Source organism: Pongo abelii, chromosome 3 (genome assembly GCF_028885655.2).
Source record: "Pongo abelii isolate AG06213 chromosome 3, NHGRI_mPonAbe1-v2.0_pri, whole genome shotgun sequence".
NCBI classification, from domain to species: domain Eukaryota; kingdom Metazoa; phylum Chordata; class Mammalia; order Primates; family Hominidae; genus Pongo; species Pongo abelii.
Window position 1 is genome coordinate 11,191,401 of NC_071988.2, and position 72,089 is coordinate 11,263,489.

Here is a 72,089-nt window from a genome sequence, read left to right on the forward strand (position 1 = left end):
TGTCCTTTACATGGACATGGATGAAGCTGGAAACCATCATTCTCAGCAAACTAACACAGGAACAGAAAACCAAACACCACATGTTCTCACTCATAGGTGGGAGTTGAACAATGAGAACACATGGACACAGGAAGGGGAACATCACACACCGGGACCTGCCAGGGGGAGGGAGAGCATTAGGACAAATACCTAATGCATGCAAGACTTAAAACCTAGATGACGGGTTGATAGGTGCAGCAAACCACCGTGGCACATGCATACCTATGTAATAAACTTGCATGATCTGTACATGTATCCCAGAACTTAAAGTATAATAATAATTAAAAAAAAAAAAACTCTTACCAAAGCCATGGAATGCAGAAGAGAAGGGCATGATGGTTGGTTTGTATTAGGGACAGAACACTCATAAGAATCTGTGAACCACTCTGTGAATTTGCCGTAAAGTAGATGAGGATGTTGCTGGGGCTGGAGATAATGCAGGCAGGTGGACCTGAGGGCTCAATAAAATCTATTAGTGGTAGTATGACCTCATCTTTAGCCTTATCCTAGAGCAATGTGGTAATACATCACATATATTGTGTGCAAATATACACACATGCACACACATCACATATGTACACACACGCACGTGCGTGCACACACACACACTACAGTTTTCTGGCATCCTGTTCCCTGTAGGATAAACTAAGAAGCAAAAACTCTCCTAGAATTAAGAGTAGAGTCTATTTCTTGGGTGTGGGAGGCACTGCTAGAGCCCTGCTTGTTTCCACAGCCCCTTTCACTATCCTCATACTTGCTTCCAACTGCAAATATCTGCATGCATTCTTAAGGTCTCCCTTTCTTTCCAAAATTGCAGAGAGTCACTGTGCCTCTGAATGAAATTTTGGGGAAATTAATGACCCATGGGAGTAGTCATTAGCCCGCACCTATTAGGAGTTGGTGTAGAGATATTCCAGTTGATGTAGAAACATTCCTCATCCCTTGGGAAGAAGTAAATCTTGGTTGCAGCAATTCTTGAAGTTCCCCAGGGAAATTGCACTTCAGTTGCCCACTGTGATAGCTGGATTAATGATGTACCCTGAATTAGCTCCGGTTGCCATAAGAAAATACCACAGACTGGGTGGCTTAAACAACAGACATTTATTTTATTCACAGTTCTGGAGCCAAGAAATCTGAAATCAAAGCGCCAGCAGGGTTGGTTTCTGATGAAGCCACTCTTCCTGGCATGCAGACAGCCAGCTTCTTGCTGTGTCCTCACATGGCCTTTCCTTTGTGGACATGTACACACACACACACACACACACACAGAATGAGAGAGAGAGAGAGAGGTCTCTTTTTGGTGTCTCTTACTCTTTTTATAAAGACTAGTCCTATAGGATAGAGTCCCACCCTTACGACCTCATTTAACTTTAATTTTCTTCTTAAAGGCCATGTCTCCAAGCACAGTCACATAGGGAATCTGATTTTAACATATGAATTTTGGGGAACACAATTCCATCTGTAACGTACCCTTTATTAGCCGTATTTCCTTCTCTGGATCATACTCTGAACATCAAAACCCTCTCCCCCAGAACAAAATCTACTTTCTCAATAATCCTTTTCTAAAAGTGTCTATGGAAGAACTTATGCTAAAACATTGGCCACAGATGATTAAACGGTGACTAGGATCAAGGTAGGGGTTTGGTCATGGGAAAAATGTAAGAACCAAAAGCTCATATATGAGTTACTGGACAGATTTCTTATTTTAATCTGTTTTATTTTCTACCCGTAGGTGTATCTATCTGTGTTTCTATGCATCTTCTTCCCATCTGTCTTTACAGGGTTACTTTTGCAAACATCAAAGCCACATAGAATTCTCCAAGATAGTTCCCTTCAAAAAGATTCGTTGTAAATAAATTATAGGCAGGAGGCTGAAGTTTCCAAGTGTTATTAAGACTCCATTCAGAGTAACATTTGATTTTTTTTTTCTGTTTTGATGGCAGCACCTCAGCAGGGTTCCAAGGCACCAATTTTTGCAGAGCCAAATCATTATTCAGGAGTCAGGTTTATAGAGAAGGCACACCAAGAATGCTCAACTCTGAGCAGTGGCGTACCTTATTCCAATTAGGGTAAGAAGCACTCATTTCCCTCATGGCCATGTGGAGACCAAATTTCCCTAGGAGTAGAGGAATAAAGAAGATGGAAGCCCAATGCACTGATGGTGAATTTCTGAGGAAACATTCTTCATGAATCTTACATGTGAAGCTGTAAAGTGACATGTCTAATTAGGGCCCTGTGGCTGGAAATGAAAGAAAATGTTGAGTTCACATGAATCTTATTAGGACACCCTGAGGTCATGAGGCTCTGAAGTTTTCACAGTGAACTTTGCTGGGGAGTCAGTGAGCTAAAGCTCTGAAGAAAGAAATTTAAGGCATAAATCTGTTCATGAGTTATGTGATGCTCAGTCCTGCCATCTTCTTGGGCCTCAGTTTCCTTATATGTAATTGAGATTAATCTCTCCCAAAACTAGAAGATAAAACGTCAGATGGCACTCAGAGAAAATAAAAGAGAAAAATAAAGAATGATCCATCTGAAATCTTTAGATGAAGCTTCAGAAACTGGTTTGGTTACTGTTTGAAAATTAGTCTTTATGAGAAGGACTCATCACCTCTCTGGTATCATTCCCAATAATGTACAACCTCTATATAATTATGAGAAAACTTTGAGCAAATCCAAATTGAGGGACATTTGACAAAATAACTGATAAATACTTTTCACATATCTCAAAGTCATGAAAAGCAAGGAGAAACTGAAGAAATTGTCTCAGACAAAAAAAAGCTGGGAAATATGATATCTAAATTCAATGTAGGATTCTGGATTAAATCCTAGAATGATAAGGGACATTAATGGAAAAATTGTTCAAATTCAAATAAAGTCTATATTTTAGTTTTATTTTTAAAGCAGCAATATAGGAACAACCCCCACATTCTGTCCCAATATAAGGACAAAACAGTTAGTTTTGACCCCTAAATAGGAGTAAGTCATCAAGTGCTGTTCCTACAGTGTCAGAAGCTGTTGGACATTCATATTTTGCTACTGTCAAGCAAAAATAATTACTGTGAAGCTCTGGGCAGTTTATCCTCATTATTTGAACTCTTATGAGTTGAATATATATATTCATATTATATATATGTTAATATATAGGTATAATTATATATATTCATGTTAATATATACAAATATTCATATCATATATGGATATAATTATATATATGCATACTAATGCATATGAATATCGTTATATATTAATACATACAATATAGTTATATATTCATATTAATACATATGTATATATAATATGATATTTAAGACTGAGCATCAAATAACTCATATATATATATATTCAAGAATTTAATTCTGTGAAACTACTTAGCAATAACTTGGCTTCTAATAATAATACTTAAATAACTCCCAACAAAGAAAAGAAAATAATTTATTCCCTGCATTCTTTTATTGATATGCATTTCCTATGAAGTCAATTTCAGGTGGATGAGTGTGCTAGTCAATAGAATTCACTTGGATGTTTTTCTTGATTGCTTTATCCTGAATTGCAGTCAAACAGCCATAACATTATTATGGTCATCCTCCTTAATATTATCAGAACTACAAAATTTCAAATATAGATATTCTCAAATGAAAATTCATGTTTCCCTCTATAGGCCTCAGTTTCCTCTTTTGTAAAATGAATGAGTTTTATTCAGAGTTGCCTGTGTCATTTCTAATACTCCAAAATTATTTATGGTTAAGAATGAATAGCTCCACCAAGTATTGGTGCACAGATGTATTAATTTGAGCTACAGCTTTAAAGCATCTATAAAATATGTACTATGGAAGAGAAATAAGGGCAGCAAGAAAGGATCACCTGGGAAATATTGATGATTCCTTTGAAAAGTATTCATTTTAGTTAGAATGTCCTATTTCAATTTATAATGAATTTAACCTCTGAAATTCAATTTTCGAAGTGAGCTTGGTCAAGCTGGTCCCATTAGAGACTGTGAAACATGATGAAAATCTCAACTGGAGTGAAGATTCAGTTATAGAAAAATAAATGAAAAAAAAGATAGGGAAAAAATAGTACTGAGTAAAGACAACTGTTTCACTATTTTGCTTTTTTTTATTTTTAAGAAAACAGTGTGCTTAGGTGAAAAATATATTTTTAGTACTTCTTACATTTTCCATAATCCATCACTGCCTTTTCACTGAATGGCTAACAAGCGAAGATGGGAAAAGTTTGAATCAATGTGTCAGGGCCCACTTTTAAAGCAGTCATGTTTCAGTTCTATATTAGGAACACAGCTGCCTTTTTCTCATGGAAATGAGATTTTCATGTTGAAAAAAAAAAAAAACCTCTGCAACTTTAGAGGAGAAAATGTAAAAATGTAGAATATTTGTAAGTGAATGCTGCGTTAAGAATGGATAAACTTTATTAGAAGGGGAACACACTTTTTAGATATGCTCTAAAAATATACATTGTGATTTTCAAAACACAAAGCTGTGTCTCAACATATTGGCCACAGGCATAGTGACAAATTAGTTTCTTTTTGTTGTTCCCTGCTTAAGTTACTTGTGTTTGCACATGAGATATGTATAATTCTGAATTGTCATTGCAGAAGTGCTATAATAAATTATTAGTGTTGTTGAGTGAGTATTTATCAAGATTATTCTATTCAATTGAAGAAAATATTTTTTCATAAAAATGAAAACTTGTCATTTAAGGTACCATTCAAAAAGCAAGAGATATGAAGAGATAAAAATAAACAAAATACATAAACAAAAGAGAAAAAACTGGGGAAGGGGGAAAAAGGAAGTTACCCTAAGAATTAATATTTAAGCAGATTCCCAGAGTACTTGAAATACTAGTGACTGACACACATACTATTTTTTTTTTGGATTTTTTTTTATTATACACATACTATTTTTTAAAAATACTCTGTTACTAATTCAAACCTGGTTGGCAGAATAGGAGGAGCACAAATCTTAATCAAGAGACCAGGTTTTGAATCAAGCTTTGTTGTTAATTTGCTGGGTACCTTTGGGGAAATTACACAATCACTCCCAGCCCCAGCTTCTTCATTTTAAAGTGCGTCTTGTAGAATGAGTAGCTGTGCCCTAAAAAGAAAATGGGCAATGCAGAAATGTCCAAAGTAGAAAGTTCCCTGGGTAACGACTATCCTGTGCACTTTGAGATTCATCAAAAGACAAGTCATTGTGATCTTAATTCAACTCCAGGAGACCTGAAATCCTGTGAATTTTCACAGTATAAAGTCCAACCCTGGCTGGATAAAGCATAATGATATTTTCAAATTTATCCATGTCTTTTGGCGTAGAGTGAGCATGCCTAATGAGTCACCAACTTATAAAATCGTGACATCCTTCCATTCAATATATAGTAATTAACCACCTACTCTGTCTCAGGCACTGTTCTAACTAGGAAATTAGCAGTGTATACAACAGTCTCTATTGCCATAGAGCTTCCATTCTGGCTGGGGATGAGACAGACAATAGTCATATAAACCAACAGACTTGCTAGTTTATAAATACTATGAAGAAAGATCAAACATGAAGATGAATGAATAATTGCCCCATTTACTGAATGCTTTTAATGCGAAGTCATTTAATATACATTTTATTCCAATCCCAACAAAAATTAACATCACTTTTTATTTTACAGAAAATGAACCTGAAACTCCTAAATTTTGTTACATCATCAACATTTTACAGTATAAAAGTAGAAACGCAGACTGGGAATTCAAATTAGTATTTTGACCACAGAGTCACTTTCTACAACAATACACAGTCCCATGGACCTCATAAGCACTGGGCATACTTTTTTCCTTAACAGAAAACATTTTCTCAACCTTATTTGAGTTATAATGGAAGTAGGCATAACAGTAGATACTTGTCGGGAAACTATAATTGCTTTTGAAAACATATTCATAAATCAGCACTTCCATACAAGAAAAGTGGCACATGTGCAGAGTGATTAATCTGTAATACATTTTACAAATATTTAGGAACCCTCTACTGCAGTACCAGGCACTGACCCCAGACAACTGGTATACCACCATGTGCAAACAAACTACGGTCTCTGTCTTACTCCACCTGGAATGTACAAGTGGACACACTGCAAGGTACAGGCGAGAAAAAGATGGTGTGACAGGAGTGTTAAGAATATCGGCATTGAACTCAGTCTGGATCTGGAGGTCAGAGTCAGAAAGGTTAAAGTTTGTTGAATCTACGTGTGTTTAAAACTTTTAGACAACTTTGTACTCATTGTTTAACCAGTATTAGATAGATTCTTAGACAATTTAAGTCAGTTTTCTAGAAGGAGTAATACAATTTAAAAAATGTTACATCCAGTTCAATGACTCAACATTCTGACCATGCATTTGAATAAATAATTTATTTTCTCTAAATCATGGGTTCTTCATCTGTTTTATGAGTCTACTAATACACACTTATACTGCTTCATAGCACTGTTGAAAGGCTGTAATGGGAGAATGGATGTAAAAGAAGTTAGTAAATCATAATATTTACATATCATTGTAATTCACTATAACAATTATGATTACCTTTTGCTCAATTGAATATAGTTATGAATGAAGACCAGTCTAGTCATGCTAGTCATTACATGATGTCTAACAAATACATGGTGTTGTAGGAGAAACCAGTATGAGAGATGACATTCCAGAGCAGATATTCAACGGATGAATTAGTTTTTTTGGCTTCAAATGTAGAATACACAAATGGCAAGAAGCTGGGAACTACTGGAAATATTTATGAGAACTAACTTGTTTGATATGTGCTATGTACCCTAGGCCTTTCTTTTCTTCATGTAACAAAAGGGACATTCCACTTTCCCTGACAGTAGTTTTGGCAGCTTCATTGACAGCAGTGTCATCGTTAGATAATTAGAATTGTAAGCCTTTACTTTTCTCCATTTTCTATATAGGACTTACTATACTTCCAGGCTTGCCTTCTTTCGATGTATGGAAGGTGAATCAAGTGAAAAACATGTTATGAATTATTAATGTAAATAGTATAGAAGTAGTAATCATAGAATAGAACTTAACATTTGCCAAATGCGTATTCTATGCCATACCCTTGATTGTCTTGTTTGGGTTCCCCTAGAAGCAGGCCCTCAAACAAGGATTTGAGTACAAGTGGTTTAATAAAGAGATGATTCTAAGAAATGTAAGTATTGGAATAGGAAAATAAGACAATAGGTAAAAAGGCTACGGAAGGTAGGTTGTCAGACAATTACTACAGTGGGCCTACTTTCCCTGTGGGAACCTGAAACAAAGTATAAGATATGACCCTTACAGGTATCCCGCCTAAGGAAGAGGACATTGGGGCATTTAACTGCCAGTGCCCAGCAGTCATAGTTGAGTCCTGCTGATGAGATAGAAAACCTGCAACCTGCCCTGTTTGCAGGCAGAACAGACAGTTAAATATATCAGCCAAGGAACAGCAGGGGCTGGTAGCTGGAGTTTGGACAGTCGAACCCGTAAATGGTAGGGAATGGATTTGTCACCAACATCAACTTTGCATGTATTATATGATAATTTTTTTGATTATACTTTAAGGTTTAGGGTACATGTGCACAACATGCAGGTTTGTTACATATGTATACATGTGCCATGTTGGTGTGCTGCACCCATTAACTCGTCATTTACATTAGGTATATCTGCTAATGCTATCCCTCCCCCCTCCCCCCACCCCACAACAGGCCCCGGTGTGTGATGTTCCCCACCCTGTGTCCACGTGTTCTCGTTGTTCAATTCCCACCTATGAGTGAGAACATGCGGTGTTTGGTTTTTTGTCCTTGCGAGAATTTGCTGAGAATGATGGTTTCCAGCTTCATCCACGTCCCTACAAAGGACATGAACTCATCAATTTTTATGGCTGCATAGTATTCCATGGCGTATATGTGCCACATTTTCTTAATCCAGTCTATCGTTGTTGGACATTGGGGTTGTTTCCAAGTCTTTGCTATTGTGAATAGTGCCACAATAAACATACACGTGCATGTGTCTTTATAGCAGCATGATTTATAATCCTTTGGGTATATACCCAGTAATGGGATGGCTGGGTCAAATGGTATTTCTAGTTCTAGATCCCTGAGGAATCACCACGCTGACTTCCACAATGGTTGAACTAGTTTACAATCCCACCAATGTGTAAAAGTGTTCCTATTTCTCCACATCCTCTCCAGCACCTGTTGTTCCCTGACTTTTTAACGGTCACCATTCTAACTGGTGTGAGATGGTATCTCATTGTGGTTTTGATTTGCATTTCTCTGATGGCCAGTGATGATGAGCATTTTTTCATGTGTCTTTTGGCTGCATAAATGTCTTCTTTTGAGAAGTGTCCGTTCATATCCTTCGCCCACTTGTTGATGGGGTTGTTTGTTTTTTTCTTGTACATTTGTTGGAGTTCTTTGTAGATTCTGGATATTAGCCCTTTGTCAGATGAGTAGATTGCAAAAATTTTCTCCCATTCTATAGGTTGCCTGTTCACTCTGATGGTAGTTTCTTTTGCTGTGCAGAAGCTCTTTAGTTTAATTATATCCCATTTGTCAATTTTGGCTTTTGTTGCCATTGCTTTTGGTGCTTTAGATATGAAGTCCTTGCCCATGCCTATGTCCTGAATGGTATTGCCTAGGTTTTCTTCTAGGGTTTTATGGTTCTGTGCAGTCTGTGTTATTACCAATGCTAATTATAAATGAAGAAACTGAGGTTCAGAGAAGTTACTTAATTCACTTAAGGCCACACAGCTAGTAAGCAGAGGAGGTGAATTCCAAACCCAGGATTTCATCTGACTGCCATGCTTCAGCTCTTGACCTCTCATTAACACGTTGTTTACTTGGCAACTAGTCAGTTTGGAAAGTTGGCTTTCTCTGGGGAATATCATGGGGCTAATTGAGAGATGCTTTCAATCACAATATGTCAATAATCTACAATAATTCAAAAAAGTGTAATAGAACAGTGGAATCCCTGAAGTAAAACATGATAAACCTCCACTTCTTTCTCTCACTTTGCAGTGTTCTTAAGTATTTGTTCCAGTGTGTAGATGTTCCCGTTATGTTTTTCTGTATGCATATGTATATGGAAAATATTGAAGTGGGACATAACAAATATACATTAACTTTGGGACATTTTTATTATTAGGGGCTAGGCTTAAGGCATCTCATCACCTGTTTCTAGGATGTTAATGAATGCTGTGGGTGGAATAAATTCTCTTTAGGTTGCACAAGCTGGATTCGAACTCCACACTGGATTTCAGGGAAAACATGGCTTTTAAGGAAAAGAAAGAATTCAAATAAGGATAGAATATAGGACTACGAAAGGTATAGAGGAGAAGGACTGTCATTCCAGGTAATAAAATTTGGTATGAGGATATTTGTGAGAGTAGAACTCTGCAAAGTGCATTCTGAGGATGTGAACAAAACAATTTTATAGAATGGAATTTATGAGAGATATGGGACTCAAGGTCATAACGCTATATTGAGGCCAGATTGCAGGGGCTCTTGAATGCCAGGCTTAGAAGTTTGAATTTTACCTCATCCTTTTAGACCTAGAGAAGACCTTTGCTTCCATAAATGAAAGGACAGTGTTTACTTCCTAGCCATCATTACAGCAGAATTATTGCTTCTGCTATGCCAACCCTAATATTGCCTTTTTGGTTTGTTTTTCTTTATTTCATGATAAAATAAACTAGTTCACTGCAAGGAATTTTCTACAACAGCCAAACTGTAAAATAAAAGTCCTACATAAATTCACCCCGAAAATGTCAGTTTAGTGTACCTTCCAGATATATATACACATGTGTATCTCTCATACACACAGACAGTCTCAATAAACAAGCTGCTCCTTTGTAATTCCAAATTTATTCACTTGATATAACATTAATATATTTATGTACCAAGATGTTTCAATCTAACTCAACATGTTTATGTGTATGTATATTCGTAAAAATAGTTATAAACTACAAAAATCATCCCTAATCTTACCATGGCTAGAAATAAATATTTATATTTATTAAAGTAGCTAAAGATTCCCCTGAACCCATTCCATTCCATTTGTATAAGGTAAATCTCTGTACCTTTCTTGACACATTAATAAGTATCTTTCCTTTTCTTAAATAAGTATATATATACACACACACACGTATATTTGTGTATTTTAATAAAAATGTAATCATTTCATACTTTTAAAACTGCCTCTTGCTTTTTCTTATTGAATACATCATGGAAGAGATGTATTTTATTCCTCCTAATAGATCAATAATGTGAATTCACTCAGCCACTTTTCCTATTGTTGCAAATAAGTTTTTTCCTTAGTGTGGTTTCCAGCCATGTTTATTTTTATGAATTTGTAACATATGTTTCAGCTGTGAATATTATGTGGAAACACTTCTACTTGCTGTCCAAACCTCTAGTCCAAATTGTGACTCCAAACAGAACTCTCTGGACCATGTTCCATCTGACCAAATCCTCAAGCAAGTTCTGCAGCCCGACACTCATTTGTTTAGTCGCCAATCACATTATTTTTAAATTAAGTTCCTAGTATGTGCCAGAAACTGTGCATGCTGTTAAAGAGTTAAGTATATCTAAGATCTAATCCCTGCTCTCAAAGATTTTGGCAACAGCAAGTTGAGAACATAATGAACTTTACGGCAAAGTTTCAAACGCTTTCATAAAAAATTTAGTTCTGTCCCTAACACAAGCTTGACTCATTTTTGTTCCTGTGATTCAGACGTATTTCTGGTGTCTGGAGGACTGCGGGTGGGTGTGCGCATCATATATGTTCGTATGGTTAACAAACTCAGGAGTTTTTTTGTGAAAAAAAAATGAATTACCCTAAAAGAGACCTACAAGAAGTATCGTGACTGGTTTAAGGCAAATAAGTAATGATCTGATTGGAGGATAAATCTAAAGACTGGAAAATTTGAGCCTATGCAGTGTTGTGCACCAAGATTCTGAGGTCACAAAGCTATTGCTTCCACTACTCCACTACTTTTCTCCACTCCACTAATTTTCAGCTATGGGATTTTTGACATGGTGTTTATCTTCTCAGTGCCTTAGTTTCTTCATTTCTGAACTTATGATTTTAAAGATGGAACTTTTGTAAAGCTTAAATGAGATAATGCATGCCAAGGACTAATCATAGTGTCCAAGGAATTATGAAGAATAATGATGTAGCTGTATCAGCTCAATTAATTAAATAGACAAGTTCAATACTTTTTTTTAAATTCTTCACAATCTTGCATTTATTTACCATCATTATTTTTTTTTAGTTTTTTTTATTTTATTATTATTATACTTTAAGTTTTAGGGTACATGTGCACAATGTGCAGGTTAGTTACATATGTATACATGTGCCATGCTGGTGTGCTGCACCCATTAACTCGTCATTTAGCATTACGTATATCTCCTAAAACAATCCCTCCCCCCTCCCCCCACCCCACAACAGTCCCCAGAGTGTGATGTTCCCCTTCCTGTGTCCATGTGTTCTCATTGTTCAATTCCCACCTATGAGTGAGAATACGCAGTGTTTGGTTTTTTGTTCTTGCGGTAGTATACTGAGAATAATGATTTCCAGTTTCATCCATGTCCCTACAAAGGACATGAACTCATCATTTTTATGGCTGCATAGTAGTCCATGGTGTATATGTGCCACATTTTCTTAATCCAGTCTATCACTGTTGGACATTTGGGTTGGTTCCAAGTCTTTGCTATTGTGAATAGTGCCGAAATAAACATACGTGTGCATGTGTCTTTATAGCAGCATGATTCATAGTCCTTTGGGTATATACCCAGTAATGGGATGGCTGGGTCAAATGGAATTTCTAGTTCTAGATCCCTAAGGAATCGCCACACTGACTTCCACAATGGTTGAACTAGTTTACAGTCCCATCAACAGTGTAAAAGTGTTCCTATTTCTCCACATCCTCTCCAGCACCTATTGTTTCCTGACTTTTTAATGATTGCCATTCTAACTGGTGTGAGATGGTATCTCACTGTGGTTTTGATTTGCATTTCTCTGATGGCCGGTGATGGTGAGCATTTTTTCATGTGTTTTTTGGCTCCAATAATGTCTTCTTTTGAGAAGTGTCTGTTCATGTCCTTCGCCCACTTTTTAATGGGATTGTTTGTCCCTGTTTGCAGATGACATGATTTTATATCTAGAAAACCCCATTGTCTCAGCCCAAAATCTCCTTAAGCTGATAAGCAACTTCAGCAAAGTCTCAGGATACAAAGTCAATGTACGAAAATCACACGCATTCTTATACACCAACAAGAGACAAACAGGGAGCCAAATCATGAGTGAACTCCCATTCACAATTGCTTCAAAGAGAATAAAATACTTAGGAATCCAACTTACAAGGGACATGAAGGACCTCTTCAAGGAGAACTACAAACCACTGCTCAATGAAATAAAAGAGGATGCAAACAAATGGAAGAACATTCCATGCTCATGGGTAGGAAGAATCAATATCGTGAAAATGGCCATACTGCCCAAGGTAATTTATAGATTCAATGCCATCCCCATCAAACTACCAATGACTTTCTTCACAGAATTGGAAAAAACTACTTTAAAGCTCATATGGAACCAAAAAAGAGGCCCCATCGCCAAGTCAATCCTAAGCCAAAAGAACAAAGCTGGAGGCATCACGCTACCTGACTTCAAACTATACTACAAGGCTACAGTAACCAAAACAGCATGGTACTTGTACCAAAACAGAGATATAGATCAATGGAACAGAACAGAGCCCTCAGAAATAACGCCGCATATCTACATCTATCTGATCTTTGACAAACCTGAGAAAAACAAGAAATGGGGAAAGGATTCCCTATTTAATAAATGGTGCTGGGAAAACTGGCTAGCCATATGGAGAAAGCTGAAACTGGATCCCTTCCTTACGCCTTATACAAAAATTAATTCAAGATGGATTAAAGACTTAAACGTTAGACCTAATACCATAAAAACCCTAGAAGAAAACCTAGGCATTACCATTCAGGACATAGGCATGGGCAAGGACTTCATGTCTAAAACACCAAAAGCAATGGCAACAAAAGCCAAAATTGACAAATGGGATCTAATTAAACTAAAGAGATTCTGCACAGCAAAAGAAACTACCATCAGAGTGAACAGGCAACCTACTCATCTGACAAAGGGCTAATATCCAGAATCTACAATACTTTTAGCTATTATTTTATTAGTATTTATTTCTCTCCCATTATCTTGTGGGATCATATTTGATTTTTTACCACAAATGCCTTTGTTAGCTTGTTTTGCTAAATTTTTTTACTTTTAATTTTATGCATGTATTAGTCCATTCTCATGCTGCTAATAAGGTGACACTCGAGACTGGGTAATTTATAAAGGAAAGAGGTTTAATTGACTCACAGGTCAGCATGGCCGGGGAGGCCTCAGGAAGTTACAATCATGGTGGAAGGGAAGCTAACATGTTCCTCTTCACATGGCAGCATGAAGGAGAAGAATGTGTGTCCAACAAAGGGGGAGGCCCCTTATAAAACCATCACTTCTCATGACAACTAACTCACTATCACAAGAACAGGATGGCGAAACCTCCCTCATGATTCAATTATCTGCTCCTGTTTCCTCCCACGAGAGTTTGGGATTATGGGAACTACAATTCAAGATGAGATTTGGGTGGAGACACAGCCAAACCATATCAATGGGTATATGGTAGGTGTATATATAAATATATAATATATAAAAATATACACACCTACTATATCTATTATCTCGGTATAATCTATATTAATATATAATATATATAATTATATATACCTACTGTATACCCATAAAATTAAAAGTAAAAAAAAAATTAACAAGCAAACGAACAAATTTGAGGCAAAAATCAAGTATGGTCCAATAAGATAATGGTAGAAAAATAAACACTAGTACTAACAAAATAATAATAGTAAAAGTAAAAAAGAAAAATTTAATTAAATATAAAAGTAAAAAATAATATCTTGTGATGGAGTACCCAAGATATTGTCATACAGGCACACAATGTGTCACATCAGAATAAATGAACTGTCCATTATGTCAACCATTTATCCTTTCTTTGTGTTACAAACATTCCAATTATACTCTTTTAGTTATTTTGAAATGTCAAATGGGTATTTTTAAATAAGCAAGTAGACATTAAAAGAGTTGGATTATGATAATTTCCAGGAACTCTCAGAATGTAGTCTCAGATAAAATCTGTAGTGGTTAATGTGCTTCATTTCTTGGCAATTGTGTCAGGGTTCCCCATAAATATTGCTGGGTTTAATGATGCACGCACTAGGAACACTCACAGAAATCAGTATATAATTATGTTCATGGCTATGACTTATTCTAGCAGAAGAATACAAAGCAAAATCAGCAAAGAGAAAAGTCACCTTTTCTTGCACCTGGGGTGAAATTCAGAGAAAACTAGACTCAAGCTTCCAACAGACTTCTCATGGTGTATTCACACAAGACACACTTAATACCTCAAGCAACAAGTTGTAACAATGCATGTAAAACATCATCTACCAGAGGAATTCATTACAGCCTCAGTGCCTGAAGTGTCTATTGGTAGCTGGTCATGTATAAACCCTCAGCCTCAGATATATCAGTATTGCAGACTCTCAGAAAGAAAGCAAGTATTCAGCATAAACCATAATGTTTGCACGGTTTAGGCACAGGGAGCTACATTTATCAATTCCTAGAATGGTGGGAAATTGAAGTTACCACATGCCACCCGAGGGCCAACCTTGCAAGGAGGTCTTTCTAAGAATAGTAGTATCACTTAGGCTATGTTAATGATTTTCTACATAGCAATGAAGCAGGAAATATTTACAGAGAAGGTGCAATTGCATTTAACAGGAAGTCACGGTGGAGGTAGCAATGCCTGCAACAGCAGTGGTGCTATATGATACGTAATATTTGCATTTACAATAAAGTTATGCCAAAAACATATTCTGTTTCACTGCCATGAGGTTGCTTCCACACTGAGGAGTTAGCACTCTGTCCAAACACTGGTGTTTCCAACCTTGAGCATTTTAAATCCCCATTGCAAAAGTTTTTTCATGCGTGTTGGAAGTTGTGCAGGCATTTTTCCTACTCTTCTCTTTCCCTTTTTGGCTTTTGAGGCTGACAGCTTCAACCCAGGAATCATTAGTAGAGATTGCATTTAGGCACCAAAGCAGTGGCAATAATGTCTTTTATAGACATTTACTCTCTTCAGAGACTAAGTCACATTTAGACGTGATCTAGACTAAATGTTTGTGTCACACTCAATATTTCTATGTTGAAATATTTACTCCCAGTGTGACGGTATTTGGAGATACTTTGGGTTAGGCTAAGTTGTGAGAGTGGAGCCCTAATGAATGGGATCAGTGCCTTTATAAAAGAGATCCCTGAGTGCCACATTGCCCCTCTGACCATATGAAGACACAGCCAGAAGATGGCTGTCTATGAACAAGAAAGCAGACCCTCATCAGACACCAGATCTGCCAGCATCTTGATCTTGGACTTCCCAGCTTCCAGATATGTAACAGATAAATGTTTGTTGCTTAAGCCACCCAGTCTATGGTGATTTGTTATAGTAGGCTGAACTACTAAGACATATAGAGTAGAAACACAAGAAAATATGGCAGCCAAGAATAAATTCGAGATCAACATGAACCAAATCATTGTAAACTCTGTGATTAGGTAAATGACACCTGAGAAGGACTGGAGTTCCTGTTTACCTCGTGACACCCATTTTTACATAGTATTCCCTTTCTCCAGGCTTTCTGCATTTATTCAACAAAATTATATTTAGTACCTGTATCAGGCAAACACTTTTCTAAGAACTGGGAATCAAACAGTGAATCAGACAGCAAAACGCCCTGCCTTCATGGAGTGTAATTCTGGTAAATACAGATCTTAAACTTGTTCCAAGTTTGCTAAATAGATCTCATATGGCTTCATTTAAATCACATAAAATTCTCAGCAGAACATAGCTAAAGTTAACACTGAATTTTTTTTCTCCATTTATGATGCAAGTGCTATGACACCACCTTCAAATCAAATAAATATAATACTATCCAGCTCTCATTTCACCATGTTTGTTCCATTATGAAATATTTATTTACTCTCTATAAAAAAGACACCTAAGAAATTTGGCAAGACTTGGCTCTTAACTCATTTTAGTTCTCACTGATCATTAATTTCATGCCTTTTGAGTCAACCCACATAATAGATATCTTTCACATACCTGTATGAGAGATCTTATGTATCCTGTGTTCAAATACAACATTAATTTAATTGCCTCTGTTAGATAGTGACAAAAATCTGTACTTTCTGTTCAGAATTGTGTTCCTCTCTAAAAAATCAGGACACATTCTCACCTTTATAGTTCCTGGCACTTTTTCCTTCCTCCAGGATTTCTCAGTGTACAATGATGGCTGCTCAGTTATCAAATCGGCAGATTCCTTCAGCACTCTGAGATGTAACCCCTGACTATGCTGAATACATTAATGTATGAGTGCAGGCTTCTTCAGAGTATTCAGAGCTATCAACCTCAATGGCACTCCCTATCATTGGCTTCCAGTGAATTTAATCAGCAATGTCTCCTTAAAAACTCTGTTTCATCCTAAAGTGATTTTTTTTTTTTAGATGGAGTCTGGCTCTGTCATCCAGGCTGGAGTGCACTGGTGCGATCTGGGTCACTGCAACCTGCATCCTCCTACTGGATTCAAGAGATTCTCCTGCCTCAGCCTCCAGAGTAGCTGGGACTACAGGCACGTGCCACTATGCCCGGCTAATTTTTTGTATGTTTAGTAGAGACAGAGTTTCACTGTGTTAGCCAGGTTGGTCTCCATCTCCTGACCTCGTGATCCATCTGCCTCGGCTCCCAAAGTGCTGGGATTACAGGCGTGAGCCACCGCGTCTGGCCCAAAAGTGATTTTTTAAAATCACTCTAGGGTGGTCCTTGTAAGGCTCTAATTCTCCATGATGACTGTGTAGTTTGGTTTGATGTAATATCTATTGCTGGGGAGAGAGGACCAGACTAGGAAAGTGTACTTCGTATATGACAAGCTGAATAGATTGTTGACAGATTTTTACAAGGACGCTGTCAAACATAATTGGAAACATTGTGGCAGAGCTGTTGATTCTTGGGAAATGACAGCTGCAAAGAGGTTACTTGTCAATCTCAAGCCACGTGGTTCTGCTATAGTAAGATAAAACAAAACTTCTTATGGGGAAAAAATGGCAGAGCTTTTAAAGGGAGAAGGATGTGGGAAGCCATGGTCATTTTGAGGACAATTGCTGCAGGCACACGGAACAAGAAGAACACAAGGTTATGTATCCATCATATTTATAGACACATAGACATTACCATAGCTGCCATTTTTTGATTGGTAGGATGAGTATTTAGCAACTGACTTTCAAATGACATACAACACACACACATAGAGACACAAGTCTTTGGTGTATGATTTTGGATTGCAATTAAAACAATTTCACAGTATACTGAAAGATTCTAGACAGCAGAGAAGACCTGAGCTATTTTCCTGGCTTGTCTACTTACAGGCAGAGGAATTTTGGACAAGTCATTTCACCTCTTTGCATGTCAGTTTCCTCAGCTATAAATGAGGGAATTGGATGCAGTATTTAAAACTCTCCTTTTTTCCCAGTCCTCATATTTATTAAGTAAATATTTCTAGGTATAATGTAAAAATATATAAATCTAAATTATGAGATATCACATACATCTTTTCCATGCTCACAATCCCTTTTCAAGTAAGTAATGGTCATGAAAGTTTCTGTGGTTCAGAAAAAAAAGGAAGAGAGAGAAACTCAAAATTTGAAAATTATTGTTACTGTGAAATTACCTGGTTCTGAATAAGAACGTCATCAATATTTAATACCTATTTGTTTATGTTAGATGATCTTGAGGCCAGTAGGAGATGTTAAATGGCAGAACAAAACAACATGTTTAAAAGTTTATAAATGTGGGTTGTGTTAAATACAGACTGGAATCTGCTTTAATTGTGGATTCACTAACAATGTTTAAAGAATTCTGAGGCTCCTCATAGTAAAATTAGCAAATAATGTGATCAAAACATGGAACTCTCAGTGGATAAATTATCATTAATGGGTTGATACACATAAGATGGCAAATTGAGCCTGCTTTCTTATCTCACTACTCAATAAATAGCAGTCAAAATATGTTTGCTATATCATTTAATTTTAATAATATTACTAGAAACCACCCCCAAGCCTGTGCATCTCTTATTCTTAGAAAATCTTGGGATATTGGGTTCATGGACACTTTTTCATGCTAGCAGGCCCATCACTCCGTTTCATATTTTCCAATTATGGTCATTGATTTCCAGCCATAGATGTTTACATAACCGTACTTAGTAATATGTTGAAGATCCTTTTAAAGGGGCATATTTTTGAATCCCTAATTTGTTAATTGTGTCTAATTTGTTAATATGAGCATTTAAGACGACAAAGTTCACCATTTGCTTAGAAATAGCTGCACTCAAGGCTACAATCCTAGTTCTATACCAACCACGTCTGCAATATAGAAGACTGCTTAAGCAAGCTCACAAATCACATGACATTCTGTTCTCTCATCCCTGGAGATGGGGATTGAAAGTAAAAAATGGAGATCGGAAAGACAAGGGAAGGAGATGAAAAAGGTAGGCTTAAAAGTGTACTTCGGGCCTATCTCCATGAAAGAGTTTATGACCAAATCTATGATCAGATTAGGGGTCATTGAAGTTTCACACAAAGGAATTTTCAACACAAATCTCCATCGCATAGTACTTAATGTAAGCTGATTTTATTCTTTTTACATAATGAAAACAAAAACAAAAATACCTACTCTTTTTATTTCCCTTTTGTGAACATCTATACGTTTACCCAACGACCATTAAAAACATGATTATTAGTTATACCAATTGCCCAGTATATGAAAAGGCACTTGAAAACATTTATTCTGATATGAGAATTAGTAGAAAGTCCAGGCTTAGGTAGGCTGTGCAGCTTCTTAATCACTTTTCAGAAGGGCAACTTGCCCTCAATGCCATCTTCTAAAACAAATGGAAACAGATAATTCAAGGACCAAAACAAAACTGAGACACATGCAGATTATATTTAATGGAAATGAAATAATGTTGTACACGGTTTGTAAATTGTTGTTTGCTTTTTTATTGATACATAATAATTGTGCATATTTATGGAATCTATGTGATATTTTGAGATGCATATAATGGGTAATGATCAAATCCAGACAATTAGGATACCCATCACTCCAAACAGTTACAATTTATTTGTGTTGGGAACGTTTCAAACTTCTCTTCTAGCTTTGATGAAATGTACAATAAATTATTGTTAACTATGGTCACCCTACCATGCTAGCTAACACTTGAACTTTTTGCCTTCTATCTAACTGTGTTTTTGTACCCATTACCCAACCTCTCTTCACCACCTCTCACACTTTCTACTCTCTGATACCCATAATTCCACTCTCTACCTTCACTACATCAACTTTTTTAGCTCTCATATATAAGTGAGAACATGTGATATTTGTCTTTCTATACCTGGCTTATTTCACTTAACATAATGGCGTCCTGCTCCACACATGTTGCTGCAAATAACAGGTACTTATTCTTTATATTCTGATATCATTTGGCTGTGTCCCCACCCAAATCTCATCTTGAATTGTAGCTGTCATAATCCCCACATGTCATGGGAAGGATCAGGTAGGAGGTAATTGAATCATTGGGGAACATTTTCCCAGGCTATTCTCATGATATTGAACACGTTTCATTAAATCTGATGATTTTATAAAGGGAAGTTCTGCACACACTTTCTTGCCTGCTGCCATGTAAGATGTGCCTTTGCTTCTCCTTCACCTCCCGCCATGATTGTGAGGCCTCCCTAGCCATGTAGAACTATGAGTCCATTAAATCTCTTTTTCTTTACAAATTACCCAGTCTTGGGTATTTATTCATGGCAGTATGAAAATGGACAAATACATATTCCATTATATAGATACACACCCCATTTTCTTTATCCACTCATCTGTCGATGGACACTTAGGTTGATTACATATTTTGCCTACTATTAATAAAGCACTACCATTAATAGTGCTTTAATGAATATGGTAATGCAGATATCTATTCTATATACTGATTTCATTTCTTTTGTCTATATATCCACCAGAAGAGTTACTGGATTACATGGTAAATTTACTTTTAGTTTTTTTTTGAGAAAGTTTCATACTGTTTTCTATAGTGGCTGTACCAATTCACATTCCCACTAGCAGTGTACTTGCATTCCCCTTTCTCCAAAGGCTCACCAGCATCCTTTTAAAAATCTTCACAATCGCTTCAAAGAGAATAAAATACTTAGGAATCCAACTTACAAGGGACATGAAGGACCTCTTCAAGGAGAACTACAAACCACTGCTCAATGAAATAAAAGAGGATACAAACAAATGGAAGAACATTCCATGCTCATGGGTAGGAAGAATCAATATCGTGAAAATGGCCACACTACCCAAGGTAATTGATAGATTCAGTGCCATCCCCATCAAGCTACCAATGACTTTCTTCACAGAATTGGAAAAAACTACTTTAAAGTTCATATGGAACCAAAAAAGAGCCCACATCGCAAAGTCAATCCTAAGCCAAAAGAACAAAGCTGGAGGCATCATGCTACCTGACTTCAAACTATACTACAAGGCTACAGTAACCAAAACAGCATGGTACTGGTACCAAAACACAGACATAGATCAATGGAACAGAACAGAGCCCTCGGAAATAACGCCACATATCTACAACTATCTCATCTTTGACAAACCTGAGAAGAACAAACAATGGGGAAAGAATTCCCTATTTAATAAATGGTGCTGGGAAAACTGGCTAGCCATATGGAGAAAGCTGAAACTGGATCCCTTCCTTACACCTTATACAAAAATTAATTCAAGATGGATTAAAGACTTAAACATTAGACCTAAAATCATAAAAACCCTAGAAGAAAACCTAGGCATTACCATTCAGGACATAGGCATGGGCAAGGACTTCATGTCTAAAACACCAAAAGCAATGGCAACAAAAGCCAAAATTGACAAATGGGATCTAATTAAACCAAAGAGTTTCTGCACAGCAAAAGAAACTACCATCAGAGTGAAAAGGCAACCTACAAAATGGGAGAAAATTTTCACAACCTACTCATCTGACAAAGGGCTAATATCCAGAATCTACAATGAACTCCAACAAATTTACAAGAAAAAAACAAACAACCCCATCAAAAAGTGGGCAAAGGATATGAACAGACACTTCTGAAAAGAAGACATATATGCTGCCAAAAGACACATGAAAAAATGCTCATCATCACTGGCCATCAGAGAAATGCAAATCAAAACCACATTGAGATACCATCTCACACCAGTTGGAATGGCAATCATTAAAAAGTCAGGAAACAACAGGTGCTGGAGAGGATGTGGAGAAATAGGAACAATTTTACACTGTTGGTGGGACTGTAAACTAGTTCAACCACTGTGGAAGTCAGTGTGGTGATTCCTCAGGGATCTAGAACTAGAAATACCATTTGACCCAGCCATCCCATTACTGGGTATATACCCAAAGGACTATAAATCATGCTATTATAAAGACACATGCACACATATGTTTATTGCGGCATTATTCACAATAGCAAAGACTTGGAACCAACCCAAATGTCTAACAATGATAGACTGGATTAAGAAAATGTGGCACATATACACCATGGAATACTACGCAGCCATAAAAAATGATGAGTTCATGTCCTTTGTAGGGACATGGATGAAATTGGAAATCATCATTCTCAGTAAACTGTCGCAAGGACAAAAAACCAAACACTGCATGTTCTCACTCATAGATGGGAATTAAACAATGAGAACACATGGACACAGGAAGGGGAACATCACACTCTGGAGACTGTTGTAGGGTGGGGGGAGGGGGGAGGGATAGCATTAGGAGAGACACCTAATGCTAAATGACAAGTTAATGGGTGCAGCACACCAGCATGGCACATGTGTACATATGTAACTAACCTGCACATTGTGCACATGTACCGTAAAACTTAAAGTATAATAAAAAAAAATCTTTTTGATAATAGCCATTTTAAGTGGGGTGAGATAATATCTCATTGTGGTTTTCATTTGCATTCCTCTGATGATCAGTGATATTGAATATTTTTAATATGCCCATTGTCCATTTGTACGTCTTTTCAGATCATTTGCCCATTTTTAATTGGATTCTTTGTTTTCATGCTACTGAGTTGAGTTCCTTAAATATTTTTGTTATTAATCTTTCAGCAGATGGATAAATCTGCAAAGATTAAAACTTCCATTATATAGATTGATTGTTTTGTCATTCTATTGACTGTTTCCATTCTGTGAAGAAACATTTTGGCTTAATGTAATCCCATTGGTCTATTTTACTTTTGTTATCTGTGCTTTTGGGGTCTTACCCAAAAATTTTTTGCCAAGACCAATGTCCTAAAGCATTTTTCCAATGTTTTCTTCTGGTAGTTTTATACTTTCAGGTATTACATTTAAGTTTTTAATCCATTTTGATTTTATTTTTATATATGGTGAGATATAAGGGTCTAGTTTTCTTTTTTTGCATATGGATATCAAGTTTCTGCAGTATCATTTATTGAAGAGACTGTCCTTCCTCCCACTGAATGTTCTTGATGCCTTTGCAAAAATCAGTTAGCTGTAAGCACATGGATTTATTTCTAAGTTCTCTATTTTGTTCCATCGGCCTATGTGTCTGTTTTTATGCCAGTAACATGTTGTTTTATTACTATAGCTTTGTAGTATATTTTGAAGTCAGGTACTGTTATGCCTCCAAATTTGTTCCTTCTTGCTCAAGATTGCTTTGGCTATTCTAGACTTCCTGTTACCATATTAATTTTAGACTTTTTTGTAAAGAATGACATTGGTATATGACACTGCAAGATTGCATTGAATCTGTAGATTAGTTTTGGTAGTACAGCAATTTTCACAAAATTAATTCTTCCAGTCCATGGACATAGGATATCTTTCATTTTTTGTAATCTCTTTATTTCTTCAGTGTTTTATAGTTCTACTTGTAGAGGTCTTTCTCCTCCTTGTTTAAATTTATTCTTAGGTATTTTCTTTGTAGATCCTGCAAATGGCATTGCTTTTTGGATTTCCTTCAATGAATTTGCTGTTGGCATACTAAAATGCTGTTGATTTTTGTGTGTCAATTGAACAAACACACTTTGTGTGTCAATGAATAAACACTGTTATAAAGACTATAAATTGCTTGTTTTCTGAGAAGGCAATTTGAGAGTATTTATTAAAATTTTAAAAATGCACATACTCATTAAGGTAAAAAATGTAACTGCAGATGTGTGTTCTAGAGAAATATTTATGCATGCACTTAAAGGGGAAAAGGTACAAGCATGTAAACTGCAGCATTTTTAACAAAAAAAAATTATTTTCACAGTAGAAACTTTAAAAGAACTATTCAATTCAAAAATGATTAAACAAATTATAAACATCCACAATAAAGACTCTATTAGGTCAGAACCAACTTCTAAGCTTAGTAGACACAGTGCCTAAAGCTGACACAAATGTTCTAAATTTAATCTTTCAAAATCAACTAAAACAGTGAATATAATAATTATTATAGCAATTATTATACAATTAGTTCATCCTTAATTATATTCATTTATACCAAAAAGTAATAAAGAATATTATTAGTATCTTAATATAAGAGGCTTATGAAGAAAAAAATTGCTAATGTCCATGAAAGTCGTATCTCATTTTTGTATTTGGATGTTAAAAGGATTATATATATTTATACATAAGCTGCAATGTTATGATTTCCAACATAACCAGTTACACTCAAATGGCAAAAATTTTGAACCATATGAATAGTATTCCACAAATTATTATTATTATCTCCCAAAAGAGACTATCTATAAAGTATGTAAGTGCACAAAGTATCTGGAAAAATGCACATCTAGCTTCAAACGGGGACTACTTTTACCAACAGTACTAACTCCTTTTGTTCTGAGGGTATGTGTGAAGAGATCTTTTACTTTTGACTTCATATTCTTAGATATGTGTGGATTTATTTTACAATATGGGTATAGGTTTGAAATATAATACATTTTTATTTAAAATGTATCATTTTGGTTACTAGTGTGCATAACAAATCGAGTCAGACTTAGTGGCTTTATCTGAAATTTCTTATTACAGTCTCACATTCTGAAGGACAGCCACATGGACATTACACAATGCTTGTCTCTGCATCATAACACATGGGACGTCTGCTTGGATGAATTAAAGACTAACCATAATGTGATGATTGGGGGTTGAGATCATTTTAAGGCTCTTTCGCTGACAGGTCCAGTGCCCGGGCTGGAATAAATCAAGGGTTAGAACTGCTTACTCTCATGCATACATGCAAAATCACCATGTAGCTTAATTTTCTCAGCATGGCACCTCCACGGCAGTTAGACTGCCTGCATGAAGGGATTGAAGTATGAGTTTTCCAATAAGTGAAGCAAAATCTGCATCACCTTTTGGATCAAACCTTGCAAATGGAAGACTGTCATTTCTGCCATACTTGAAGCAATCACAAGGCCTTTTTCCTTTCCTCATTTTGAAGGAAGAAGTTGCAAATTCATACTATAAATAAATATGTGCAATACAGTTACAGATATCTTTTGAAGATACAACTCTCTCCAATTTGACTTCTAGTCACAACAATTTACATCCCTCCAACTTAGAAAATACATTCGCCCTCCTCAACACTTCCAAGTTTTCTACTATTATGGTATCAGATGGAAGTTTAAGATTTCATTATGAAAACCAGGTCCATGTTCAGATGAAGCCCCTTTTGTGCGACAACTCTAGTGCAGTTTCTATCAATTTAAAAATCTGTAAACTAAAGAGACAGAAGGCTATATACCTCCCGACTCTCTTTCTCTCTCTCTCTCTCTCTCACACACACACACACACACACACACACACAATTCAATAGTGGACAGGCACATGACAACCACTGTAGTCATTTTCATTCAAAGGCACACAAAATAAAAGACACCAGATAATAACAATTTCTAAAATGCAAGCAAGCACACGTCATCAGTTCTTGATCAGAATTCCATGCTACTCCTTTAATTGTTATCCTTGACTCTTGGCTCTGCACTCTGTGGTCGTGGTCCAACCTTCCAAATCAATCAGTTTTCTACATTTTTAGATAGGATGCATGTTTTTAACTAAATGTCCCTCTCAGCCAACTTTCTGCTTATTAAAATCTCATTTCTCAAAGGTCTATTTTCTCTTTATACTATCTGTTCCTTTCAGTCCTTTTCTCTTAAAAACTTTCTAGAGCCAGGTGTGGCGGCTCACACCTGTAATCTCAGTACTTTGGGAGGTCAAGGCAGAAGGATCACTTAAAGCCTAGCTTGGGCAACATAATGAGATTGAGATCATGTCTCCACAAATATATATATATATACACACACACATATATTTAAGCGGCATGCCATGTTGGCACATACCTGTAGTCCTAGTTACTCAAAGGCTGAGGCAGGAGGATCTCTTGAGTCCAGGAATTCAAGGCTGCAATGAGCTATATTGGCACTGCCCCTGGACTGCAGCCTGGGCAATGAGCTATACTGTCACCACCCCTGCACGGCTGTCTGTGCAAGAGAGCAAGACCCAGTCTCCAAATAAATTAGTGAATAAATAAAATTAGTCAAATTAGTAAAAATTAGTAAATAAATAAAAATAAAACTTTTGGGGTTTCTTGTATATCAATTTATAATTTATTCCATTAGATGAAGAATATTTCTACAAATTTTCTCTGGGTTAGGTTTCTGGGAGGCTCTTCAGATTCTCAGAAGCCCTATAGTTTAAGAGAGATGGTCTGTAAAGCGCAACGTTAAGATCCTTAGAAGGCCTCAGTCTATTTTAAAGGTTCTATGAGGTACCACCTAATATAGTTCTAAAGTATTACAAAGGATTTCTAAAATAATAACCTTGGCTTTATATTTATTCTGCAAGTACTCTGTGTTTTATTTTTGCCCAGTGGCTCTTTATCACATGATTTTGCATTTTTGTTTTTTGTTCTTTGTTTTTAATAACCCAACAAATCTTGGCTCCTTTATCATTCCTATAAATTTTAGTTGCTTTAAAACCCAACAATTTCTTGTTAGCTCACTTCTCTCTATCCATATGTTAGCTAAAATACATCAAATAATCATCTTGTTTATTTCATATTCCATATTGGAGGTTTTCTCAGTCAAATCCACTAGTTAATTAACATTATTTTCTATTTTACACATCATCACAGGGAAGAGTCCACCAAAACTTGTTGCTACTGCACTTCAAGAATTACCTTGTTTTCAGCCTCCTGTAACAATTTCCTCCCTAGCACTCCAGTGTTCTCTGATATTCCCCTCAAGGCCCTTCAAGATTCAGCCCACTGTTTGGACCACAGCTAATGCCACACGATTTAGGTTTTTGTTATGGCAGCATCACAATTTTGGTATCAAATTTTATTCTGATTCTTCACTCCATAACAAACTGGCCCAAAACATACGAGCTTACTGCAAACATTTAATTATGTTCCTGGATTTAGAGGTTGGGAATTCATAATGCACCTGAGGGCATAGTTTGTCTACACATTACTTGATGTTTCGGACAATGGCTGAAAGACTCAAAAGCTAGCGGGTAACTTGAGCCTGGAGAGAATACCATCGAAAGGGTTGTTCACTCACATGGCTGGTGCCTGTCCTGGGAAGATCAAAGACTAATCCTGCTGTTCAGAGCCCCTACGTTGGCCTACTATGTAGCTTGGCTTCCTCACAGTTTAACAGTTGCAGCATATTTAAAGTGTGTGTGTTCCAAGCACAGGTATTTCTGTGAAAAAGGCAAAGGTGCATCACCTTTCATGAGGTAGCCTGAGAAGTTATACAGCATCATATCTGGCATTCTCTATCTGTTAAAGGACTTGGAAGCGCACTCTCATTTAAGGGAAGAATCAGAGGCTTCATCCTTCCATTAAAGGAGAGCCAAAGTCACATTGTAGAGGAGGATGCAAAATAGGAAATGTTGTGACTGTTTTTGGAAATACAACCTGCCATGTCAGAATCACCACATTAGAAGTATTCATATTAATATCTAGAAATAATTGAAAGTTTTTGAAAATCCACAGGAAACCTTGTAGAAATAAACCAACCATTTCTTTATTTTTAAAAATCACAAATTATATCAAAACATAATTAAATCTCCCATTATATTTTGTGTGAAGAGTTTAATTGGTTATAAAGCAATCGCTTATGGAATGTATTCTGTATGAAAAAGTATTTGATTGACTCGGCTACCTCCTGCTCATACTAATTAACTTTGTTTCAGTGTCATCTCCAGGAAACTTTTTCTGACTCCCTCCTCATCCCTGCTTACTCCATCAGAGGTGTCCTTTATTATGCTCCCAGGGCATACCACACTGATATCTATTTTAGCATGGAACATTTGGAGTGTTCAATCACAAACCATCCACCCTGTCTCTCTCCCTCACTCTGCTATCAGCTTTCTGAGAACTGGATTTTGCTCCCTGTTCATCGAATAGCTAGTGTTTGTTTACAAAGTGCTTAGAATACAAGCAGACAATTTTCTTCTTTAGGAAAGAAAAAGAAAAATATAATAGCAATCATATTTTACATTTATACATTCTTGAAGTTTACACACATATGATCTAATTTGCTAATTACATGTTGGGGATTTCTCTTTTTACTAGTAAGTAAACTGATGCCTGGAAAGCTTTCGTAGCCTGCTCAGTAACATCAGACAGGTTTGTAGCTGAGCTTAAAATAAACTGAAGGATTCCTTAGTTTTACTCAAGTCATCTTTCCATCAACCCTTTCTACCACTGTGAACAATTTAGTAATGATGACTTGTCATGAATCTACCTAACAGACTTGGATATAACTTTGATTGTGCCATATTATGTTTTGAATAAAGCAATATTAATAGATTTACCTTGAAAAAACTATATATAGAATGTCAAGATAAATAGATGTCACCCTTAATTTCTCCCAATTTATAGTAGCCAAATCCCATATAGAAATAAGAAAGTCATATTAAGATTCCATAAAGACTGAAGTTTCATAGGAAAAACTCTAAACCTACAAAACTGAAAATCAGATTATTTACTTGCATTTTTTCAAACAAGACATATTTGTTCTTATGACATGCCTCACACATCTTAATATTTCATATTTAAGTATGCATGTGGAAAATATTCACTGATACATAATTTATCCAAGTATTTTAACCAAATATTTGTTCACTTATTTTAAGTTTAATTGTTTAGACAGTTTTGTGAGAAATTAAATGAATGCTTTCATGATCATGGGTTGTTTCTTAGTATTCTAGTAATTATAATTACATAAAAAACCAGAAATCGGAGGAGCAGCATTATGATTTTGTGTTTTTATGTTTTTCCCTTTTCTAGGTCCATTCTTCCTAAATGTTAATCAAGGAAGCAAAGGACATCTTGGTGGGAAGGAAAGAGCAATTTACTGTTTTCCCTGATTCAGCTACTCTCTGTATTTTTTAAGCTGTTTGAATATGACAGCATTTCAACCTTTCACAACATTCATTTTTCTCTTCTGAAAAATGGGCTAAGAGGACCCATCACTTAGATTTTTCATGGAGGAGGGTGACGGATGGAATTGTGTCCCTTTAAAATTCATATGTTGAGTCCTAATCCCCAGCATGTGTCTCATGAAGATACCTCAGCATGTGACTACATTTAGATATAAGGTCTTTAAAGAAGTAATTAAGGTAAAACGAGATCATTATGGCAAGCCGTAATCCAATATGACTCGTGCCCTCATAATAAGAGGAAATTAGGACAAAGATAGATAAAAACTAAGGAGTAAAGACACACAGGCACAGGGAGAAGACTGTCATCCACAGCGCAGGGAAAGAGGTCTCAGAAGAAATCAACAATTCTGGTCTCCAAAACTGTGAGACAACAAATTTCTGTTGTTTAAGCCATCCAGTCTGTGCATAACTTTGTTATGGCAGTCCTAGGGAACTAATGCAAGGAGATTATAATTTATCCTAAATTTAGGATTAAATGGATAATGGCACAATCTGCAATGTAGAAGGTAGGTTTTCTCTCATTCCTTTTCTTACTGAGTTTTCCTGCTCTTGAAATCCCAGGAACAGAAAACCTGCAGATATTTTGTTCAGATTTCAATGCCAAGTTTTCTTCATCTTTTTAAGGTTACAACAACTTTCTTTTCCTTATAATGTTTCTTAAATTAAAACCTATCCATTTCAGGTCCCCCTTGGATCTTTCTGTCCTCACAACATTAGTGTTTGCCTGTGTGAGATTGCCAGTGAAATTGATGCATGTTTCTTACGTTAATAGGCATATTTACCTCTTAGTGAGTGTGCATTTATCCTTTAAATGTTAATGGGTCCTATGCATCTCTCTTTCCAGGGAGACTGTAACCTCACACGAATACAGATGCACAAGGAAGAAAAAGCATCCTTTGTGCTGGCCACTACACATAGCTTTCTCATCTTCAGTGCATCCAAACAGGCATTTCCAAAAGCCAGGTGGCTCATGCTGCCTCACAACAGAAGCCTTTGCTTTCCAACAGTCTCATTTGAGTAATGGGCTAATAGAAAACCAAGTTATGGATCTCCAGGACCAGACAATAATAAGGCCATAATGAGATTGTTATCAATCTGGCCTCAGTTCTGGTTTCTTCTCTCAGAGGAACATCATCATGAAAATAGGAAAACTCATCAGTCATAAAAATCACACAAGAGCCAAGCCAACTGGCTTAAATATACACACAACATTGCAGGTGAGACTGAATTTCACTGCTGGGAAGCAGTTTCTCTTTGAAAAATCAGAGTGACACACTAACTGATAGTTAACACATTAACTGATGTTCCTGCCCCTTTCTGAGTAGGTCCTGGGAAGTATGAAGTTAAGCAACTTTTCCAAGGCCATACAGATAACAAGACATAAAACCAAGGATAGGAACTCATTTCTGAAATCGAGTTCATGTTGCCTCTCTGGCTCTTTTACTGTAAGCTTTATGTGTTTAGCAACTCATAGGTTATAAACAAGCAAACAAGCAAAAAGCAATAAAATAAAGAACAAAGAACAATAAAGGAAATGCATAAGTAGAACAGCGAAATAACCCAACCAGTTAGGCAGCTCTAGTTAACTGAGAAGCCCTTGACTTTTCAACATCATTTCACCCCTTATTACTATGTAATTGATACCAATAGACAACAATGATTATGCAGGCTGAAGAGTAAGAGTAGGCAAGGACATCAAATTTCCAAGCTATACATGCCTCCTCACGTACTCATTTCCTATGGGATGTAAACTCTATCACTAACAGTGTTTTTGTTGCTTTTTTTTTCTTTTTCCCCAAACTCTTACATTTATTCCACTCTGTTAAGCTTCCTGAATCACAGAGAAGTTGTAAGTTTTTAGCCTCCGCTATAGGAAGTCTTGCCCACCTTCTCCAGATCTCTGTTCTCATAGTCCATCCTCTGGTTCCAGGTAAGCCACAACTTTGGAGTTTTTACCAAGACAAAGGGTCTGACGCCTGTAGTCCCAGCTACTCGGGAGGCTGAGGGAGGAGGATGGCGTGAACCCAGGAGGCGGAGCTTGCAGTGAGCTGAGATAGCGTCACCGCACTCCAGCCTGGGCAAAGAGTGAGACTCTGTCTCAAAAAAAAAAAAAAAAAAAAAAAAAAGGGTCTCACCATATATTTGAGAGGTAAAATAAAAGGAATGTGAAGAACCATTGTCAAAATCCTCTTATATTTTCATTTCTTTACTCTTCCTACTAAAAGACTCAATTCTCAGGGAGGTAACCTGAGGACATGTTTTGATTTCTCAATTTTCTCTTCAGCACTGATAAAGCTCCTTCTCATTCACAGGAAAGTAAGAATGCGGGTAGAACATGTAGAAATATGTAGAAACAAGGGTAGAAGCAAGCCAGCTCTGCTTATTTATAACATTTTTTGCCATCCCAGTTTTATTATACAGGAATAACACCACAAACCAGGAAAACTTCGGAAGATTTCTGATAAAAAAATAATTAACTTGATTAGAACCTCTTTAGACAGTGGACTCATAGTTGAATCACTTCCAAAATAAATAGGTCAAATGGAATCTCTCTTAACATTACTACCAGTAAAAACAAATCATGCTGATAAAGTGTTTGACTTTCTAAGACATGGCCAATTTTGGAAAACAATTGATACATCTATATGTAATTTTTGAAACAATTTATAGCTCATGCAATTATCTCAGATCTGAAATTTCTATTAAACAGATATTTATTGAATGCCTCCTGCCATGTCAGGCAAAATTCTACCTGCTGAGGACACAGCTATAAACAAAATTCTTGTTTTCTCATGTTTTATTTGGAAAAGTTAGAAAATAGTAAAATAAGGAAGAAAAATATAGAATGTTGTAGATTTTTTAAAAATTCAGAGAAAGAGAATAGGAACAACCAGGCTGATGGTAAATGTTCTTGCTACTGTAATTAGAGCAGGCAAAGAAATTCTCACTCATAAAGTGATATTTAAATAAATCCTTGAAAGAGTGAGAGATAAGTCACGTTGGTATCTGAGCCAAGAGTGTTTAAGACAGAGGGCACCACAGAGCTAAATCCTTGGAAGAGTGAGTTCTTAGTATCCTCAAGAACTAGCAAAAGGGTAAGTACGGTTGCAGGGTAGAAGAAAGGATAAAATACCAGGACACGAGACAAAGTTGAACAGAGGATGCTGTGAGATCATTTAAGTCTTTGTAAATTTATTATTAGGACTTTGGTTGTCATTTTGGGCAGAAGAGTGGCATGATATCACTTACATTTGAAATCATCACTCTGCTTCTGTGTTAAAAATAGATCATAGAGGCTGGGTGCGGTGGCTCATGCCTCTAATCCCAGCACTTTGGGAGGCCGAGGTGGGTGGATCACGAGGTCAGGAGTTCAAGACCATCCTGGCCAACAGGGTGAAACCCCGTCTCTACTAAAAATAGAAAAATTAGCTGGGTGTGGTGACAAGCATCCATAGTCCCAGCTGCTCAGGCGGCTAAGGCAGGAGAATTGCTTGAACCGGGGAGGCGGAGGTTGCATTGAACCAAGATCGCGCCACTGCACTCCAGCCTGGGCAATACAGCAAGACTCTGTCTGGAAAAAAAAAAAAAAAAAGATTACAGAGGGCAAAATTGACAGAAGGAAGACCAGTTAAAACATTACTTTTACCCAGGCAGGAAGTGATGATGGTTTGAAAAAGGATAGCAGTGGTGTTGGCAAAAATTGGTGGTATTTTAAATTTATTTTGAAGGCAGCACCAGCAAGCTTCTCTGACAGATTGAATGTGAGATACAAACGAAAAAAGAAGAGCTAATGGTGATGCCAAGTTTGTAATCAGCTACAAGAATGAAGTTTCCACTTACTGAGATAGGAAGACTCAAGGGAGGCAGGCTTGTTGAGGGAGGGGATGGATGAAGAAACAAGTGTTCTTAAAAAGTGTTCTGAGTCAACATATCTATGGTTAAGAACAGTTTGATGAAAATGGGATGGAGTTAGTTAAAGAAAATTATGCTTGGCTTATGTTAAAGTTCTCAAGAAAGCATTCTTGGAAAAAACATGTTTAAACTGAGGTCTAAGGGATAAACAGGAGTTGTGAAACTGAAGGGTGGGGATGGAGAAAGGGTTCTATGGAAAAGCCTAGTAAAGACCCAGGAACAGGATAAACCACAGCACATCAAAGTGCAATCTGCTGTAGCACTTTCTTTGAAAAGGTGAATCTGTTCCAAAGCAATTGATTAAATTAGAGGTAATTTGAGTATTGGAGGAAGGCCTCAAAGAAGAGATTCAGAATTCAGTGCTTCAATCCTGAGTCCCATTCAAGAAGAAAAAACTTTTTGGGAAACTCCCAAGCTTTCTTACCCATTTCATATTCTAAACAACTACCTTTCCCTTCTTTGTAGAGTGCAACAGAATATTTTTATCCTGTAGACCTATTATATAAGCAAGTCTGTATGCAGTAAACAGTTCCATATGAGTCCAAACATTAAAGGCTGGAGAAATCACTCCAATAAGAAATGCAATTGAATGGCCAAAACGAGGGTGTTGTGATGGCTAATTTTATGTATCAACTTGACTGGGCAAAAGGATGCCCAGGTAGCTGGAAAAAAAAAACTATTTATGAATGTGTCTGTCAGGGTATTTCTCAAAGAGATTAGCACTGAACTGGTAGCCTGAGTAAAAAACATTACCCTTCTCAATGTGAATGGGCATCAACCAACTCATTGAAAGTCAAAATAGAACAACAAGGTGGAAGATGAGTAAATTTCTCTCTTCTTGAAATGAGACATCCATCATCTTATACCTTCAGACATTGACACTCCTGGCTCTTGGACCTTCACACTCAGACTGCGATTTAAACCATTGACTTCCCTGGTTCTCAGGCCTTTAGACGTGGACTAGAACTTCATAACCATCTCTCCTGTGCCTCCAGCTTTCAGAGAGCAGATAGTGGGACTTCTCAGTTTCCATAGCCATGTGAACCAGCTCCTTATAATAAATCCCTTCCCTCCCTCCCTCCCTCCTTTCTTTCTCTTTCTTTTTCTCTTTCTTTCTTTCTTTCTTTTTCTTTCTTTCTTTCCTTCTTTCTCTTTTTTCTTTTCCTCTACCTATTTGTCTATCTATCTATCTATCTATCTATCTATCTATCTATCTATCTATTCATGTTTCTTTCTATCTCCTGTTGATTCTGTTTCTTTGCAGAACATTCACTAATAAAAGCGTGGTCCTCCAGAGAGATGAGTACATCTTGAGTATATTATTTCTGTTATTCTCACAATAATTCTAGGAAATGCTTAGAGACTAATTTCTTCTGCTGTAACACTTTATTATGTGTTGATTATCCTCAGGTGAGTTAATTACTAGTAAGGATAATGAAAAACCTGAAACTAGCAGTTAAGTGGGTGGGAGCAGTTCAAGCATAATGTAAATTATAAATGTTTTCCTTTTCTTCAATTTTTGAAGATCTAAAACAGCTATCACCTTGTCATCCACCTAATACCTGAAAGATTAAGAATTAATGCAATGAAAAAAATCATCAAACCAAATGCAACTTTTTCCCAGAGTGCTAAAGGACATTATTTTAGTGATTCAGGAATAAAACTTGGCAGAAACTTATTCCTTTGATGTGTTTGCTTGATTTATTATGAAGCCTTATGATACTAGGCCTTAAATAATTCAAACAGAATTGAGCATATACAAATAACTATCTTTTCAGGTGGAAGAATTCTAAAATCACACAAAAAAATGTAAGGTAAGTTTGTAACTATTCTTATTTTACAGCTGAGGAAAGTGAAGCTCATAAAACATAAAGAACTGAGCTAACATCATCCAGGTGTTAAATTAAAACTAGAACATCAATTCATTCTCTTGTATTTTTAGCACTGCATTAATATACCTTATTATTAAGCAGGTGTGATGTTGAAATGTTAAGTCAATTATGCCAGACTATATAGACCATGACGATATGGGTCGTAAATGTTTTGTCACTATTCTATCCCACACTCAAAGAACAGTGTCGAGTACACAATAAGTCCTAAATAAATATTGGCTGAGTTGATGAAAAAAATGATGTTATTAATAGGTCACCTTGTTAGGGACACAGTCTGTATCTTAGAAGTTATCAAAATTACCTCTAAGTTATGAATGCATTTAGGACATTGCTTTTTAAGTGGTAGCATTTTGAGAACAGGACAATTTGACCTTGTGTGGGAAATGTGTATGTCTGTGTTTGTGCATGTGTATGTGTGTGTGCACATATGCATGAAAATGAAGGGCTGGTAGTATTGAAGAACCAGAAGGAAGGTCTAGGGATCATGAAAAATATCCCAAAAGACAACTAAATGTAAGTAATGTATCATTTCTAGAATTTGGTTTTAAAATTACTTTGGAAATCTTGCTCTCCAGAGAGGTCATATGCATTTGAGAGCAGATAATATTGGGGCAGATGCAGATGTGACCTTTAGAGATCATTTAGTAAAGGGATCAGCAATCTATGAACCATGGACCAAATTGGTCCACTGTCTGTTTTGTGAATAAAGTATTATTGGAAGACAGCCATGTTCACTGGCTTACATATTTTCTATGGCTGTTTTCACATTTAATGGGTAGAACTGAGCAGTTGCAACAAATAACAAAGCCTAAAACATTTACATTAAAAATGTTCTCTGACACCTGATTTAATCTACATTCTTCATTTTACAGACAAAGAAGCTGAGATCTCAATGGATGACAAGAACAGCTCGAAGTTATAAACATAGACTTAGAGGCAGGGCTGAACCGCCATTTCTTAGCATCTCCCTTTATCATCATCCTATTTTAAAGAGTAACACTGACTTGCAAACAATTTAGTTTTACTTTATTGCAAAATTCACTGTTTTTATTTTCTATACATATGGTTTATCTTGTCTATGCAAACCGGCATCTTCAAGCTGCTTTATAACATCTGCTCATAAGAATACCTTGGACCAGTAAACCCCCAGGGGAAATTGCAACATCACTAACAGGCTTATAAAAGCTGAGTTGAAAACTGACACAAGATCATACAAAATTTTGTAGAAAATTGATTTGAAAAAGAATGAGGTTTCAGCAATAACTCAACGGCCAATTGTATTAAGATACCAGCTGTATATTCTCCTTTGATGGGCCCTCCATAAATATTAACAATGCTCAATTTTGGGATACAGAGAAAGACAAGGTAATGGGTCAGAATCCCTCAGTTCCCATGTGGAATGTATGGTGGATATTTCAATAGTGATAAGGGTGCCGACATGATATAGGAACTATCTCTCCCTTATAGAAATGGAGAATGGGAATTGACCTCAGGAATAAAGTCTAATGAGGCCAAGATGACAAAAGAGCTCCTATTGACCCTCTGTGTGAAATGCACAAATCATGACAGTATGCAGAATTGCAAATGAGTTGGAAAAAAAAGCCAAAGAAGGAATTATCCATCAAAATAGAAGAGAATCAAAGAAAGCAATTAAAAATTGGTATTAGTAGAAGGAGCCAAAGTCAGAGTTTAGGGGTGAAGGAGAAAAAGGAAATCAGAGCTTGTGGTTCTGAACTTCATGGCAGGTTCAGGTGCCTGTCCCAGCAGCATATCTGTGCTGATCGGCTTCACATAAAGAGCTAGTGGGGAACCAGCCAAGCAGATAAAATAAGCACATTCATTCATTGGAGAATGAGTCACAGAGTTGTTTTCAGTTGTTGTTGCTTTTGGTTTTGGTTTTTTTTTTTTTTGAGGCAGAGTCGCACTCTGTTGCCCAGGCTGGAGTGCAGTGGCATGATCTCGGCTCAATGCAACTTCTGCCTTCCGGGTTCAAATGATTCTCCTGCCTCAGCCTCCTGAGTAACTGGGATTACAGGCTCCCGCCACCACGCTCGGCTAATTTTTGTATTTTTAGTAGAGACAGGGTTTCACCATGTTGGTCAGGCTGGTCTCGAACTCCTGACCTTATGATCTGCCTGCCTCTGCCTCCCAAAGTGCTGGTATTACAGGCATGAGCCACCATGCCCAGCCAATCCACAGAGATTTTAATTAATTAACAAATCAATGAATAACTCCACAAGTGATGATTCCTGCTACCTAATGTCAGACCTATGTGAGTCTTTTGACAGTCCAGCATTGCCTCCATTGGAGAAATGACTCTTTCCCAAATCATGTCAATTTGCTATCAAGCTACTTCCCCAACAACAGGATGGGCTGCTGACCCAGGTTAGCTATAAATAACAATCAGGGTTATTAGTTGCAAACATATGAACCAACTCTTTCTAATTTAGCAAAAATGACAACAAACCTTGAATTTCTTGTGAGGTGGCACAAACAATCTGTGAGAATGTCACAGTCATTCATGCATGAGAATGCATGGCCAGAAACAAAGTCTGAAGATACTGATGAAGGTACATGGACATTTGTGGTGTCAACCAGTACCCTTGCTGTATTCTTCATAGCACCTACTTCCTCCCTTTGCTCTATTTTGAATGAATCTTACATGGATGAGTCTGAGAGGTGAAATGTAATACTCATGTCTCTTCCCTGGATGCTAGAAGAGGGCATTTTAGGTTAATATCATGGGGACATGGAATTCATTATATGGGTAATTCCCTAAACATAACCAGGGTACAAGACATGATAGTCATTCATTACTTTATCCAAAGAGAGAGCCCTATTTCTTAGAGGGACCTAGCATTTGATCCAAGTAGAATCTTATGGGTTAGACAGAGTCAATAAGACTCCTCCTTGGAGGAGAATGTATAGATGTTCAAAGATACTGGTTAGAAACTGTCACTGAGACTCCTTTTTTAGGGGAAGGGGCATAGATGTTCAAAGATAGCAGATTATTCAAAGATAGCGGATCTTTGGCCCTGCTCCATCGTGTGGCAGGAGTACCAAAAGTTGAAACACACAGAGAAAAATGAAGCTAAGAGATATTGTAAAAGGCAGGGATGTGACTGCATCACAAACACCTGCATTCAGTTGCAGCTGAAGCCACATAATCCTGAACTGTACAATTTCCCAAACTGGTTTTCTTATTATCTTAATTAAACTAATTCACATACATCAAACAGCCTAATAGAACGTCTATTCTCTAAATTTGTGTGCTTACTGAGTAAAATCCTAGGATAGGAGACATCAACAGAAATTTCAGGAAAGAAAATCAGAATGTTTTGCTGTACCTCTTACACACGAAGACTTCAAGCAAAGGGTAAACAAGATAAACAGGATACTTACTCTTTTCCTTCCTTGCACGGATAGTGCATCACTTCCTTTCTAACAATTCTTCAGGAGTTTTAAAGTTGATGGAACAGAACTCCTTGACTGGTACATGTTTTCCAGTGAGTGTGGTTATGGAACAGGCACACATACACATCAACATATGGATGGTTTTCTCTGTGTGCCTAAGACAAGGTGCCATGCAGGCTCAAAAGCAATATGCCTATGTTATCTCTCTCACTCTTTCTTCCAGTCTACATGTTGGTGCTCTCATATCTTCCATTTCTATACAGATGATGAGGCTGATGCTACCATTTTTGTTTACGTGGAAAGAAGGAGAAAGAAGCACACGCACATGCACACACAAACAGAGAGAGAGAGAGAAGAAAAGAAAAGAAAGGAGACACTCAGAGGCTTTCAGCCTAAGGCACTTCCTTTAGCCCAATCCACCAGTTGACCCAAAACTCTGCATTAGATTTTAGGCAAAAGCCCTCTGCTAATTTTAAAGTCTAAATTTCTTTTGGTTTCCTCTCCCTCCTTTGCAGATATCTTCCTCGAATACCAACAGAGAAGAACAGCAGCCATGTAGATAAGGCAGAGTTTGGGAAATCCTGGATTCCCTTATCATAAAGCATCTTAGAATAACCTCAGAAATGCAGAAGTTACTTGTAATGGTGCTCTAGACACTGTACGAGAAAGTTTCACCTTTATGATCTAATTTAATTCTCACAAAAACCCTGTTAGGTAGAGTGTTATTATTTAAATTTAAATCAGAGGAAAATGTAAGAGGAATTCTGCAACTTAGAGTCAAAGAGATAATAAACAGGAGCATCTGTGGTTTGAAATTTGGTTTGACTGAATTAAAACCCACATTTGAGGCCTTATACCTTGCACCTGGGGTGTGATTTCACAGTGATGTAAATCAGTTTTAGCGAAAGAAGCAAAAGGTTGAAAGTCCTTTGTTTAGTCTGGAAGTGGCTAAAGACATATGAAGATCAAAATTGGCAAAAAAAAAATCCATATGAGACTCTTGTGTGTAAAAGATTAACTGGAGTCTGTGTCATTCCAGGAAAAAGATCTAGGGCCCAATTGATATAAATTGAGGAGAAGCTCATTTCCCACTTTTAATGTTTCCATAATCCTCTTAATCCAGGAGAGAAATGTAGAAAAAACACTACCATCCTATCTCTCCACTTATTTTCTCATTGGTGAGGGAGGGAGGAAGATTTATCAGTCTGATGAGATGATGGGTCTCGAAAATAAACCAAGAGTGTGCAGCAGCATTTCCTTCTAGGTCCCCTGTTTGAGTCAGATTTCTCCAGAGAAACAGAAGCAATAGCAGGTGTATATACAGAAAGAGAGTTATTTTAAGAAACTGGATCATGCGACTGTGGAGGCTCAGGAAGTCCAAAATCTAGTAGGGGAGGTCCGTAGGCTACAGACTTCAGAATGAGTTACAGTTTGAATCCAAAGGCAGTCTGGTGATGAACCAGGAAGACATGATGTTGAGGATGAAGTCTGAAGGTTGTCTGCTGACAAAGTCTCTTCTTGCTTAGGGGAGGTCAGTCTTTTCCTTCTAATAAGGCCTTTAACTAATTGAATGAGGCCCACCAAAATTATAGAAGATACTTGGCTTTGCTTTAAGTCCAGCAATTTCATTTAAATCTCATCCAAGAATACCCCTCTCAGAAACATCCAGAATAATATTTGACCAAATATCTTGCACTGTGGCCCAGCCAAGTTGATACATACAATTAACCATCATGCTCCTTTCTCCTCTCTTTTTAAGTCTGGCTCTCAGACATGTAGGAATTTTACTTTTCTAGCACTCTCAAGGACTGTGTAGGGGAAAGATAAATTCACAAGTAGAAGGCATATTGGAAGGCTGTTGACAGCAGAGGTAAGACTGTATTCCTTTCAACTTTATTAGTCACAAAGATAACATTTAGACTCCTTTACTGAATTTCCACAAATGGGTCCTCATTTGAGTAGGAGATGATGGCACGTTATTACATAAGGGATCATGGGCTTAGAATCATAAGAATTAGGGACTAAAATTATGCATAGAAAATTTGGATGTGTTGAGGAGGCTTTTGCCTCAGTCAGGATGAGATGCCTTAGGATTTAAGTTTCAGTGAATTCAGATCTCCAAAGGCTTTTTAAATAGGGTAGATCACAGCTACCCAAATTGCTATTGGTTATAAACATGGAGCTATTTTTAAAAGGTGAGGCCCTAAGTGATTCCCCCCCTTGGCTTTTTGTAAGCACATCCCAGGGGCCTTAGCATGTAGGCCAGTGTAGCTTACCTTGGCTTGAATTACATAGTAAGCCTAAATCAGAGAGTAGGTAACAGGAAAATGATTGGAGCCCAATTAATATTTCTCAAGGAAGAGATATTTTAGGCATTAGTAGATGAGATCATTCATGCTCTCGTTATAAGTTTTGTCCTCCACTCCTCCACAAGATCCCCAGGAAGCAATATAACACTGCAAATACCTAAGTGCAGCTAGGTTCAGCTTAAGTTGTAGAGCATGGGATCTAGCTTTTGTATTCAGAGAGAGTAGGGACACATGCCCGGAAAATGGTATTAGATTTCAAAAACACAAATTCATGACAACAAAGTAGTAGTTTTAACTACTTAATAAATAAAAAGGAATAAGCTCATCACTATATAAGAACTATGCCATATTCTTGGATTGAAGTAGAGAGTAACTCAGTGAAACAATGGTGAACTCAAAAAGTTAAGAAAAAAAAACACAAAAAGGTTTATGTTTGTAACCCACTTCATCTCTAAGAAATGAGTCTGCTCCAGAAATGAACTGGTTTAAAATTATGCTTCTGTATTTCTATTATAATAGGGGCAGTAGAGAATGACAGACATGCTGAAGAAGGCAATATGTTTGTGTGGAAAGAAAGGTGCTCTTTCATTAAGATAATTGAGTTTGGATCACTGAGGCCACGCTGGAGAAATAGGATAAAGGAAGGGAGACAGATGCCTGCAGGCCAAATGTTCTTGTTGAAGGTAGTTTAGAAAAGAGGCAGGTGTCTGAGTTGATACTATATCAGAGAGGATGATACCTCTGCCCTCAATCATACATAAAAAGGCAGCTTTATTTCAGTGAGCAGAGTGCAAAGACATCCCCAGAGGAAAACCAGATACAGGGCCTAACTCAGGCTTTTAAAAGTGTGTCAAAACACAAGTGAAAACTTCCAGAAAAGTTCAGAACAGCTGTATACAGTGGTGATGAGCAACTCGCACTGATTTGAGAAGGAAACATCAAGAAGAAAAACAATAACTGCTCAAAGCCATCTAGAGTGTTAGAAAATCACAGCTGTAGTTAGGGACACAGCCATTGCCTTGAGTGAGTATAAGAGGGTTTGGGAGTTTAAGAAAAGCACGGGAAACAAATGCCACTCCTAAGGGAACCTAGATTGACAGAGATAAATAAAGAACAGGACTGGTTTAGATGTTAATCTGAAAGGAGGGTACTACCACGGTAGAGCTATGCTCCTTAGGAAGCTGAGAGAAGATGGGATTTTCTGGATGGAATTGTTCTGGATGCTTTATCTAAGACCCAGAAATCATTGTATCTCTCATTATGACAAAAATCTACAGAAGATGCTATAGGAACAACTACCTGTGCCTCAAAAGACAGATGAAAGGAAAAAAAAATGATGCTTAGATCTAGTGAACTGTGCTAGCATAATAGGAAGGAAAGAGACTAGAAGAAGAAATCATTAAGTTCGACTAAACTATTGAACCTTCTTTAAAGGAGCAAAGGGAGGCAAGAAAATTAGGTGGAAATAGGACATGAGGGCCCTATCTTATTCTGCTCAAAAAGATACAGCTGAAATGCTACTCAAAGCCTGAAATACTCCAAAACAGCAGAAAGAAAGGGTCTTGAGGAGTTCACAGTGAAGCTATTGATCCTCACAGTGGTCGGGTGGACAGTGACTGAAGATATTACATTCACTCAGGCGTCCGAGGGCACAGGCATCATGACCAGCCCCAGTGGCTTTAGTTATAGACTCTGCTGAGAGTGATGCTTTGCCAGAAATAAAATATAATGAAAAAGAGTGAATTGTTCCCAGCAGGCAGTTTTTCAAAATCCTGAGAGAGTCTATGACAAAAGCCTGTGGCAAAAGCCACTGTGAGATGTGGCTAAATGTGGCTGCTCAGGAGATAGAGTCTGGACCATCAAGGAGCCCACATTCAATGAGAAGCCAGGCCACCAGAAGTCCAGACCTCAAGGGGAAATGAACATCGGGAGCTTTAAATGGCAGGGGAAGGCAAGACAATGTGTTGAAGGGGCTGCCAACAACTTTTTCCAAGAAATGGAGAAATGTCTCTGGTGTCTATGAGAGTACACATGGGGAATTTTTCACCCCAGATATAGTCAACACTTTTCTCTGTGGGTGGGCGATTTCCCTCAATAGAGTTCAAGTTCACAGGTTTCACTTTCTGGATATGTATCACAGACTAACTGGTATCCTGGTGAGAGAAAGCAAAGCATCTGTCTTCATGATTCTTTGACTACTGAGTCTCCAATGGTTTTTTTGATGAGTGCCAGTGACGTGGCCCTGCGTTGCCCCAAGTACTGGATGTCGATCTTAATTTTACTTAATTGTACTGCTTTTAGGGTCTAAGATTTCTTTTTCCTTTTCAGCTTGAATGCAGATAGTTGAGTTAATTATACTCTTTAGTCCATGCAACACTATCTTTTTAGGTACCAGGAAGGGCTTTTTTTCCCCCTATAACTTCTCTCTTTATCTCTTGTCCCCACTCTGATTCCTCTCCTCCCCGTGACCATCTGTGCAAATATATTTGGTATTTATCTCCAGTTGTGCATCTCCTTCTTTTATGTGTGGAGGAGTGAGGACTTCCCTGGCTCCTTCATCTAAAATCTTATCCACCTCCCACCCCCAATATATATTCTGACTCGTTTCCAGCTTTGTACATTTTTTTTTTCTTTCTGGCGCGATGAAAAAAGGCATGATGGTTCCACATTTAACACGTGTGTATTTTCCTTATGTGCATCTTTCACATTTTTTGTCTACAAATGTAAGTTCCATGAATAAAACAGTTTCTGTCAGTTTTGTCCAATGTTGTGGCCCTAGTTCCTGGCATAGTACCGGCACATAGTAGGCATTTATTAAATACCTGTGAAATGAGTGAATAAATAAATACATTGAATAGTGTTGGGATGAATATTATTATGTTTTTGCTTGTGTTTGGTCAATATAGGATTGTGGAACTGGCTATGAGGAAGTCTATAATGTTTTATAATATTAACATCTGAATTCTTAAAAGTGAGATGCAGGAGGGAGTTGCTGTTGACTTAATTCAACTTCAGACACTGGGAAGCAGCGTTACCTATTATGGGAATCCAAGTAAGACTGGAACTGCATGAAGAGTGAATAGAGAATCATATTGTTAATTAAAACTAAAAGAGAAAGGAAATAAGATCTTTAAGCACCTTTTTCTTCACTGAGGATTTGATAGAGGAAAGATACTTAACATGCATATTTGGAGGTATTCTGTGTTAGAAATATTGTGTTAAGTGAGTACCTTTAAGTTTACATATGAAGTTGTTGCTTAAACGCTATAGGATTTTATGTTGGGCAGAGTGGATGTGTCCAATAGAACAAGGAACACATTTTGGGCCTTGGGTAAAATAGACTTTTTAAATTATCTTAAAATATTTTTCTATGCTATTTAGCTTTGGCAGTGAGGGTGAAAGATAAACTGTCCACCAGTGGTTCCAGAAAGAAAAACAAAAAGACTTGCTTGGAATTAGGAGCAAATATTCATGAATGAAGACAAACTACACTAAAAACTGTAGTTCTAGCCCATGAGGATGAGAGCCACATGTCTGGTTAGCCATAAAGTTTATGGATACGATCAACAATTTAAGGAACAAAATCTGGGACTTTACAAAGTTACAGAGAACCCCTTACCTTTCCTTCCTGCTGTTTAAAGGGAGCCTAAAAATAGTCCACTCTACATGAGGTACATACAATATGCTGAGACTCTCCCACACTTTCTCTTCTTAAGCCTTCTCTTGTGACAGTGTGTGGCTGGAGAGAGGGATAGAATGGGATAGAAAATTTAAGCTCATTCTCCTTCTTTGATCTCTTTGCCTGTAATATATATTTCTCATACCACAGGGTAAATATCCCTGAAAATCTGCAGCTTTATGGCCAGGATTCAATTTAGGATGAGAAATCATATTAGGGAAATAAGGTGTGGTCATGGGTCAAGCAGCATTTCCCAATAATATCTATAATACTTACCAATAATAAAACATAGTTTTATATCTATTCTTTCTTCTAGTTTTTAGTAGGTTCTATTCTTGAGAAAGAAAGAATGGTATTGATGGATTTCCTAAAACCCAAGAATATACCAAAATCGATTTTGATGTAACACAAAGACATTCTCTCTCAAATGGAGAGATGTTTGTAAATTACGATGTGGCTGCTTCATAAGGTATCAAGATTCCTCATCTGAAGAGGCTAAGCCACCACCTATCCAGATATTATTGAGTCCTCTCCCTAGGAAAAGATGGGATTTATTTTAAGATTAATAATTGTTTCTACATTGGACAAGAACTTCAGAGTTTACAAAAGACATTAAGATGTATCATTCCCCTTAATATGAAATTATTTATATTTATTTTTGTATTTACTTACCCAATTAATTTGAGATGATGAAATGTTCTAATGAATCATTTTCAAAGTAGACCATTGAGAGTTTACTTGATTTTATAAAGCAATGAAATTTGTTTAAAAAAGGTTTTAAGCTACAAATTAATAATAGATAACTAGTATTACTGTCAACAGTAGTAATAGTACAAGGTTAAATATGCTATCATCACTCAAAACTTTGGTATATCCTCATAGGGCCTGTAGCATGCTTTGAAATATTTCTTATAATGGAAAATTATTTACTTTGATGTAACAAATCTATTTTTATTTTAACTTCATGTCTTTAGCAAAAGTAATCTCTAGCTTAGTGTTGTGAATAAGATGGGGTGATTCAAGAAAGTAGTGGAATTTCTAGTACATCTAGAGGTTTTTTTTTAATTTGCTCGATTCTGTTATTTCTAGGGGCCAGTATATGAATTTGGTCAGATGCACCGTAAAATCAAACTAAACCAGAAAAACAGTATTGTGATGGATGATAGTAATAAAGAACAAGACCTACTTTGAATTCTGGGCTCACAACTTACTATTTCTGGACTATTGCAAGCTGCTTAAGCTATCTCTAAGCTTTGGAATCTTTATTGATAAAAATGAGTTAAATAATACCTACTATCTCTAGATTCTATATTAAGAATTACATGAGAAATACCCAGAACAAAGTAAGTGCTGAATAAATGGTACAAATTATACACACATAACCAGGCACTCTTCTTTCTGCCTGCTGAGGGATCCCTTAGCAACACAAATCTTGTTTTGATGAATATATTCTAGTCTCTTGATTACTGCATCAAAATCATTACAACAGAATGATACTTGAAGTGCAGAATAAATAACGTGCAGTCAGACAGTTGATTTAGAGTACTGCTGTGTCCTTAAAACTAAGGAGAGAACTCTCTTGGAAATAGGTATCTAAATTTTTCAAAAGATGCCCAGATCTGCCATAATAATATAGGATCAACTTTCCCTGGAGCTATATTTGTGCTTTTACTGGTTTGCTAGTAATCGCAAAGCCATTTGCTTTGTGATTCTACTCTCAGTTTGCCTCCCAGCTTCAATTTATTACTGGGCAGACTTCAGATTTGAAGCTAATAACCACTGGCATTTTATGTAGGCCATTCTACAGGAGGATTCTGGTTATTCCTTTGGCTTCTCTGCTGTTCCTTCAGTACTGACAGCTCTGAGACCTTTCCCTGTGTAGCACAACTTTCTACACATGTCTCTTTAGAGAGATGTCAAGAGGAACATGGCACTTGGGCTGTGATCTTATCACCACACAGTCTTCAGTAGCTTCTCGTGTCTATCTCTGTGATTTGCCATTTAGAACTGGTGCCAAAATGTGGTCACACTTCTAAAAAGAAAGTACCTAAAAAGGGATGGAACATAAATCTTCCAAAGAATGGTTGGAGCAATGTGCATATTTGTAATACTAAAGTAGGAGTCCCCCAGTAGGAGGCAGACATTTTGTATCAGAAAACCCATAACTTGCACAATGGCTGAACAAATTTACACTCCCACCAACAGTGTATAAGCATTCCTTTTTCTCCGCAAACTTGCCAGCATCTGTTATTTTTTGACTTTGTAAAAACAGCCATTCTGACTGGTGTTAGATGGTAATCTCATTGTGGTTTTGACTTGCATATCTCTAATAGTCAATGTTGTTGAGCTTTTTTATCATTGGATTGTTGGCCACATGTATGTGTTCTTTTGAAAAGTGTCTGTTCATGTCCTTGCCCACTTTTTAATGTGGTTGTTTTTTCTTCTAGATTTATTTAAGTTCCTTATAGATGCTGGATATTAGACCTTTGTCAAATGCATAGTTTGCAAAAATTTTCTCCAATTCTGTAAATTGTCTGTTTACTCTCTTGATCGTTTCATTTGCTGTGCAGAAGCTCTCTAGTTTAATTAGATCTCATTTGTGTTGCAATTCCTCAAAGACCTGAAGACAGGACTACCATTCAACCCAGCAATCCCATTACTGGGTTTATACACAAAAGAATATAAATCATTCCATTATAAAGATACATGCATATGTATGTTCATTATGGCACTATTCACAATAGCAAAGACACGAAATTAATGCCCACCATTCATAGACTGGATAAAGAAGATGTGGTACATATACACCATGGAATACTATGCAGCCATAAAAAAGAACAAGATCATGTCTTTTGCAGGGACATGAATGGAGCCGGAGGCCATTATCCTTAGCAAACTAACACAGAAACTGAAGACCAAATATCATATGTTCTCATTTATAAGTGAGAGCTAAGTGATAGGAACACATGGACACATAGAGGATAACAACACACATTGGAGCCTTTCAGAGGGTAGAGGGGGGAGGAGGGAGAAGAGTAGGAAAAACAACTGGGTGATTAAATAATCCATAAAACAAATCCTCATGACACAAGTTCACCTATGTAACAAACCTGTACTTACTGGTATCCACGAACTCAAAACAAAAGTTTTTTTTTTTTTTCAAAAAGGAAGAAAACCCATAGCTAATGATGGACTATTCCACTGAATAGCAAGGTCCCAGTAACCACCACAACAAGATGCAAATAATTACATTTTATGCAGTAATAAATTAAAAAACAACTATGTAAGCATTAAATACTTCTTGAAAACTTCCTTTCCGAGAGGAGCTGCCTATGTTATCAAGTTCTGATAGAAACTTGATCATAAAGGGGAATCATTGATAAGGTAAATAGTAAGTTCCTTATTGACCTTTTTATTTAGTGGAAATATTTTCATGATGAATCATTATGAAATCAACTTTTCATTGCTTTAAAAAATAATAGTAATCCTGCTTTTCCTAGGCAAAATATTTTGCTTTGGGCATTTAAGTAGTTTGTTAGAAATGGCTTATTAGCAGATTCCAGAACAATTCCTCATTTTTTAGTTTTCTACGATAAGCTGTGATTTCTTTGGGAGCAGCGAACATCTTTCTACTGAAGTTAATGCCAAAAGGAATGAAGTTGATATCATTTTGGTTGGTTAGCTGATAGGTTGGACAGTGAATACATGAATCAATGGGAGGGGAAGAGAGCATGATATGAGGGCCAAAAGAATTATTTGAGTCTTAGACAAATCGTAGTTGGCATTGAGGCTGCTCTGTTTCTCAGCTGCTTGGAATTTCAATGTTCTCATCTGTAAAATGTATATAATTAACGAACTAACACCTAGCACAACAATGGTTGTGAATATAAAATAGGATAATGTTTGTAAAACACTTACTATAGTACCAGAACATAGCAATTTTTCGATGATTGTGATCTATTATCTATCTTTCTATCTATCTGTTACCTATCTACCAGTGATGATGATGATTATCATCATCCTTCTCTTTCAGATTGTCTTTCAGAATGAAAAGTAACATAGTAAAAAATAATAATACTGGATTTCAGCTCTAGCACTATTTTGCTATATGATGACAGTCAAGTCATTTAATTGTTCTGGGTATATGTGTCCTCATGTGTAAAAATAGGACCAACGATAACAGCTCACACTCGGCATGATCTTCGTAAACCACCACACTCTCTCTTCAGCATAACTGGTAACTGAATGCAGATGAGCTCTACTTGATCATCTCCAGCTCTGATTTCCTCTTTGAGCTGTAGACTTTTCTAAATTTAACTCTTGTTATTGTAGCCATTTAAATGACTCTCCAAAAACTCAAATTTAACATGTTTAAAATGGCATATAGTTTCCCTAAATCATGCCCTATCTCCACATTTTTTTTTCTTTTTGTCATTGCCTACTTAGTTAATAGCTCTTCCATTTACCCAGGAAATTAAGACAAAAATCCTCAAGACGGCCTATATTTCTCCCTCTCTCTCTTCCCAACACCCTTTGGGTCACAAAATTATTACTTTTAGAATGTCTACATGTCTGTTATTAATGCCCAATTCTCTCACTTAGAATTTAACTATTTATGGGTTATTTAAGCAGCTTAATATCTTTTTTTTTTTTTTGGAAATCTAGTGTTGGCATGTAAGTGTCAGAATAATTAACTGCCACCACCACCTTCTCACTGGATCAAGAAATCATGTAGTCTAGCCCTGTTGTTTGGTGATGAGACTTTATTTCCAGGAAGGCTGAGCTTGTGTCTGTCCTGTTCAACATTGCGTCTACAGTGCCGAGCTCAGTCCCCAGAAATGTATACTATATTTTGATTAGGCAAAGAGGGACAACTGAAGTATAAGGCAGACAGATCAAGACCTGGGGTATCCCATGGGTATAAAAAATGTATATCAGAAGAGAAAAGACTAGGCCTGAAGGGATCTCATAATCTGAAGATGTTTGCTGTAGAATGTTTCCCTGTGACATTAAGGACATATAACTTAGTAAAGAATAAGTCAGCAGTAAAGTCTGGATACATCAAACCATGAGTCTGTTTTGGAAAAGGGCTGTTTCTTTTCCTTCTTTGTCCCTTGTAAGAAGTGAAATGTTGGATACAGGATAAATATTCAGCAAATTTGTTGAACTGAACAGAAATTATGAGTTACTTTTTGAGCAGGAATCACATTGTAACTATAATTTATCTGAAACACCATGATTAAATTTCTCTGGGCATTCAACATTTCACACTGGTAATTTATTTGTCATGCAAATCAGCAAATGCATATTGTTTCAACAGCACAATTTAAAAAGTCAGATCACCAAGGTAACTTGAAAAAATATGATAATCAGTAGAGGCCTGAAACATAATTTCTTTTAGCACCTTCAGAAAAGTCAAGTATTAGAATATGTCATACAGGTGTGAAGATTATACATAAACACACACAGAATATTAGTCATTTTGTGTATTTAGGCAAGGTAAAAGAAAATAAAATATAAAAACCTAGTTTTAGAGTCAACATTCTCCTTTGGGATTAAAATATTCTTCATATAATGAGCTAACTCATTGTACATTTCTAATCTATGTCTCTGGATATGCACAAAGTTAAATTAAAAAGCATGAATTTAATTTTTTTCTTTAAAGTTATCATTTTTGTGAGAAGCTACAAGAGACTAAGTAGCTCACACAAAATGACATCCCTGCAGAGGCTGAGATATAGTACTATGCAGTGCTCATGAGGATGCTGAGGTTTTGTTGCTGCAATTTCTTTTTGCTATCAAAGAACTGGAGGATTGGAAACCAGGTACCCAGGCTAGAAGCCTACAAACAGAAGGAGAACAGATACAGAATTTCAAAACTCTTCCCTGGAACTGAATGAACTAACCAGGTAAGCAAAGTCCTTCTTCATCACTGAAATTATGATACTGTGTACCCATTGTTTTCAGTCTGGAAATTTATTCGTGAAGTCACCAGACAAGAAATCTAAAGGAAGTGGAGCTTTTCAAACACAGTTTCTTATTTCTACAGAAGACACTGAATTCAATAAAAACCACAATAGGATTAGATACTCCTATGAGTCCCAGAATCACTGGGAACAATATAAAACATAGAATACATGTTCCTATAAAAAGACTAAGATGAACAAAAATTCAAGAGTAGGCCTATGTCCTCTAGTGCTGCCATTTCCTTGAGGCCAACAATAATGATAAATAATGACAGACTCTACTGATCAGGGTCCAATTCCCCACTAGACTTGACCATTGTGCAGTCTGTCTCATGTCTTGCCAGAACTTGGAAAGTATTAAGTAATAAAAGATAATAAAAGAGCCACCCTGCAGGCCATATAAGACATTAAAAAAAAGATTCATGATCATCCAGATAAATAGCAAGAGACCGCAAAGAAAAACACTCAATATTTTCCTAACAGTTCAAAATAAACCTGACTTTATTAAAGTGTACATGGAAAATACAATATAAAGTAGACCACATTAAAATAATCTAAAAAGGCCTGGCACGGTGGCTCATGCCTGTAATCCCAGCACTTTGGGAGGCCGAGGCGGGAGGATCACGAGGTCAGGAGATCGAGACCTTTCTTGGCTAACACGGTGAAATTCCGTCTCCACTAAAAACACAAAAAATTAGCCGGGTGCGGTGGTGGGTGCCTGTGGTCCCAGCTACTCGGAAGGCTGAGGGAGGAGAATGGCGTGAAGCTGGGAGGCGGAGCTTGCAGTGAGCTGAGATAGCACCACTGCAGTAAGGCCTGGGCAAAAGAGTGAGACTCAGTCTCAAAAAAAAAATAAAAATAAAAATAATAATAATAATAATCTAAAAAGTAAAAAGGGATACCTAAGAAACAAATTCATTAATTGAATTGCTGATCAGCAAATATTTATTGAATACCTACTGTGAACCTGGGATGACCCCGGGCACGAGTGATACAATGATGAATTGTACAGATATATGTCTCTCTCCTAATGGAGCTCGTGATCTAATGAAGAGAGACCAGTCAATGAATCCAATATACAATTTGCAGGTGGATGCCATGTGATGGGAAGAGAAATAAGGAGACTGAGAAGAGGAATGTGTGGTGTCAGCAAGGTGGTTTAACATTGAGCCAGGGAATGGGTTCCAGGGATAAGGGCATGCCCAGGCATCTTGGGCTTCTTCTGGAGACTGACTTGATCCAGGAAGAGAATGTAGGAGATAAGCCATGACAACTCCATGGTGGAGACTGAAGAGGAAGCTGCTAATGAGGGGTCTCAGGCCTTCTGAGGATACTTCTTTCCTTACCGTTGCAATGTAAAATTGAGGGAAGGGTGCTTTGCTTTCTCTTGAGCCTATGTAGGGCTGAGATACCCTCTTGTATCCTGCACAAGCCAAGCCCTGGTATTCCTCTTGACTCTTCTTGGTGGACATAGTGTAGGTAGCAGAGGGGTGTTCATAACTGGAACACCTCAGCTCTTTGTTCTGCAGGAGGTGAGATCAGCAGAGAGGAGGGCCCCCTCTTCCTCCTGCTGGGGCCAGGATGATGACTGCTATTTCTATCTCCAAGAACATGGCCAGGTGCAGTGGCTCCCACCTGTAATCCCAGCACTTTGGGAGGCCAAGGTAGGTGGATCACCTGAGGTCAGGAGCTCAAGACCAGCCTGGCCAACATGGCGAAACCTCGTCTCTACTAAAAATACAAAAAATAGCCTGGCATGGTGGCGTGTGCCTGTAATCCCAACTACCCTGGAGGCTGCGGCAGGAGAATCGCTTGAACCCTGGAGGTGGAGGTTGTAGTGAGCCGAGATCCACTGCACTCCAGCTTGGGTGACAGAGTGAAACTCCATCAAAGAAAAGAAAAGAAAGGGAAGGGGAGGGCAGGGGAGGGGAATAATTTTATTTCTTTATTGAAATTTTTAGTTTAGAAAACAGAAATAACTTTGGAAAAAAATCACTTTATGATTTCTTAAGAAAATCGAAGAATACTTTTTTTAAATTAAAATAATAAGTTGTGAAAGACAAGTGTCGGAGAATTTTTTTAAATAAAGGGATTTAACAAAACAACTACAGCCACGAAAGTTATAAAAATACATATTTGCCCCACAAAATTTGGTGGAATTTAGGGAGGGAAAACAAAAAATGAAAATTCAAATTTTCAGTAAAGACTGACTATAAATATAAAAGAACATAAAATATCCAAAAATTAAAATCCTCAAGTAAAAAATATAAAATACTTTTTAGAAATAAAATGATTATCAGAATAAAAATTCCTGTCTATACCAAGCATCTGTGGGGTGGACAGGAATATAGAGATGTAAGAAGGAGTACTTGCTAGTGATTTTCTTTATCACAGATACAATGAATTAACCTTTTGTGCCTGATTTAACAACTTTAGTAATAAGATAAAACATTTTAAAAGTAACAAACACAATTATTAGTTGAAGTAAACTGGACTGCACGTTTGAGATGGGGTCATATAAAGCAAAGAAACTCAAAATCTGTAGCAAATATTAAATACAAAGGGAAGCACTTTAAAGCATTAAAAACAGAAAATAGCTCAAAGAACATCCAAATACATCTGTTTTTCAGTAAAATGAATAGACTATACTCACCTTTTTTAAAAATTAGCACTATCAAAATTTAAATATCAATTAGAGGTATACTTTAAACAAACTGATTTTGAAAGGTTAAATGTAATAGAATGGGCCATGTTATTATCACAATACAGTATTAATTTAAGGTAAGTGGAATTAAAGATTAAAACAATAACGTTAATAAAGAGAATAAAAGTGACCTTTTATGGAGATATAATTGTTGGAAACTAAAATGGGAACAAGTTTTATTGTTCAGTTTTCTTTTGATTGCAAGACAAACTTAACTTTAATTAACTTAGGGAAAATAATTTCAAGTTCAATCTAGTGCAATAGGAAAATAGTATACCTGAGTCTAGGAAATAGAAAATTGTCTCAATAGGCAGATGTCTACTCTTAGACTATTCATTGCAGCCAGCAACTGCTACCAGGCATAAGACAAAAATTGCTTGAAATATAGTCAGAGAATCACTGAAATAAAGTAGTTTCAGGGATGCATTAAATGTATCTCATAATCCATGACATGATATAAAAAATGAGTATGTACAATCTCAGTAATTATAACATAATAGATGTAGTCATACATGCATACATGCAAATACAGATATGTTTATGTATCTAAATACACATACTTTGCAAATTAAGAACATTCATCTTCTTGTGCTTATAGAGAACTTATAAAAACTAATCACACATTAACTTAAAAGAAAAACCGTATGATATTACAGGAGATAGAAATAACACAGTCTACTTTCTCTGCTCTTCGGTGAAATAATAGATTAGCTATAGTAATATAAATAACTATAATAAGAATAATTAAAACAAAACAAACAGAACTATCTTCTCCTTCCTAATCTCTTTGGTGAAAAAAGAGAACGATAATTTAATGATATTTAGAAGCAATGACAATGGAAACAATGTATACAAAAATAATGAGACAGTCAAAGTGGTATTCAGAGTAAATCCCCAGATATTCTTGTTTTTATTACTAAATAAAGAATATAAATTTATGAGTCAAACTTGGACCTAAAGAACTTCTGTGTTTGTATAAAATAGTAATCCTGAAAAAAGCAAGAAAATGTCACTCATTAAGAATAAAAATGAATCAGAAGAAATATAGCAGAATCAACAAATATATTATGAATAGGCTTCTTTGGGATACAACAAAGATGAAGCACTTAATATTTCATTAAAAAATATAATGTATATTTGACAAAATAGAAGAAATTTAATATTTTCTAATATATATATATAAATTTTCCATATATCCTAAAATGTTTGTAAAATACAAATCAATGTGGGAAATTTGGAGAAAATTCTTCAAGAACAATCCACCAAAAAGCTATGTGTTTCACAAGTGAATCATGTAATTACCAGTGAAGTAACAGACAATCATTGTTACTTAAAATAATCCAAACTGTAGAGAAAGACATCTATCCAGTTACTTTAAAAAATTTGACAATAGTGGCTAGAATAACACATAAAACATATTTAAAATTGATCTTACTTATGAAAACAAGTACAAAACTCTGAGTAAAATCATATAACATCCACCTATTTGTATAATAAAGAATACTACCTTCTGCCTAAGTAGGGTTTACTCAAACAGTGCAAAGATGATTAATCAGTCATTTGTCCATTGTGTTAATAAGTAAAAGAAAGAAAGTTGATTGATTGTTTTGATAAATAACAAAAAAAAAAAACACCTCATACAGTTGAATAGGCAGATATTGGTTTAGAAGGCAAACAAAACAGAGCAATGAATTCTTAGTAACACAGCAAAAGAATGTCATTAATGCAAAAAGCACAACTTTAGATAAATATTTAAACTAATGGCAAAATATGACACACCAGAGAGAATTCAAACAGTTAAAGCAAAGAATGGTTACACATTAACATTTGTATATTAATCTGAAAATGTATTAGGAAAGATATAAAGTAAATAGCATAAATGAAGTGACAAAATATAATTAAGTAGTTGCATATAAGGAAAGCAAATACAGTTTCAAAATACATAAAAATAGTTAATAATAAGAGTTCACTAAGATGTTCAGCTGAAAAATAATGGTACATAAAGTTTTGATTTTTTAGAGATTGATAATAAAGATAGAAATCAAAAATAACTTTAAAAACTTATCAGAATATCCAAAACAAATTAACTGACTTGGAATCAAACTTTAGAAAAAACTATTCAGTAGGTATTTAAACAAAGCAACAAAAATGCTTTCATATGAGAATATTTGAATAAACAGATATTCCTGGATGTGGAGCCCCAATTATATATGTATAATGCTTTAATTGCAGACCAATGCTTGAAGTAGGTTGGTTAAGTCCATTGTATATATATGAGGCATAACGCATTTAAGAAAGTTACTAAATATTACACAACTATGATAATATGATAGTTGATTATATATTCCAGTCAAGATTAAAACCTAGATAGTCTGACTCCAGGGTCTGCACTCTAAACAACCATGCTATAGAGGATGAAATCCTGTAGAAAAAATAGCCAAAGAACATGAAAGGTTATATCTCTGTGAATAAAATACAAGTGATTTTCAAAGATATTAAATAATATTTCATCTTAAAAATCATCAAGAAATAAAAAACATCACAATAAAAAATGACATGAGATATCCTATTTCACCTATTGGACTGAAAATCGGAGAACTGTTAGACAAGAGTCAGAAAGAGGCATTTACGGCCAGGCATGGTGGCTCACGCCTGTAATCCTAGCACTTTGGGAGGTCAAGGCGGGTGGATCACGAGGTCAGGTCAAGACCAGCCTGGCCAAGATGCTGAAATCCCATCTCTACTAAAAATACAAAAATTAGCCAAGAGTAGTGGCGGGTGCCTGTAATCCCAGTTACGCGGGAGGCTGAGGCAGGAGAATTGCTTGAACCGGGCGGCAGAAGTTGCCGTGAGCCGAGATCATACCACTGCACTCCAACCTGGGTGGCAGAGTGAGACTCTGTCTCAAAAAAAAAAAAAAAAAAAGAAAGAGACATTTACTAAGATTGCATCTAGGAGTATAAATTGATACAACATTTTATCAAGCTGATTTGCTAATATATCAAGCTTGCTAATCCTTAGAGTTGTTTGGGAATATTTTAATCCCTCTTATCACAGACATGTGGAAGACTTGCTCCTTCCTTCATCTGTTGAAGTTAGATATAACCATGTGACTTAGTTTCTTCAATCAAATGTAAGTGGAAATAACATGTGTGCCTGGAAGGTGGAATATTTTATTATATTTTTCATTAAAATTAACTTAAAAGTTAAAAACACAAGGAAAAAAGTTGACTTGAGTTTTAAAATAAAGACAGTTATCAGAAAGATCTGAAATAGGAAAGATGCACAGGCCGTGGGCAGTGGCTCACGCCAGTAATCCCAGCACTTTGAGATGACGAGGCGGGAAGATCACGAGGTCAGGAGTTTGAGACCAGCCTGACCAACATGATGAAACCCCATCTCTACTAAAAATACAAAAAATAGCCGGGCATGGTGGTGCACGCCTGTAATCTCAGCTACTCAGGAGGCTGAGGCAAGAGAATCACTTGAACCCTGTTTAGCCTGAGAGGCGAAGGTTGCAGTGAGCCGAGAACGCACCACTGCACTCCAGCCTTGGTGACAGAGTGAGACTCTGACTTAAAAAAAAAAAAAAAGAAAAAAAGAAAAGATGCATAATGTGTGTGCATGTATGTGCACATGTACAAGGTAAAAATAGCATACGTGTGTATAAAGACCATAAGTTTGATAACACAATGATGGGGACTGGCTTTTTGTTCACACTGCTCATTTGCTATTTGACATGTATTGGCCTCACTAATACTCTGTCTTCTACATTACAAAATAGCAGAATTAAAATATACTTTACAGTATTATTGTAAAACTTATGGAGATTGAAATAGTTAGGCGGAAATATATATAGCTTAACATAGTGACTAAAACAAACCACAGCTCAGTAAACGTTAGTTTCTGCCTGGAGTAACTTCATCGATGTAAAATAGGATGGGACACTGAAAATAACAGTGGCTCAAAGGAGACACTTTTCCTCTTCCATAAAAGAAATTTGAAAAATGAGGTACTTAAGACTGGATGGTGAATTCTATCCTCTTCTGTGTTCTAATTTGTTATCTTCATATAGGATTCTATTTTAAGTTTACTTAGCAGTCCAAAGTGACAAAGTGAATGCTAGAGTTCTGGCTACCATGTTCACATTCCATGTAGCAAAAAAAAACTATGTAAGAAACACAAAAGAGCCCCTTGTCGGGTAAATCAGCTTCCTGTTTCTATAGCCTTAATGCATTCCACACTATATTTGCATACATTTTTTTGGCCCAAACTGAGTCACTTCCAGGGCTCCTGTCTTCCATTCCACAGACAGAACTTCTCAGTTTTCCCAGAGGAAAAAGGATTTCTAAGTAGCTAAATTATGCAGATACCTTAGAGTGAAGTTTGGGAACTACCAGAGGAAGGAATTTTCCGCCCCCTTTCCTCCTCCGACTGGCTGTCCCACTTTCTCTTAAAGTGACCCCTCTGTGTTCTCAAAACATAGCAACATTTTTCCACTTTTCCTACATGCTAGTGGTGTGTGTGTGTGCACTCACACACAAAATCTCCAGCTCTCATTGAAACTATATTCCCTGAGAATGCTTCCCATCAAACCAATCTGTCCTGTTTTACCTGAGCATAGCCCTCAAGTCTAGCTTGGGAATTTGCTGTGAAAAGCCTTCCTCCAGAACTGACTCTCTCCTGTCATGTAGGTGGAAGTCCTGCCACCTTACAAATACTTTCTCGAATCTCGCAACTATTTCCTTGAGTCTGCTTTTTAACACTGATGTTTCTCTTTGGTGTGCCCTCAACTAACTTAGTTTAAATTTATCTTTCTGAATCCTTCAAAATTGGGATCACTTGACATTTAATTGGGTTCACATCACCTCCCCTACCTGACATCAGGTGGTTGAGGTCAGGGAGCATTCCCGAGCATCTCTTCTTTCCCTATGTGGTTAGCAGAGAGCCTGGCACAGGAGCCCTTTGCTCACAGCATATGTAAACTGGCTTGACTGAAAAGCACCAGCCTCCAAATTTTCCAAAATAACTTCATCCAAATATATGTTTATTTTTATTTTACTATTACACTCAGTTTGGGTTGATTAAAGAAAACTGGTAAAACAGAACTATGAGAGCAGAACTTTCTCAAAGTCTAAATTCTACAGTGCTAATATATTTATTTTGATTCATTTTTCTGAACAATTTAATATGATTATAATAATACATCATATAGAGTAGTTATCCTGCTATTTCCTTTAATGCAAAATGCTTATAATTTATGACTTCCTCTTCATAGGCATTCAGTTTAAATGTTGTATGATATTTCATTAAGTATATATCATATACAATTTTTAAATTATTCAAATTTTGTCATCCATTTAAGTTGTTTTACATTTGTTGGTGTTACAAATATTTATGTTAAATGTTGAATGTAAAGATGTTTCTGTATTTAAGACTTTTTTCTTTAGCATAGAGTTCCATAAATACATTATGTCTCAGTTTATTAAGATTGTGTTTTTCTATTAATACATAGATCCAAAAGGCTTTTTATAAGGATCATGCCAATTTTCTTACTCACACTTTTTTTACATCACCCTTGCCCACATCAGAGATGATGATGATGGCGTTGATGGCGATGATAATGATGCAGCACCATCATTTTTTATTTTTACGGATGCTCTTAATGTGCTGAGATTTTAGCACTAAAACGTAAAATTGTTAGCACCAAAATAGAAGACAGAATAACCACAACAAATTCATTCCGTTTTCCAGTGTTTGGTTTATTTTGGTACTAGCAGAATGAGGTTGATTTAAGACCGGAAAAAAGTAGGAGGAAGAACAGGAGGAGAAGAAAATGTAGAAGAGGAAGAGGAGAAGAGAAAAATAAGGAGGGTATCTGTTATCCTCCTTCCATCTTCTAGAATACTAATTATTTTTAAACATCATCATAACTTTACCTTTATCTAGGTTCTTATTGAGAAGTAATTATTGTCAAATAATCCCTTTAATGTATTTTATTATACATTAAATTTAGATGCTTGATATCCTTTAGATGATGATATTTAGAAGCTTGAGATAGTATAATCCATTAACCTCTCCATAGAATAAAACAAATTTTTAACTGATACATTTTATATACAAGATACCGTTAAACAGAACGTAAGAAAGCAATTTCCTTGTTAAATGATTCCTTTCATTTTCAAAGTATCTAGGCTAAACAATTAGTTGAATAACAGCAGTGTGAATAACCTGAAGATGAATGCAGTAAATGTTACAGGCTTCAATGCTATTCTCTTCTAAGCCTGGCTATTAAAAATCTTCTGTTCTGGGAAAACAAGAGATTGTGTACTTGGGCTCCTTTTATATCTAGATTCAGAGACTCAGAGATGACAGCTCAGAAAAGACTAATAAATCATCAGGTTATTCCCTTCACCAGATCCTACCCCAATTCTGGCATTCTCTCATTTTATAGACCTGTCAGGTAGAATAACTTGTCCAATATTGAGGTTCTTGCCTTCCACATTTGCATTTCTTTGATTTATACTCTATTAACTTTGAAAAAATGGTATTTTCCTAACTTTTTTTGACATTAGTAAGATTTTATCTTTATCTCCCTCTAATTCAAATTGTGAATAACCTAGAAAGGGCTCGAATTATCATGGAAAAGCTTCAAGAAATGCATGGGAAAGAGTTGAGAAGAGCTGAAAACTAAGAAATGGGGTAAGAGAATATCAACGTGTTTATAACTAGCATGATCCTGAGTGCCTGGCAGTTTGACCCTTTGAGACATTAGCCAGAGAAAGTTGGCAAAATAAATTATCCAGAAGATCATACCTAGAAAAAGAGACCTGAATAGAGATGGAACTTTGAAGGAAATCACCCATAAGGTAAATTGTGGTGCCTAGGAGGTGGAAGGGCAAAATTGGGATTTGCCTTGGCTGTTTGTTAATTTACCTGTGCACAAATTCCAGGTTTTTAATTGGAACAGGGCTCCAGACTGTGGCTAGAGGATATAATAGTGCAGTCTTGGGTGAGGGATTTGGCAAGAACCAGGCAGAAGTAAGTCATCTCTTCAAGTTGTTTGGAATTCAGGGTAGAATTCTCATTTTAAATGGAAATGTTATTCATCAAAATAAATATGAGACATACAGTTGGTCTTTGGAAGTGAGCAAAGAATGTTACTAAGGGCTGCATACATACAATGGGTGGGTTTTAGAGTCTACTACAGGGTAAATATGTGGATAGTCTCCCTGCAGCCATATTGCATATACAGGAAAATTAATTCTAAACACCAAAACTTGTAAATGAGATGTGAAGAGGGACAACATTGAGGCATTGCAGAATCTACATTTTTGTGTGTGTATATATTCTAATAACGAAATCATGCGAAAAGGAGGGAAGAGTTTAAGAGCTAAAATTTATAATTAATTTTATAACATATTGAATTATACATTTGAAAAAGTGTGCAAATTTTAAGTTTAGTCCTTAATACTTTTTCACAAAGTAAACAACCATGTAATCAGCCTTCAGATTTTTAGAACTTGATCATTAACCACATCACAGAAGCCTCTCTCACACCTTCTTTGAGTCATCCCAATAGCAACTACTGTTCTAACCTCTACATCCATTGATTATTTTTGACTGTAAAATTCATGTAAATGAAATAGACATATCTGGTTGAATCAAACGTAAATATCAGGTTGTTCAGCATTGTCTGTTAGGTTCATGCAAGTCACTTTGTTTAGTAGTACTTTTTGTTGGTTAATTCATTTGTTTCATTTTTGTTGCTGAGTATTACCCCAGTACATAAACGTACCACAATTATTTACACATTCTACTTCTGATGTGCATTTAGGTTGTTTCCAGAATTGCTATATTAGTAGCACTGAACTAACACTAATTGTGGTAAACATAAAAACAGTGTTCTGTTGCATAAACACCTAGGAGTGAAACTGATGAATAAAAGTGTGTGAGCATGCACAGTTTTGGTAGAAATTGCCATACAGGTTTTACAAATTGACTTTACCATTGAGTATGATATTGGCTGTTTTTGTTTGCTGGTAGTTTGCAGAAATTGACTGAAGTTCCTTTGGTCCAGGTAGGAGGAATAGGTTTTCAAGATTGACTGCACAACAAGATGACCATAGTTAATAATAATGTACTGTACATATCAAAATTGCTAAATTAATAGATACGAAATATTGTCACTACAAAAAATGATGTCTGTGAGGTGATGTTATGTTAATTAGATTAGTTATGTTAATTAGTTTTTAAAATTAGCTTAATATAATCATCCCACTATGTATACATAGCAAAAATATTTTGTACTCCATTTATATACAAGTATTTGTCAATTAAAAATACAAATTTAAAATTAAAATTAATAGGTTTTCATTGTGGGATATTTGATTTTTCACTACAGGCATCAGTGAGCTCAGAGAAGTCCCTTATTAGATTCCACAAAAAGAGGGTTTCCAACCTGGTGAACCAAAATAAATGTTCCATTCTGTGAGAGGAATCCACACAACACAAAGCATTTTGACACAAAGCTTGTTTCTAGATTTTATCGTGGGATACTCGATTTCTCACTATAGGAATCAATGGGATCAGAGGAGTCCCTTTGTAGCTTCTACAAAAAGAGTGTTTCCAACCTAGTGAATCAACATACAGGTTCCATTCTGTGAGATGAAATACACATCACAAAGCATTTTCACAGATAGCTTGTTTCTAGATTTTATCGCAGGATATTCGATTTTTTTTATGGACCTCAATGGGCTAAGAAATTCCCTTGTAGATTCAAAAGAAGAGTGTTTCCAACATGGTGAATCAAAACACTGCTTTGATTCTGTGAGATGAATTCACACATCACAAAGGATTTTCACAGGTAGCTTGTTTCTAGTATTTATCAAGGGATATTTGATATTTCCTTATGGGCCTCAATGGGTTCAGAAATGTCACTTTATACAATCTACAAAAACAGAGTTTCCAACCTGGTGATTCAAAACACAGGTTCCATTGTGTGATATGAATCCAGACTTCATGAAGCATTTTGACAGACAGTTTATTCCAAGTTTCTATCGCAGGATATTTGATTATTCACTATAGGCCTCAATGGGCCCCAAAATGTCCCTTCGTAGATTATACAACAGAGTATTTCCAACCTGGTGAATCAAAATGCAGGTTCCACTCTGTGAGATGAGTCCATACATCGCAAAGCATTTTCACAGATAGCTGGTTTCTAGTTTTTATCACAGGATATAAAATGTTTCCTTATTGGCCTCAACGGGCTCCGCAATGTCCTTTCATAGATTCTACAAAAAGAATGTTCCCAACTTGCTGAATGAAAACACAGGTTTCACTCTGTGAGAAGAATCTACACATTGCAAAACATTTTCACAGATAGCTTCTTTCTAGTTTATATAGTGGGATATTCTATTTTTCCTTATGGACCTCAATGGCTAAGAAATGTCTCTCTGTAGATTCTACAGAGTGTTTCAAAACAGGCGAATCCAATCACAAGTTCCATTCTGTGAGATGAATCCACACATCACAAAGCATTTTCATAGAAAGCTTGTTTCTAGTTTTTATCACGGAATATATGATTTTCCCTTATGGGCCTCAGTGCCTTCAGAAATGTCACTTCATAGATTCTACAAAAATACAAAAAGAGTGTTTCCACCTTGTGAATTAAAAGAGGGGTTCCATTCCATGAAATGTATCCACACATCACAAAGCATTTTCACAGATAGCTTCTTTCTAGTATTTATCACGGGATATATGATTTTTAACTCTAGGCCTCATGGACTCAGAGAAGTCCCTTTGTAGATTCTACAAAAAGAGTGTTTTCAAACTGGTGAATCAAAATACAGTCTCCATTCTGTGAGATGAATCCACTTCACAAAGCTTTTTACAGACAGCTTGTTTCTAGTTTTTATCATGGGATACTCGATTTCTCACAATAGGAATCAATGGGATCAGAGCAGTCCCTTCATAGCTTCTCCAAAAAGAGTGTTTCCAACTTACTGAATAAAAACACAGGTTCCATTCTGTGAGATGAATCCACATGTGATGAAGCATCTTCACACATAGCTTTTTTCTAGATTTTATCATGGAATATTCCATTTTTCATTATGGGTCTCAATGGGCCTAGAACTTCTCATGTAGATTCGACAAAAAAAAAGTGTTTCCAACCTGCTGATTCAAAACCCTGCTTCCATTCTGTGAGATGAAGCCACACATAACAAAGCATTTTCACAGATAGCTTGTTTCTAGTTTTTATCTAGGAATATTCAATTTTTTCATTATGGGCCTTGAGGGCAAGGAAAAGTCCCTTCCAGATTCAACAACAACAGTGTTTCCAACCTGGTGAATCAAAATACAGGTTCCATTCTGTGAGATGAACCCGCATATCAGAAAGCATTTTCACAGGTAGCTTGTTTCAAGTTTTTATCACGGGATAATCAATTTCTCACTGTAAGAATCAATGGGCTCAGTGAAGTCGCTTCGTAGATTCTACAGAAAAAAGGTTTTTCAAATGGGTGAATAAAAACACTGGTTCCATTCTGTGAGATGAATACACACATCACAAAGCATTTTAACAATTAGCTTTTTTCTAGTTTTTATTGCAGAATATTCTTTTTTTCACTAAAGTCCTCAATGGGCTCAGATGTCCCTTCGTAGATTCTACAAAAAGAGTGTTTCCATACTGGTGAAGCCAAATGCAGGTCTTCTGTGAGATGAATCCACACATCACAAAGCATTTTTGCAGAGAGCTTGTTTCTAGTTTTTTGTTGTGGGATATAGTATTTTACTTATGGGCTCAAAGAGCTCAGAAATGTCCCTACGTAGATCCTTAAAAATGAGTGTTTTCATCCTGATGAAACAAAACATATGTTCAATTCTGTGAGGTGAATCCACACATCACAAAGCATTTTCACAGACTGCTTCTTCTAGTTTTTATTGTGAGATAATTCAGTTTTTCACAAAAGGCTTCTAAGGACTCAGAAATGCCCCTTCGTAGATTCTACAAACAAAATGTTTCCAACCTGTTGAATCAAAACGGCAGTTTCATTCTGTGAGATGAATCGACACATCACTAAGCATTTTCACAGAGAGTTTGTTTCCAGTTTTTATTGTGGGATATTCGTTTTTCACTATAGGCCTCAAAGGGCTCAAAACTGTCCCATGTAGAAACTACAAAAAGAGTGTTTCCAACCTGATGAATCAAATCATGGGTTCTATTCTGTAATATGTATCCACACATCACAAATCATTTTCACAGAGAGCTTGTTTCTAGTTTTTATCATAGGATATCCCGTTTTCACTATAGGCCTCAATGAACTCAGAAATATGCCTTTGTAGATTATTCATTAAGAATGTTTCCAACCTGATGAATCAAAACACAAGTTCCATTCTGTGAGATGAATCTACACATCACAAAGCATTTTCACAGACATCTTGTTTCTAGTTTTTATCGTAGGATATTTGATTATTCACTATAGGACTCTATAGGCTCAGAAATGTCCCTTTGTAGATATTACAAAAGACAGTTTCTAACCTGGTGAATCAAATCACAGGTTTCATTCTGTGAGATGAATCCACACATCAGAAAGCATTTTGCCAGATAGCTTCTTTCTAGTTTTTATCTGGGATACTCGATGTTTCACTGTAGTCCTAAATGGGCTCCAAAATGCCCATTTTGGAGTATATGGAGTATATATACATAGATACTACAAAAAGAGAGTTTCACATCTGGTGAATGAAATCACAGGTTCCATTATGTGAAATGAATCCACACCTCACAAAGCATTTTTCACTGATAGCTTGTTTCCAGTTTTTATCTTGGATATTTGCTTTTTCACTATAGGCCTCAATGGGATGGGAAATGTCCTTGTCCCACATGATACTACAAAAAGAGTGTTTCAACATAGTGGATCAAAAAACAGTTTCCATTCTGTGAGATAAACCCACACCTCAAAAAGCATTTTCACAGATAGCTTGTTTCTAGTTTTTATCACAGGATATTTGGTTTTTCACTGTAGGCCTAAATGGTCTCAGAAATTCCCTTAGTAAATTTTACAATAACAGGGTTTTCAACCTGGTGTGTCAAAACAATGGCACAATTCTGTAAGTTGAATCCACACATCACAAATAATTTTCACAGAGACCTTGTTTCTAGTTTTTATCGTGAAATATTCAATTTTTCACAATAGTCCACAGTGGGCTCACATGACCCTTCATGGATACTACAAAAAGAATGTTTCCAACCAGGTGAATCAAATCACAGGTTCCATTCTTTGAGATGAATCTGTAGATTACAAAGCATTTTTACAGATAGCTTATTTTTAGGTTTTACTGTGGAATATTCGGTTTTTCACTGTAGGTCTCAGTGGGCTCAGAAATGTCCCACGTAGATACTACAAACAGATTGTTCATACCTGGTTAATTAATAAATTCACACTTCAAAAAGCATTTTCAAAGATAGCTTTTATCTCATTTTTATCGTGGGATATTCATTTTTTCACTGTAGGCCACAATGGGCTCAGAAATCTCATTTCATAGATACTACAAAAAGTGTGTTACCAAACTGGAGAATAAAAGAAGCAGTTCCACACTCTGAGATAAATCCAGACATCACAAAGCATTTTCACAGATAGCTTGTTTCTAGTTTTTATCATGGATATTTTTTATTCACTACAGGCCACAATGAGCTCAGAAATGTCCCACGTGATACTACAAAAAGAGTGTTCCAACATGCTGAACCAAACAATGTGTTTCATTCTGTGAGATGAATCCACACCTCACAAAATATTTTCACTGATAGCTTGTTTTTAGTTTTTATCGCAAGATATTCGGTTTTTCACTGTAAGCCTCAATGGGCTTAGAAATGACTTTTCATAGATACTAGAAAAAAGAATGTTTCCTACCTAGTGAATAAAAGAAGCAATTTCATTCTGTGAGATGAATCCAATGGGCACAAAAACGTACATTCGTAGATAGGACAAAAAGAATGTTTCCAGCCTGTTGAATCAAACACAGGTTCCATTCTGTGAGATGAATCCGCTCGTCTCAAAGCATTTTCACAGTTAGCTTGTCTCTAGTTTTTATCACGGAATATCCAGTTTTTCACTGCAGTCTTCAATGGGCTCAGAATTGTCCCTTCGTGGCTTACACAAAAAGAATGTTTCCAATCTTGTGAATAAAAAAAGTGGTTCCATTAAATGAGATGAAGCCACACATCACAAAGCATTTTCACACATAGCTTGTTTCTAATGTTTATCATGGTTTTTCAATATAGGGCTCAATAGGCTCGAATATGTCCCATGTAGATACTATAAAAAAAGTGTTTCCAAACTTGTGAATTAAATCAGAGATTCCATTCTGTGAGGTGCATCCACACCTCAAAAAGCATTTTCACAGATAGCTTTTCTTCTGCTTTTTATCACAGGATATTGATTATTCACTCTAGAACTCAATGGGCTCAGAAATGTGCCACATAGCTACTACAAAAAGAATGTTTCCAATCTGATTAATTAAAAAAAAGTTCCATTCTATGTGATGAATTCAAATATCACAAATAATTTTCACAGTTGGAATGTTTCCAGTTTTTATCTCGGGCTAATCGTTTTTTCACTGTATTCCTCAATGAGCTCAGAAATGTTCCCTGGCAAATACTACAGAAAGACTGTTTCTTACCTGGTGTATAAAAAAACTGGTCCCATTCTGTGAGAAATATCCACACATCACAAAGCATTTTCACAGATAACTTGTTTCTGGTTTTTATCGCGGGATGTTCAGTGTTTCCCTATAAGGTTCAACAGGCTCGAAAGTGTCCCATGTAGATACTACAAAAAGTGTTTCCAAACTTGTGACTCAAAACAGAAGTTCCATTCTATGAGATGAATCCACATATTACAAAGCATTTTCTCAGATCACTTGTATCTAATTATCACAAGATTTCAGTTTTTCGCTATAGGACCCAAGGGGCTCAAAAATGTCTTTTCCTAGACACTACAAAAAGTGTGTTTCCAACCTTGTGAATAAAAAAAAAAGTTGCCTTCTGTGAAATGAATCCACACATCACAAAGCATTTTCAAAGGTAGCTTGTTTCAAATTTTTATCTCTGGATATTTGGTTTTTCACTATAGGCTTCAGTAGACTTGGAAATGTTTTACATAGGTATTACAAGAAGAGTGTTTCCAATCTGGTGAATAAATTCCAGGTTTCATTCTGTAAGATGAATACACACATCTCAAAGCATTTTCACAGAGAGCTTCTTCTAGTTTTTATTGTGCAATGTTCAGTTTTTCACTACAGGCCATAATGGGCTCAGAAATGTCCATTTATAGATACTACAAATAGAGCATCTCCAACTAAGTGAATCTAAACTCAGATTCCATTCTGTGAGATGAATTCACACATCACAAAGCATTTCCAAAGACAGCTTGTTTCAAGTTTTTATCACAGGATACTGGGTTTTTCACTATAGGCTTCAATGGGCTGAAAAATGTTTCACTTAGATACTACAAAAAGAGTGTTTCAAACCTGGTAAATCAAATCACAGGTTTTATTCTGTGAGATGAATCCACACAATACAAAGAATTTTCACAGATAGCTTGTTTCTAGTTTTTAACGTGGGATATTCAGTTTTTACTATAGACCTCAATAAGCTCAGAAATATCCCATGTAGACACTACAAAAAGAATGTTTCCAACCTGGAAAATAACATCCCAGGTTTCATTCAGTGACATGAATCCAAAGCATTTTTACACAAAACATTTTTACAGAGTGTTTGTTTCTAGTTTATATCACGCACTATTCGGTTTTTCACTATAGGCCGAAATGGGCTCCGAAATGTCCATTTATAGGTACACAAAAAGAGTGTTTCCAACCAGGTGAATCAAAACTAAGGTTCCATTCTGTGAGATGAATCTGCACATCACAAAGCATTTTCACAGAGAACTTGTTTCTAGTTTTTATCGCACGATATTCGGGTTTTCACTATATGCCACAATGGGCTCAGAAATGCCCTTTGTAGATTCTACAAAAAGAGTGTTTCCAACCTGCTGGATCAAAACACAGGTTCTGTTCTGTGAGATGAATCCATACGTCCCAAAGCATTTGACAGATAGTTTGTTTTTAGTTTTTATGGTGGGATATTCAGTTTTTCACTGTAGGCTTCAATGGGCACAGAAATGTCCCATTGTAGATTGTACAAAAATAGTGTATTGAAACCGATGAATCAAAACACAGGTTCCATTTTGTGAGATGAACCCATATATCACAACACACTTTCTCAGATAGCTTGTTTCTAGTTTTTATCATAGGATATTCTGTTTTTCACTATCTTTCCTCAATAGGCTCAGAAATGTCCCTTCATAGATTCTACAAAAATAGTGTTTCGACCAGGTAAATCAAAATACATGTTCCATTCTGTGAGATGAATGCACACATCACAAAATGATTTAACAGATAACTTGTTTCTAATTTTTATTTTGGAATATTCTATTTTTTACTATAGGCCTCAGTGGGCAAGGAAATGTTGCTTCATAGATTTTACAAATGGAGTGTTGCCAGCCTGGTGAATCAATGCACAGGTTCCACTCTGTGAGATGAATCCACACATCACAAAGCATTTTCAGAGATATCTTCTTTCTAGTTTTCATCGCTTGATATTAGATTTTTTTCTGATCAGCCTCAATGTATTCAGAAATATCCCATCGTATATTCTACAAAAAGAGTGTTTCCAACTTGGTGAATCAAAACATAGGTTCTATCGTATGTGATGAATCCATATACCACAAAACATTTCACAGAGAGCTTATTTCTAGTTTTTATCATGAGATATTCGATTTTTTAATATAGGCCTCCATTGCCTCAGAAATATCTCTTTGTACATTCTACAAAAAGAGTGTTTCCAACCTGGTGAATCAAAACACAGTCTGCATTTGTGAGATGGATCCACACATCAAAAGGCATTTTCTTGATTTTTCCTTATCATTCAAAATAAGTTCAGGAATGTCCCTTCATAGAATCTATAAAAAGAGTGTTTCCAATATGGTGAATCAAAACACAGGTTCCATTCTGTGAGATGAATCTACACATCACAAAGCATTTTCACAGATAGCTTGTTTCTAGTTTTTATCATGGGATATTGATTTTTCACTGTAAGCATGAATGGGCTCTGAAATTTCCCATCGTAGATTCTATAAAAGGAATGTTTCCAACCTGGTGAATATAAACATGGGTTCCATTCGCTGAAATAAATACACACAGGACAAAGTATTTTCACATATATCTTGTTTCTAGATTTTATCCCAAGATTTTCTATTTTTCACTGTAGGCCTCCAGAGGCTAAGAAATATCCCTTTGTACATGCTACGAAAACTGTTTCCAATCTGGTGAATCAAAACACAGATTCCATTCTATGAGATTTAACCACACAGGATGAAGCATTTTCACAGATATCTTGTTTCTAGTTTTTATCATGGAATATTGGATTTCTCACTATAAGCCTCAACGGGCTCAGAAATTTCCTTTCGTATATTTACAAAAGTGTGTTTCAAACTTGGTGAATGAAAACCCAGGTTCCATTCTGTGAGATGAATCCCCACATCACAAAGCATTTTCACAGATAGCATGTTTCTAGTTTTTATCACGGGATATTCGATTTTTCACTATAGGCGTCATTGTGCTCAGGAATTTCCCTTTGTAGATTCCACAAAAAGAGTGTTTCCAATCTGCAGAATCAAGACATGGATTCATTATGAGTGATGAATCCACACATCAGGCAGCATTTTCACAGATAGCTTGTTTCTAGTTTTTATCACCAGGTATTCGATTTTTCCTTATCCCTCAATTGCCTTAGAAATGTCCCATCGTAGATTCTACAAAAAAATTATTCCCAATCTGGTTAATCAAAACACAGGTCTATTATGTGAGGTGAATCCACACATAAGAAAGCATTTTCAGAGATACCTTCTTTCTAGTTTTTATCAAGGGATATTTGGTTTTTCACCATAGGCCTCAATGGACTCAGAAATGTCCTTTCGTAGATTCTGCAAAAAGAGTTTTTCCAACCTGGTGAATCAAAACACAAGTTCCATTCTGTGAGATGAATCTGTACATCACAAAGCTTTTTCACAGATAGCTTGTGTTTAGTTTTTATTGCGGAATATTCGATTTTTCACTATAGGCCTCAATGGCCTCAGAAATTTCCCTTCACAGATTCCACTAAAAGTGTGTTTCCTACCTGTTGAATGAAAACACAGGTTCATTCTGTGAGGTGAATCCACACATCACAAAGCATTTTCACACACAGCTTGTTTCTAGTTTTTATTGTGGGATATTCGATTTTTCACTATAGGTCCCAGTGGGCTCAGAAATGTTCCTTCGTAGATTCCACAAAAAGAGTGTTTCCAACCTGGTGAAGAAAAAATGTGGTTCAATTCTGTGAGATGAATGCACACATCACAAAGCATTTTCACAGATAGCTTGTTTCCAGTTTTTATTGCAAGATGTTTGGTTTTTCACTGTAGGCAACGATGGGCTCAGAAATACACCTTCATAGAAACTACAAAAAGAACGTTTTCAACCTGGTGAATCAAATCACAGGTTCCATTCTGTGAGATGAATTCATCCATCACAAAGCATCTTCACAGATAGCTTGTCTCTAGTTTTGTTTCTAGTTTCTATCACAGGATATTCAATTTTTCACAAAAGGTCTCAAGGGGCTCAGAAATTTCCCTTCATATATTCCACAAGAATGGTGTTTCCAACCTGGTGAATCAAAGGACAGGTTCCATTCTGTGATATTAATTCAGACATCAAAATGCATTTTCACAGATAGATTCTTTCTAGTTTTTTCTCAGGATATTCGATTTTTCTTTATGGGTCTCAATGGGCTCAGAAATGTCCCTTCGTATATTCTAAAAAAAAAGACTGTTTCAGCCTGGTGAATCAAAACACAGGTTCCATTCTATGAGATTAATTCACACATCATAAAGCTTTCTTATGGAGAGTTTGTTTCTTGTATTCATTGCTTGATATTTGATTTTTTCTTATCGACCTCAATTGGTTCAAAAATGTGTATTTGTGGATTCTACAGAAAGAGTGTTTTTAACCAAGTGAATCAAACACTGGTTCCATTGTGAGATAAATTTATACACCACAAAGCATTTTCACAGATAGCTTGTTTCTAGTTTTTATCACAGGATATTTGATTTTTCCTTACGGGCCTCAATGGGCTCAGAAATGTCCCTTTATAGATTCTACAGAAAGAGTGTTTCCCACTGGTGAACCAAACACAGGTTCCATTCTGTGAGATGAATCCACACATCACAAAGCATTTTGACACTTGTTTCTAATTTTATCAAGAGATGTTGTTTGCTTATTTTTTATAAACAGATTTAAAATTTTATCAAAACCTTTTCCTTAACTTAAATTGTAAAATAATGTTTTCATTTATTTCTACTGAAGCAGTTAATTATTGTGATTTTTGTTTTTTAAACTATTCTTGAATTTCTGAATTAAATTCCAGTTTATACATATTTCTGGGTTTATTTACTAATATTTGTTTGGAATATTTACATCTATATAATGATAGATACATTAGTCTGCATCTTTTTTATAGTAATGTATTTGCTGCCTTATAGTGGTAAGGTTATATTCCCCAAATAACAAATTGAGAATTGTTCTTCATTTTTCCGTTTGCTGGAATAGTTGAGTGATATTGACGCTTCACTCTGGAAGAATTTACTGTTGAAACTGTTTGGCTCTGTAGTTTCCTTCATGGGGTGGTTTTCAAATAACACCCTTTATTTCCCTAACAGATATGTAATTATTTAGACCTAACATTTATTTTATGTCAGCATCTATAAGTCATATTTATTTTATATAATATTTTTCCAATTCATCTAAGTAGTAAAGATTTTATTTATTTATATATTTATTATTTTGTATTTATTCACTTTTAAGTCAGGGGTACTTGTGCAGATTTGTTACATTGGTAAACAGGGTCATGGGGGTTTGCTGTACAGATTATTTCATCACCCAGGTATTAAGCCTAGTACCCATTAGTTATTTTTCCTAATCTTCTCCCTCCTCCCACTCTCCACCCCTTGATAGGCCCCACTGTGTGTTGTTGTCCTTTATTTGTCCATGTGTTCCCATTACCTAGCTCCCACTTACAAGTGAGAACTTGCAGTATTTGGTGTTCTGATCCTGTGTTAGCTTGCTAAGGATAATGGCCTCCATCTCCATCCATGTCCCTGCAAAGTACATAATCTCATTCTTTTTTATGGCTGCATAGTATTCCATAGTGTATATGTACTAATTTTATTTATCCAGTCTATTGTTGACTGACATTTAGATTTTTTTTTTATAGGCAAGGTTTTGCTCTGTCATGCAGGCTGATGCAGTGGCACAATCATAGCTTACTGAAACCTCGAACAGCTGTGCTTAAACAATCCTCTTGCCTCGGTCTCCT